Consider the following 55,145-nt stretch of genomic DNA (forward strand, 5'->3'; position numbering starts at 1 on the left):
GAGGGAGGTTTTGTGGAGATGTTTGGAGGCTAGAGGTGTACTTGTTGCCTACGTTAGGGTGATTAAGGACATGTATGATGGAGCAAAGACCCAAGTGAAGACAGTGGGTGGGTACTCAGACCATTTTCCGGTTATGATGGGGTTGCATCAGGGGTCGGCACTCGGCCCTTTTTTGTTTGCCCCGGCGATGGACGTACTGACGCGCCACATCCAAGGGGAGGTGCAGTGGTGTATGCTATTTGCAGATGATATTGTATTGATTGACGAAACGCGAAGCGGTGTGAACGCGCAGTTAGAGGTATGGAGGCAGACCCTGGAATCTAAAGGTTTCAAGTTGAACAGGACCAAGACAGAATACTTGGAGTGTAAGTTCAGTGGTGAGACTCAAGGGGGGGGAAGGGGAGGTGAGGCTAGACTCTCAGGTCATCCCTAGGAGAGGAAGTTTTAAGTACCTTGGGTCCATTATTCAGGGAGATGGGGAGATTGATGAAGATATGGGGCTGAGTGTTGGCCAGTCAAGATCGCTCATGTCCAAAAAAATTAAGGTAGCAAAGATGAGGATGTTGAGATGGATGTGCGGTCACACCAGGTTAGATAGGATTAGAAATGAGGTTATTAGCGACAAGGTGGGTGTGGCCCCTACTGAGGACAAGATGCGGGAAGCGTAGCTTAGGTGGTTTGGTCATGTGAGGAGGAGGACACTGACGCCCCGGTGAGGTGTGAGAGCAGTGTTGTGAAGAGCGTGAAGCGAGGAAAAGCGACAACCCCCATTTCACGAAAAGCGAGATGCGAGAAGCGAAGCGCTCGCTTTTTTTAAGTGAAGCGGAATTAAAAAAAAATTAAAATAAATACTGCATAGACAACACATGTAATTGTAAGCAAATGTTCAATACTTCAATTAAAAAACTAAAGAGTAGCATCAATTAAGGCACAAAATGAGCATCCTATTCTTCTACAAAATGAGCATCATATTCTTCTATAAGAACTAAGAATAAAAGATACAATAATTGGGCAGAAATTTAGGGCAGAAACTGGAAAAACTGGGCAGAATTTTTCTGAAAAAAATTTGCCAGCATTTCGACGCTTTTTGGACGTTTAGAAAGAAAAAGAAAAAGAAAAAGAAAAAGAATAAGGAGGAGAAGAAGAAGAAGAATGAAAATCAAAAGTACAGAACATACATGTTGAAAGTTGTTGTACTGTTGAAGAAGAAGAAGAACAACCCTAGTTTGAAGAAGAGAAATCGCTGCTGTTGTTTGAAGTTAATGAAGAAGAGAGGAAGAAATCGTTGATGTTGTTTGAAGAACGCTAGTTTCTCGCTGCTGTTGAAGTCTCGAAGAAGTCGAAGAAGTCGAAGAAGTCCAGACTGTTTAAAACCAAGTTTTTAATAAAATAGGGCTTTGGGTAATTTTTAAACAGAGATGCGTCCGCTTCTCTCGCTTTTTATCGCTTCACCGCTTCTCGCTTTTTGCAGAGAAGCGGTCGCTTTTTCTACCAGAGTCGCTTTTAATGGCAGAAGCGATGAACTGTGCGCTCCGCTTCGCTTCTCGCTTAAAGCAAGGAAGCGCTCGCTTTTTTAATCACTATGTGAGAGGTAGACATTGGAGGGCCTACGGAGAGGTAGAGGTAGGCCAAAGAAGAGGTGGGGAGAGGTGATTAGGCAAGACATGGCGCAACTTCAGCTGACCGAGGACATGACCCTTGATAGGAAGGTATAGAGATCGAGGATTAGGGTAGTAGACTAGGTAGTCTAGAGTGTTCATAACAGTAGTATTGACACGCAGTCTCACTTTCTGTTGGTAGTAGGTTTGTATGACTAACCGTTGTTTTCTTTCATTGTTGATCACCTTACTATCTTGTTGTTTTTATTCTGCTTTTATATGGCTTTTTGGTGTTGTCCCTTCTTGTTTATATTTTCATTGATGCGGTGCTTATACTTTCATGAGCCGGGAGTCTATTGGAAACAGCCTCTCTATCCTCACAAGGTAGGGGTAAGGTCCGCGTACACACTACCCTCCCCAGACCCCACGGTGTGGGATAATACTGGTTATGTTGTTGTTGTAGTATTCTAGTGTGACCCAAACATATTGTCGTTTGGTTGGTTGGAAAGTGGAGCAGTAGGGAAGTAAAAGAGGAATCATAAAGGTTAAGTTTCTTATTTTCTGGATAGAACAGAATTTCCAAGTACTCAAGTTTAGATAGGAAGGAGGAAGTAAATGCCTTTTACATCCTCTCCACTTCTACCAAATCACCAAAAATGGGAAATGACATTTGCCAATAAGTAGATCAATAAGTACACTCCAAATTTACCTCTCCATCCCTTGAACCAAATAGTGTAACAGTATAAGGAGAGTACAAATATATATAGAGAGAGAGAGACACACACAGAGAGAGAGAGAGAGAGAGATTACAGTGTCATCCTCGGCATCCGAATCTTCAAGCCCGGCTGCTGCAAGTAGATCCTGTGGATTATCCTCTGCTTGCTCATCATGATCATTTGTTGGATAATAAGGTTCTTCATAATTTCTGTGACGTTCACCATCATCCATTTCTTCCTGATCATCCATCTCCGCTTCTGCTTCCTCGGATTCGTAATGAGATTTCTTGTCCCTCTTTCTCCGTTTCCCACCTTTCTTCCTCCTCTTCTCACCATGCCCGCCCTCGTCATCCTCAGTTTGGGGCCTGTCCTTTCGCTTAGAGGCAGGAGTACTACTCTTCCATTGTTCCTAGCGACAAAATATGTAATTTCTTAAACTTAGTGTAACCGAAAATTCTTATCTTTGGAGGACAGAGAAGAAAGACGAACAGCAATGATATGTAAACCGAAGTACAAGTTTGACCTTGCTGTTTAGAGATCAGTTAACTGTTTCCTACGCCTCTATTTTAGTATGTTGTCCTGGAAAGTGCTATCACTTCTATTTTAGTATTTCTATCATACCTAAGCCGTTATGCCATCAACTAAACATATAAAATAATCTGACAATCCTTGGTTAATCAAATCAAAAAATTGTAAATTCCTTTTTTTAAATTTTTTTAGTCTTAAACCCAAGTCACTCTTTTTACTCAAAAGTCCGTTAACAGGCAAAGCCCGAAGGCTGTTCCAATCCCTGTTTGGGCAGATGCCAACACCATCTCTCCTTTCTACAAACACACTCCTTTTATCCAAAAGTGCTCAGGTGAAAATTTTTAAATTAGATAAATTCCATTTCCCAAAGTGAGAAATTCGAGGACTAGAACCTGAAATGGTACACATTTTGGAGAAAGTGTGAGACACTGCTTATGTGAAGATAGTCTAAATCTCCTCCTTTGGTGCTCAGAAATCTACTAAAGTAATTTCTCCGAGTATAAAGCTGATGTGCCGTCACTAAAATTGTGATGTATAGCAGTGACAAATGACAAAATATACCTTAATGCGCTCTAAATGCTGCTCTTGCTGCATCACTTGCTTGAGTTCATCCTCTTGTTTCCTTCTCTCTAACTGTTTCCAGAGGCATGTGAGTAAAAGTAAGCAGCAAAAGCAATAACCAGAAGACATAATGCCATAGAGAACTAACTTGATATTTTCTCTGCTCCTCAGCTTTTCTACGATTTTCTTCAGCCAATATGACCTGACGAGCAAGTTCCAGTCTCTGCTTATTCTGTTGATCTTCACGCTCAGCTGCCTCACAGTGAACTTTTGCAGCCTCAAGCAAATGCTTGCAATATCCAACATGAGTTTCAATTTTTTTCTCATCAAATCCATGAACATGAAGATTTGAAGCTGCAGACAATAGACTGAATAAGCGAACTGCATTCTTCAGCTCTGCAACCGTTGCTCTCACCTACGCCATCACAAAAATACAAACATAAGAACTAGAGATGCCACTTTTTCTTTCTCATGTATAATTCATGGTAAAATATAGCACTCAAAATACCTGTAAATTGAGTGGTCAGTATAATAAATCTGAAAAAAACAGCAAATTCAATTAATAACCCCCTCCCCCCCCCCCCCCAACACCCACACACACTACCACCCCACCCGCGCACCCCAAACAAAGAGGGAAGCCATGTTACTTATGTTCAGATACACAGTCTAACGAGACAAAATCTGCAGCTACCCTGATGAATTTTGAAGTTCTAAACAGTAATCCCCAGCCAAAGAAAGGTATAGCTAAGGTCTAGTCAAAGTATCAATATATGAGAATCTAGGTGCCAAGATGGTGTCATAGAGACCTTGGGTACTGCAGCGCATTAGGGTGGAGGAGGTCGTGGGGGCTTTGCGTAGGATGAGTAGGGGTCGAGCGACCGGGCCAGACGAAATCCCGGTGGAGTTCTGGAAATGCATAGGTAGGTCAGGAGTAGAGTGGCTGTCCAGGTTGTTCAATGTGATCTTCAGGACTAAGAGGATGCCGGAGGAGTGGAGGTGGAGTACAGTGGTGCCCGTGTATAAGAACAAAGGGGATATCCAGTGTTGTAACAACTATAGGGGTATCAAATTACTAAGCCACACCATGAAAGTCTGGGAGCGGGTGGTTGAGGCGAGGGTGAGGGAGATGACGTCTATATCCGTGAACCAGTTCGGTTTCATGCCGGGCCGCTCCACTACAGAAGCTATCCACCTTGTCAGGAGATTGGTGGAACACTTCAGGGATAAGAAGAAGGACCTGCACATGGTGTTTATCGACTTGGAGAAGGCATACGACAAGGTCCCAAGGGAGGTGCTATGGAGGTGTCTGGAGGCGAAGAGCGTGCCGGAAGCCTACATCAGAGTGATCAAGGACATGTACAATGGAGCTAAGACTAGGGTTAGGACGGTGGGTGGCGACTCAGACCATTTCCCGGTGGTAATGGGGCTTCATCAAGGATCTGCACTTAGCCCTCTCTTATTTGCTTTGGTGATGGATGCTATAACACGCCATATTCAAGGGGATGTGCCATGGTGTATGCTTTTTGCTGATGACATAGTCCTGATAGACGAGACGAGGGTCGGTGTTAACGAGAGGTTGGAGGTCTGGAGACAGACTCTCGAGTCCAAGGGTTTCAAACTAAGCAGGGCTAAGACAGAGTACCTGGAGTGCAAGTTTAGCGCCGAGCCGAGCGAAGTAGGCAGGGACGTCAAGCTTGGATCTCAGGTCATCACCAAGAGGGACAGTTTTAGATATCTTGGGTCGGTGATTCAGGGGGGCGGAGAGATCGACGGGGATGTCACTCACCGTATAGGGGCGGGGTGGTCGAAATGGAGGCTTGCATCAGGAGCCTTGTGTGACAAGAAAGTGCCACAGAAACTCAAGGGGAAGTTTTATAGAGCTGTGGTTAGACCTGCCATGTTGTATGGGGCTGAGTGCTGGCCGGTGAAGAACTCCCATGTCCAGAGAATGAAGGTTGCGGAGATGAGGATGCTCAGGTGGATGTGCGGGCTCACCAGGTTAGATAGGATTAGGAATGAAGTTATTCGGGAGAAGGTGGGGGTGTCCCCAGTAGATGAGAAGATGTGGGAAGCGAGGCTCAGGTGGTACGGGCGTGTGCGGAGGAGAAGCCCCGATGCCCCGGTGAGGAGTTGTGAGCGGCTGGCGGTGGTTGGCACGAGTCGAGGCAGAGGGAGGCCCAAGAGGTATTGGGGAGAGGTGATTAGGCAGGACATGGCTAGAATGCGGATTTCCGAGGACATGGCCCTTGATAGGAAAGTCTGGAGGTCTAGTATCAGGGTTGCAGGATAGGGGCGTTCTAGAATTTTTCGTTACTTCTGTCCCGGGGCTGGGGGGTTGGGGGGGTGGGGGGGGAGGGGGGGTTACTAATGCTCTTTTGCTTTTTGTTTTTTGTTTTTGTTTTCCTTTTCCTGAGTCGAGGGTCGATTGGAAACAGCCTCTCTGCCCTTTCGGGTAGGGGTAAGGCCTGTGTACGTATTACCCTCCCCAGACCCCACCTTGTGGGACTATACTAGGTAGTTGTTGTTGTTGTTGTAGGTGCCAAGATGATCCTGGCAGAGATCAACTATATTTTCCAAAGACAACCAGTTGGACATATAAGACTACAGCGATCACCATTCTCCAACTTAAAAAAGTCTGCCTTTTGGTTCTCCAAATATAACTTTAACAGCTTGGGTTTAATCCAGATTCAGCCGTCAAAGATCTTCTTCCGGGCATTCAGCTAGGCTCTATTTTTTCTTTCAGCGCTTGATATGTCCATGTAGTAGATGCTTCATTAAAGAACATACACCCCCCCCCCCCCCCTCCCCCCGCGTATCTATCATTTTTGGCTCCACAGACTATTTTGGTTCAATCTAGATATCAGTGGCATACATATCTCATTAAAGGCCTGTTGAGCAGTTATCATACGCACAACATGATGGACTTGCATCATATCTAGAAAATCATGAAATCTTCACAGCGTATGATATATATATATATGTGTGTGTGTGAGAGCAAGGAAGAGCAGCTAAAAGGAACAACGTTATTTATCAAGAAAATTTACAAAATCATCACAACATATGATAAATATTTAAGAATGTGACCAAGGAAGAGCAGTTAACAGGGACTAATCAAAGAAATTCATTCATTTCAGTTTGACCACGGGGAGGATGGAGGAAGGAGAGGAAGAAGAGAGAAGCTCATCTCAAAGTACCTCATCCACAGTCCGCTTAGTCTTTTGTAACGTTGAGGCAGAAAATTTCTGTAGTGCTACTCCACTGTCAAATCTCAATGTATAATTTGAAGGTGCTAAGTGGATGGCTCTTAATAAAGTCTTTTTACAATCCTGCCATTGTTCAGCTTCATAATGTGTTCTTGCTAAATAGAGGAGCACTTGACTGTCGGTATTATGATAAAACTTCCGCAAACAATTTTCATACTGCAAGATACAAACCCATCAACGCATTCAGTGATGCGGAAGTATCAAACATGAGAAATAGCTAAAAATGAAGAGGGAATAAGAACATACCATTTTCACAGCCAATGCGAAGTTCCCTTGAGCAAAGTGAACATGTGCAAGATTAATCCACACATCAGGCATTTGGACAAATACATTTCCACTGGCAGCTTCTTGAACCTACAAGGAAGAATGTCCAGCAGACACTACATAAACTTGAAGTTTTGCCTCGACTGGGTAGAAGTAGAAAAAGTTAACGGACCTGTGTGAAAAGATCCTTTGAAATGTCAAATTGGCCTTTTTCTGCCAAAACAACACCAGCACCATTTGCTGCATAGAGATTTGCATTCTGCTGAAAGAGAACCTGGTGGAATAAACAGTATTGGCACATCAGGCAACTGAAAGTTCAACCGAGGGTTTTATCAAAATGCAAACAGACAAAATCCAAAAAGGAAGTCTGAAGCTTACACAAAAGCACATGTTCACATGACAGGGACATGATGGCTATTTCAAAAGATAGTATGGCATACAAAACACACCGATGACACATCAAATACACTGTTTCTATTGGGATTATTTATTTCCTTTAACATACAAATATCTAAAGAGAACACCTAAACATATATGCCAAAACAAGAATCTTATATATGCACTATACAAAGTTATGCCATTATCTACATTCACAGCAATTTTCGATGCTCTCCTGTACAACAACAACAACAACGACCCAGTAAAATCCCACAAAGTGGGGTCTGGGGAAGGTAGTGTGTACGCAGACCTTACCCCTACCCCAATAGGGCAGAGAGGTTGTTTCCAATAGACAAGTGTGTATATGCTCTCCTGTACATATACACAAAAATCTGTATACTTTTAATCTCCAAAAATTAAAAAAGAAACATAAAACATAACTGACAAATTCACTTCACGCACTTGAGACACTTCAAAGACACAACGATCTCGGACAGGCAACCAAAAAAGCATTGAGCAAGATCATTGTGCCTTGTAGACAAACATATTTGGGAAGTGCCCAAGGAGATGCAAAGATCCCAAATAGAGAAATTTAAAAATGAAAACTCCAGGTTGCAGTAAATGAATTCACTTAACACACATTATCCACTTAAAGCGGGATAACCTGGTAAAATTTCAAGGCAAATATTCGGCTTCAATAGCAATCATGGTTTTATCTTTTTCTATCTTCATCTAAGGTATAGTATTACTACTTCACTGAAGCCAATTGTCAAAAATATATCAGTTACTGCTCAGCTTTAACAGCTAACAACTTACAAAGAATTAGAGTGCACATAGTTTATTAGCTAAACTGAGTCAGATGCGTGAGGTTTGCTATAGTAGCAGAGCACCTCCACCACCAAACGGTAGGAGGAGGTAGTAGTCACGCGGATGGTAAGTGAGAATATCCTTGATCCTCTTGGGTGGGATTGTTGGGATGGGAGGAACCTGAGTTTTTAAATTGCATTGGGAGAAAAACAATACCTTTGTATAGAGTTCTTTAGCCTTCTCTAGATGAGTAGCTTCCAACTTTGGAGCTCTTTTCTCATTCCGAATAGCCGCGAAGTAGTTCCAATTTCCCTTTACAATACAAGAAAATATATGATAAGCAGATGTTCCAGGTTCTACTATTAGCTTAATTAGTAAGGACATAAGTTGTGCCAGTCATAAGTCCATGCAACTTTCAACTCAAGAAACAACCAGATACAATAGGGTGACAATAAAAACATGCTAAAGGGGGGGTATTATATATTTCACCAACTAATGACAAAAAATCATGAGATGAGAAAATTTAATCAGCTCAAAACAAACATATTCACCAGACAAAGAGTAGCATAAGAATCATTTCCATCAGTTGCATCTTTAGCAGCCCGAAAAGTTTCTTTTGCCTTGACCCAATCATCATTCTTAAGTTCCAAATCACCAAGCATTAGCAGTGCATCTGGACACTTCTCGTCCACCTTGAGTGCATCACCAATCTGTGATCAATGAAAATCTATTGTAAGAAGGCTTCTGGGTAGCGAGAATACACAGAGGATAGTATGCACATAAGGATACAAGGGGAGAAATAACAACCAGCTCAATGCTTAGCTGCACGTTATTTCGGGCTTTTGCAATGGCAGCAAGCCGCAGATAAGCATCTACATAACCTGGATACTGAAATTCAGGAAAAGAGGTCATATGGGATAGCTAAGGATGAAATAAAGACAGTGCAAAAAGATACAACAGTTATATAATATCCCCACAACAATATTCATGTTAATCTTACTGGCTTTAAAGCTGCAAATAGTGGAAATCATTTAACTAACCTTGGGACAGCAAAATCATCCTCCAATGGTGTTATTTACAGCTAATGAGGCATCATCATTAGAATTATACAGAGCCATCTTTATTGGGCATCAAAAGACTGACTCTTCGGTTTAATTAAGTTCAAGCAAGTTTGTTTCAATGGGAAAGTTTGAGCAAGTTAAGAAAAGGCTTATTTGATTCAAGTCATAAAATAGCCCATTATGAATCTACTACTAATTTTTCAGAAAACTATACATAATTACTTAGACAACAGATGTATCCGTTGCTATAAAGATCTGCATCTCTACCTTAATTTATCCCCATATCTAAATGTGGAAGAACCGAGATTTGAAGAGTGTAACCAACATAAATTTCTCACCCTCTCCCTAAAGCTGTTCTCTGATGTCTCTGGAAAACCAGCCACCATTCTCCTTTCTGCACTTGCTCCGTTTAAGACAAGAGGGATGCTCCTCCTATTTGTGATATTCCCTAACTTTATTCATGATTACATTGGCAAAAGGTAGTGGCAAAAGAAGCAGCTGAGAAATGAAAATTTCCCCCTTCCCATTGAGATGGGGAGTTTCTCCTTCACCACCATTACTTCTTATTACTTTTGACTTCATGCAACCACTTTGTATTTAACATCTTTTATAGGATTTCAGAAACATTTATGCAATGATATAACCAAAAGCCTGCGACTATTATACTATTTTTGTTTGAGGATAGGTTATCAATAAGCTTGCAAAAAAATAATATTGAATTTTTAAATAATTAGTAGGCGTATTATTTTCTGTGAAAAATTGTTATACACATTTTATAATGAAGATTATCAAATTTAAAAATATGAAATTCTTTTTATCTCCATCCATTTAAATAAAATAAATAAATTATTCTTTTCCAAATAATCCAATTGGCCACCAATCAAATTTAATGAATCTATGAACGTATTCATATTCTTTAATTTTGATCTTTCATTTAATATCGTTTTGATAAATAAATGGATAAGTCTTTCAGTCAACAACTTTATACACCAATTATAGATGCTATAAATAATTCACAAATTTAAGGAGTTCAAATTAATGCTTCCTCTGTTCCAAAAAGACTAACAGGATTCCACGTACAAGCATTATCTCATCTAATTTTCAATGTGAACCGAACATTGCTTTCTGTTTGTTAAATAAAAATAATTTAGAAACTATGTAAAAGTACTATATATCATAAATTTTTATAGTTTAAAAAAATCAAAACTATGTAAAAGTACTATATATCACATATAATTAATTAAGCATTCAAACCAACATAGAGTAATACTAGCTTACGTTCTTTTCACCTTGATGTGACGGCTCATGTTTTTCTTTTCTTTTTTTAATCTTTTAAAAGTCAATATTAGATTGGGTTTTTTCTGTGTCTTTTCTCTTTGCAACTCATACTATTTCAATTTTTTTCCCTTTGAAATACCCAGACCTTCCACATAACAGTCTATGAATGCATAGGGAGAAAATCGACGGACACTACTTCTCAGAAGTCTAACCATCTTAATCATATAACAACCAAGAACAAAAACTGAGCTTCATCAATGTTAGGAGTCACCAATAAGCCAGCTCATAATCAATTGGACATGCATGCATACCTTAAATAAGATAAGGCGGTAAAAGATGCTAGCAGTTTCTGTGTCATGCAACTGCTCCAGTAATCTTGCCATGTTAAAGAGTGTTGAAACTTTATTCCAAGGAAGTTCGACAGAAATTCCTTGTTCCTCAAGTCTATGAAACAGCTGGAAGTCCTTGTATTGCTGAACAGATTCACAGGCATCGATTGGATATTGTGCACTTTTAAACATATCAGATCGTGCTTCACCGTTGGAATATAAATGCCCTTCAGAAGTTGGATCATCAGACTGTCCTTTAGCATCAAGGAATTTAAGCCATATACCATCACCTAGAGCTTCCTTAAAACTTTGTGTAGCAAGCTGAAAAATCATTAATCAATAAAGGTTAGCGATCTAGATAATATGCCATTATTGAATACAATGATAAATCTAAACATGCAAGCAGGTTGAAATCGATGACAAAAAGAAACTTTACAGACCTCAAATTCTCCCCTTTCAAAATGGAGGACGCCAATGTTGTTGAGTAACTCAATTGGTACTTCTTCATTTGACTTCTTAAGTAAATTCCGCGCCTGCAAAATTAATCAGGTCTTACCTTAGTTAAGTATACCAAAATCTTCTTTCAGAGAGCTTAAAATCTAATGAATTTCAAATATGATCATTTTTTTGGTGCAGTTTTCTTAATCCACCTAAGCTGTTCATAGTACCATCAAGAGAAATTTACAACACTGATGTTACACAAAGCAGTAACTGCAGAAAGCAATTCTGGATGCCCAATCTCCAGCTACTCACATATAAAGCATGCCATATTTGCATCTAATCTGTTTGGAACTCTAATGTCTTCAATCAGACAGGTATTTCCAACTACCAAGTACCAACTCTTTTGATAAATAAGATTTCCAACAGCTTACTACTAGAGTAAAGTAAGAGCTAAAACATCTTTAAAATGAAAGTACGTACTAGATTTTTATTTTTTTGAGCAGATGAAAATGAATAGTAGACTTGCAACCCAAAAGAAGGAACAAAGAAACAAGAAAGATGCATGAAATTTCAGCAACTTACAAGTTTTGGAAGGCGGAAAATTATGGAGCAGATAATTTTAAACTCTTCATCTGAGTTAGAATAGAACTTAGAGAGAGAGACAGAGGTCAAACAGAATGAGATGGGTCCTCGAAGTATTGAAGATCAGAAAGACTGCTTAATTAGTCCTCCCTCCGTTCCAATTTATGTGAACCTGTTTGACTGGGCACGAAGTTTAAGAAAAAACGAAGACTTTTGAAATTTGTGATTCTAAACAAGTTAAAATGGGGCCCAGAGTATTTGTGTGGTTATAAAAGCTTCTCATTAAGGGTAGAAATATAATTTAAGCTAAACTGTTTACAAATTTAGAAAGGGGTCATTCTTTTTGGAACGGACCAAAAAGGAAATAGGTTCACATAAACTGGAACGGAGGGAGTAGATGTTTCCATCGAGAATACCCTTTTTTATCAGTAGAATACCCAGCTTATATCTGCTAAATCAAGTTCTAAAACAACAGATGTTCTCCTCTTCACTCCTTCAAGAAACCAGAAGTACATTCTACTTCTGGGAGCATAACTAAGTCAACTGAGCAAATATACAGAGATAAATGGAAATATTCGAGGCCCTTACTGTTTTAAAGGCTTCTAAAGCAGCAGCCGGATCATTTGAGATTAACAGTTCTCCTATATCCAAAAAGCCCTGCATAGAAGCATGAGAAGATAAATAAAGCAGATCTCAGGAAGAGAACAGTATCTGACTCAAGATATCATGCCATCCTAGTCCAATATTTTTTTGTGAAGTAAATGATTTTATTAATGTTGGGAAATCCCTGTATACTAGTAGTATACCAAAAAGTAGAGGGGCCCGTACTACCATCCTAACTCCTAGTCTAATTTTAAATGGCTGAAAGTTCTATATCTGGTGACATAAGATGGAACAATAGCATAGGTCAGCAATCATAAATCACTATATATTGGAAAAGGGATAGGGAAAAACCTAATCAGTTACCAGTATCCATGAAAAGCGTAGGAAAGACAAATCTTCAATTAAATTCTATACTGGACCTTTTTTTTTATACATTCAAAACTGGACTCCACCCTCCTTATGTCAGTTCCACTATATGTAGTAAACTGACTTAACCTAGTGAACTGTGAGAATGCACGGGAGAAAAATATTAGTATTGATTAATTAAGACAATGATACACTGAGCCCTATATATACACAATACATGTCCTACTCCTAATACATATGGAATTAGGGTTATCTACTACTATTTACACAATGAAACTAACACTCCCCCTCAAGCTGGTGCATATAAATCATATGTACCGAGCTTGTTACATATATAACTAATACGAGGACCAGTGAGGGACTTGGTGAAAATATCAGCAAGCTGATCATTTGACTTTACAAATTTTGTAGCAATATCTCCTGAGAGTATCTTTTCTCTAACAAAGTGACAGTCAATCTCGATGTGTTTTGTTCTCTCATGGAACACTGGATTTGACGCAATATGAAGAGCAGCTTGATTATCACACACAAGTCCCATCTGACTAATCTCACCAAATTTTAGCTCCTTGAGCAACTGTTTGATCCAAATTAGCTCACACGTGGCCATAGCCATTGCTCGATATTCTGCTTCTGCACTAGACCGAGCAACCACATTCTGTTTCTTGCTCTTCCAAGACACCAAATTTCCTCCTACTAAGACACAATATCCAGACGTAGAACGTCTATCAGAAGGTGATCCTGCCCAATCAGCATCTGAGTATCCAACGATCTGCTCATGGCCTCGATCTTCAAACAATAAGCCTTTGCTTGGAGCTGATTTTATATACCGAAGAATGCGAACAACAGCATCCCAATGACTATCACATGGAGAATCCATAAACTGACTCACAACACTCACAGGAAAGGAAATGTCAGGTCTAGTCACTGTGAGGTAATTTAATTTACCAACCAACCGCCTATATCTTGCAGGATCGCTAAGAGGCTCCCCCTGTCCTGGCAGAAGTTTAGAATTCGGATCCATCGGAGTGTCAACATGTCTACAACCTGTCATTCCTGTTTCCTCAAGAATATCTAAGGCATACTTCCGTTGTGAGATCACAATACCCGAGCTAGACTGAGCGACCTCAATACCCAGAAAATACTTTAATCTGCCCAGATCCTTAGTCTGAAAGTGCTGAAAGAGATGTTGCTTCAACTTACTAATACCATCCTGATCATTGCCGGTAATAACAATATCGTCAACATAAAACCGACGCAGATAAATACAGAGATTTGAAGCAGAATGTCGATAAAATACAGGGTGATCAGCTTCACTACGAGTCATGCAAAACTCCTGAATAACTGTGCTGACTTACCAACCAAGCTCGAGGAGACTGCTTTAGACCATAGAGGGATCGGAGCAACCGACATACAAGGCCAATAGACTCCCCTGAGCACAAAACCAGGTGGTTGCTCCATATAAACCTCATCCTCAAGGTCAACCGTGAAGAAAAGCATTCTTAATGTCCAACTGATAGAGAGGCCAATGGCGAACAGCAGCCATGGATAGAAAAAGGCAAGACTGATGCAATTTTAGCCACGGGAGAGAAAGTATCACTGTAATCAAGTCCAAATATCTGAGTATAGCCTTTGGCAACAAGACGAGCATTAAGTCGATCAACCTGGCCATCTGGAACCAAACTTTGACTGCATACCGAGCTGACACGACCACACTCTAGAGTGGACAAGTGAGATAAGTCGGGTACCATTTTCTGAAGTTTTAACAAACTGGGATGTCTAACCGTTTATGTAATAAATCTGGTGAATCAGTAACGAGAGAAAGTTATTGGAGGAAGACAAGATGCGAGTTTTTCCCTCCAATGTGATTTTGCAAGGATAAGGTAATAAAGTCCATCTGATTCACGTCCGGTACCAATGATCCGCCCTGTACTGCGTTCCTGTATAAAAACAAGGTCATCAAGAAATAGAACAACAGATTTAAGTGATTTGGCTAAGCGACTAACGGCTATGAGATTAAAAGGACTACCAGGAACATAAAGAACTGAGTCTAAAGGTAAGGAAGGAAGTGGACTTGCTTGACCTATTGCAGTTGCCATGGCTTGAGACCCATTGGCCATTGTGACTGTTGGAAGAGATTCAGAATATGAGATACTAGTGAAAAGAGATTTGTTACCAGAAATATGATCAGATGCACCTGAATCAATGACCCAAGACTCAGAAGGTGAAGATTGAGAGACACCAGTCATGCTACTATTTGTTGGAACGACGGAGGTTAATCCTGAAGATGTCTGTTTACGTGCTTTGTACTGAAGGAACTCAATATAATCTGGTAAAGAAATCATCTGGATTGGATTTATTGCATTTAATCCAACAGATTGTGAGGTGAAGGCTTCAGGTAATGATTCCATTATAATATTGTGCCGGAAAAAAAACAGAAAATTGCTGGATCACTGTTCACGTCGGGAAAATCACTGTAGCTCGCCGGAAAATTCCAAAGTTGTCAGAATCTGATGTAAACTTGATGGGTAAGCTCGGAAAAACACGAAGAACACACTGTCCAAAAGAAACTTTTTGAAATTCTGGCCGGAACAGCCCTCACGTGCCGGCGCGTGAGACAGACGCGCCGCCGGCGGCAGAGCTCCGGCAAGCGCGTGGGGGCGCGTGGATGAGTGTTTTCAGGTGAACTTTTCTGGGGTTTGGTCGGATCTCTCTTGGGGACCTTTTGGTGGTGTTGGATTTTGCACAACACTGATAATTAGTGACTTTGACGCAATTAGTCACTTAGGTCACCGGAAAATTGCACGGTGACTGAGTTATTTCTTCCCGGATATCGCTGGAATGACGCACAACGATTAATTTCTCACGGTTGCTCTGATACCATGTGAGAATGCACGGGAGAAAAATATTATTATTGATTAATTAAGTCAATGATACACTGAGCCCTATATATACACAATACATGTCCTACTCCTAATACATATGGGATTAGGGTTATCTACTACTATTTACACAATGAAACTAACATGAACCAAATCAAATAAAAACTGAACTCATGATTTAGAAATAATTGATCAATGTTGATCTGTAAAAATGACAAACCAACAATATCCTTTGACAATTACAGTCTGCGCCTGTGGGACCTATCATATAAATTATTTTGTATTATATCTTCTCATTTCTCAATAATAGTTTCCCTAGTAGATAAACTCCAAAAAATTACTTATGAAGTGAGAATACGCAAAAAATAATCTTAACCTAATAATAAGTATTGAGTATCTAAGTTTCAAATTCTCATCTTGGACATCTAAAGTAGAGCTTACCTATTATTAAGATGTTTTCATGGTTGGACAAGTTTGTTCGCATCGTTTTAAAGAAGTCAAAGTCATATTATGAATTACACCAAACATGGCGTTAAGCACTTTAAAAAGTATGCAGCTCAATCACATCAAGTTGTCACTATCAGCTACACATATTGGAGTAAATAGAAGTTAATAAACTCACTAAATCTGGTACATGAATAGAAAATCAGGATACTGTTAAGATGCAAAAGAGAAGATTTTTCAGTTTTTAATTGCCAGTAACATGAAGAAAAAAACAATAGTCATGGAGATAGAGTGGCACAGAAACAATTTCGATAAAAAGAACCAATGAGTTTATTTCATCAACAATAAGCAGCAGGACAGTGTTATGACATTTTTAAAATCACATACTAACAGATTTTAAACTCCCACCCTCTTTTACTCAAGAGACTAAAAGGATTGCATCCGCATCACATGCCCTTTTTTCAGAAACTATCTTTTATTTGTTCATTTTGCCTTTTTTCCCCTCTTTTTAGTTCCCTGCACCTACAAAGGTCTTCTAGAAACTATTATATAGAATAAGTGACAATAAAAGACCTGGGGATCACGAGGATCAATTTTAGTGGCTTTCTTCAAGTATTCCTGAGCTTTCTCTGTCTGGCCAAGCTGCACATAAATGTGTGCAAGAGCCTAGAACAACAAAACATAAACTATTCAAAGAACAAAAACAAAATGTTGAAAATAGTCAGAACTGAAAACAAAAAAAATAAGAATTTATCAAGTTTTTTTATACTATAATTAAATGTTGACAATATTCCCTCCCAACAAAATACTCTATCAAGTATCAACTCACTTTCACGGTCTCATAACTTTCAGGGTAAACCTCCAAGACTTTCTCAAAGTTTGCCTGCGAACTCCGAAGATCTCCCAACTTCAGCTGTACTTGTCCCAATCCTAACTTAGACAAGCAAAATGGTAAAAAAGATCAAAGCACGATTTAGTTGGCAAGTTTTACTTTCTCAATTGAAAGCCTGAAACCTTTTGTTGCACGTTACATTCTCCATCCACCACAATTAACCTGTTTCAGAGGAGGCAAGACGTGTGCATTTTCTCAAGGGAATTTTAGTCATTTGAAGCACATTTTTTATGAATCATTCTTGGCAGGTATGTTAATGATCCTCCAATATCTGATGAATTTATCATCTGTCATATAGGGACTCAAGGTGGTTATAAGGAGACAACTTTTCAGTTTCAGACTTTATTAAGCTGGTGAGAGGCCCAGCCACCCAGGACCAACTTGGAAGAAAGATGCCCAGAAGCGCGGCAATTCTTTTAAGGGTCGTTTGGTTCATATATGGGATAGACAAGGATATTCCATGGGTTGGGATATCCCATGGGATTAGCTATCCCACCTTCTATATGGGATAGCTAATCCTCTCATTTTGGTATAAAATTTATCCCACCATTAACTAATACAAAACATGGGATAAGTACAATCCCATATTCTATCCCGGATTAGTATCCCTACCCGGTAACCAAATGACCCTTAGTTGCCTATATCTATTCTTTTTCATTTTTTCATGCTACACCTGCCGATTAGAGAAACCTACTTAGAAAGTCATTTGCCATTCGGCCATCTATCATAGATTAAAACTTATGAACCTTGGATCACAACAATTTTCTAAATGGAAATTCAAAGCAACGAAAACCATGAATAGAGAAATAAAAGCAAATACTTAGTGACAGACAGCACAAAGAAAACATACCGTAATAGGGTAATACAAATTCATGCGGTTTATTGCTTTCTTTTACAGATGCCATGTAGTACATTCCAGCTTTCTCATAGTCACCCTTAAGTCATGGGAAACAAAATGAATATCATCAATTGAAGCTTTAGGGGGATCATAAACAAGGATCATGCTATCAAAGGTTTTTGTTTCTTCAGACCTTGCTGTGGTATGAGCGTGCCAAATTGTAGTACGAATGAGACTTAGTTGGCCCATGTGTAGTTACAGCAAGTGCAGTCTCAGTCAATTGCTCCACTAGAAAATGCTGACCAGTGAAGAAAAAATGATTGGCCAGATAATTTAGAGCCATTGCACAGTAGGGATATGTCTCGAAAGCTCTTTGCATCTTTTCCATTCCTCTCCTAATACCAGAAGCTGTATATAAAGAGCTGATACCAAATTAGACATCATACTGTTAAAAACTCTATTTTTAAATCATTAAAATCAGGAGACTCGCACAAACTATAATCCCTGAGAAATCTCAACCAGAGCTTTCTAAACAAGATAAGGTATTTCACAATGACTCTTTCTAGATATGCGAGTAAGAACTAATTTTCTCCGAAGAAGCAAAATTGATCTTATTGGTCACTTTTGCACCTTCAAGGCTTTACAGCAATCTGACTTTTAATTATATCTCCTGCCTGGAATGTGCAGAATTAAATTAGAGTCACATATATAGACTCCACACATCAATCTAAGGGACAGAACTGACCATCATTGTTTTGCAAATCCAGAATTGCTAGTGCCACCAGAGCCTCCACATTCTCTGGGTCTAACTACAGTTTTAGAAGTAGTTACAAGAGAGTCATATCAGTTAAAAATAATACAACGAATTGTAACAAAATTATTAACACAAAATCTTTGACTTGCCTCCAATACACGACGAAAAGCCTGCTTTGCCTTTTCCACTTGGCCCAACTTGTATCGACAGAGACCTATTCCGAGCCTTACCGCAGCAGGACATTCTGGATAAACTTGCAAGGCCCTCTACCAAATACATGTGAGCCACAAAAGGGCATCATAGAGTCAATATCGCTTCTTCTAACAGTATTTAGAGAACTATAAAACATTTTCCATGATAGATGAGTTTTGATGTCTCCCAACTGGATTATTTTTTCATTTGGTGCGAAGAGGGGTAGCTACGCCCGTTCTCCTATCCAAGGCCAACACATTAACCCATCTATAAAGTTATGGATGGACGACAAACCTTATATAGCTCCAGTGAATCAGAATATCGTCCACGGCTAAACTGAACACAGGCCTGCAAAAGATTGGAGAAGGCCGTTGCTATGAGAGTCACTACAAGATTTTGAAACTTGAAATTAGCCTATAGTTACAATGGTTTGCACCAGAGCACAAGAAACGAAAATTACATCAGCTGATAGATGCAGTTCTTCAGTTAATTATCCTTCACATGTTACCATGGTCATCAACGTCACAATTCTAGGACAGTATATTAATTTCATTCCCGAGCATATTGAAACGTTTAAAGCTGACCAACCACCATCATTTTTAGAAGACAGTTCTTGACTTCATAACGCCAATAAAATTTTAACATATTAAAGGTTTCTGAAACGAAAACAAGCAAGGAATAGGCTTACCTGACCCAGGAGAGCAGGAACATTATCACGATCTCCATCAAGTACAATCTTGAAAGCAGCAAATGCCTGCTCTATATCGCCCTTGGCAAGTAAAAGCTGACCTGTAAAGCAGATGTGCATGCTCATCCAACTGGCCAACAATTACATGAGTACTATGACACCTTTTTATTCCAGCTTAACAATAAAATACAACCTTATATTCTAGAATAAGTGTTGACAAAGTAGTGTTTATTACAAGCATGATGAAAAGCATAATCCCTCAAGCACTAGTCAGAAACTCAACATATATGGTTGGACATAGCCTATAAGTTCCTAATAAGTCTAGGCAACCCTTTCTCCAAAGTGAATAGCAACGGGAAACTTCAGATGTTTGAAAACCCTCTTGAGAAACTCAAGAAACAGTATAAGATCCAGCAGTCAATGAAGCAAACTAACATGGCATAACCTATTTGTTTTTAGTAATTTTACGCAACCCTTTTTCCAATGTGAATAACTGGGACAGAAGTTTGAAAAACTGGTGAAATAACATCCATTCAGCCCCGGGCACATTCTGTAGACTTAACCAAACGATTAGGCGAAATTATCACATCTCTTTAAAATTTTATCTTTTAAAGCCTTGACAAAGAATATCCTACCTGTTACAGGAGTCAACTAAATGCATACGGGTAACTCAACATCGGTCCACAGACTTGTTGCAATACAACAACAACAACAACAACAACATACCCAGTATTATACACTATGGGGTCTGGGGAGGATAGTGTGTACGCAGACCTTACCCCGACCTTGTGAGGATAGAGAGGTTGTTTCCAATAGACCCTCGACTCAGGAAAGCATAAGCACCACAATAATGAAAATATAGACAAGAAGGGATAGTACCAAAAAGCCATATAAAAGCATAATAAAAACAACAAGACAGTAAGTAAGGTGATCAACAATGAAAATAAACCTAGATTGGCCGTCCATGACAACTTACAGATTTACCGTCTCAGAAGAAGCTTACAGTCAATCTATTGCATCAGCAAAATGATTTTAAATTCAACCGCAGAAAGGCATCAAATTACTTGTTTCAAGCAGCAATATTTATACTAAAGAAATGAAATAATGATCACCTTTTCCAACCCAAGTAGAGGGCTCGTGCATGTCAATTCTAGATGCTTTATTATAATATTGAGTTGCCATAATAAAGTGCTCTTCTTTTTCTCTTTGTTTCGTCTCAATCTTCCCAAGATAACTATAATATGCACCCAATGCATTTAGAATGGCGATCCTCTCATACCTCACGTCTGCATAATATTCATCAATCTCTGCACCATAACAACGTGGAATAGGAATTAGTCTTTTTAAAGAAAGAAAGACAGCAACTTTAAATTCTCTGACTTTTCAATAAGAATGGATAAATACCCATTCGATGCACTTAAACGTGTCATAAGTACCTGGACTAGAACCTTCTTCCAATATTTGTCGAAACTGATCGATTTTCCCTTGTTTAAAATATTCCCTCTGCAAAATCCATCATAGATGGAGGGGGAGGCACAGAAAATTTTTAGAGAAACAAAAATCAAGTGTTGCGAAACGCGAGACTTACCATGCAAGTTTTCTATTTAAATTTTGTAAAACTGCTCTTATCCCCTCTACAACATAAACGTTCAAGCACAAATTCTATTTAATGCAACAAAAATTCGCATGCCACTAAATTGAACATTGCAACAAAAGATCAAACAAAAGTGAGCTGATAATACACAAAGCAACATGTGAAATTTCAACCCTAACAATTTCATAAGTGGGTGAGAGAGAGAGAATTGAACGTACAGCGATAATAAGCCAGAGATCAAGAGGAGCTTGTTCAGCCTTGAGAATGTCAAGAATGTCAGAAGCATCCCTTGGGAGTTGGTCCAATGATACTCTAACTTCCTCCTCGGAATTTTGTACTGGAATGTACACACTCGCCATTCAATTTCGCCTCAAACTCAACCAATAAATAACAAAACCCTAGGGTTCTTTATAGCGAAGAAGAAGCATATATCAGAGCTTTCAATTTGCAAAAATTCAAATTCTGTAAAGAACTGAGCGAATATATATATATATATATGACTCTGTGTGTGTCTTCTCGAGCTGGTTGATTATTCGAAACACAGAGTGGTGGGTAGATTATTACCCAGGAGCTCTCTTGATTTTATTTGTAATGTAATTTCCCGCAGATTATTGTGTTGTGTTTGTATATAATCTCATATGTGTTTTTCCCCTTTTGTCCTTAAGTTTTTCTATTTGTTCACTACTCTTTTATTGTGTTGAGTGATCTAACTATTTTGGATCTATAGTAAATGAAGAAATTAATAGCATATTTGGCCAAACTGCAAAAATTAGCTTATTTTGAGGCCAAGCTGCAAAAATATCTTAGGCCTCATTTGTTTGCACTTAATGGAGGTCTGAATCTTAATCATTCAGATCTTAGATATTAAGTGCGTTTGTTTTTAAAGTCTGAATCTTAATTATTCAGATCTTAATCATTAAGTGTGTTTGTTTTTTTACTTAACAATCACTTAATGGGTCTGAATAGGTCTGTATGATTAAGATCTGTAATAGAGACTTAATTTCATTAAGATGCTATCACATATTCATTATTAACTGCCGCCACTGCCTACCATTATCAAATAACACCATGTCGCCGCCGTCACCATACTCAGGCCTCATTTGTTTTTTTAAGATTAAGACGTCTGAATCTGAATACACATCTGAATATCAAGATGTGTATTAAGATTAAGGCATCTGAATCTGAATACACATCTGATAGAATTAAGATGTGTATTAAGATCTGAATAAAAATAATTAAGACTGTTTGATTTTTAACATCTGAATGTATAAAATTTATCTTTATTTGTAAATTAATAAACTTAAAATTCAAATGAAATAACTAATCTAATATTCTATCAATAAAATATATAATTTTTTAAAATATGATAGTTGTTGGTGGTGATGGCTAACGGGTGAATGCCGACTAGAAGCGGTGGTTGGTGGTAGTTTTGGTTGATGATGGTGGTTCATGATAGTAGTGATTGGTAGTGGTAGAGATTATGATTGAGGATGGCGGTGGTGGTTGATGATAGGTAATAATGGCGGGTGGTGGTAATAGTTGTGACTGAGGAAGGTGGTGGGTTGGTGGTGGTAGGTTATAATGATGGCAGTGTCGGTTGTGGTTGTTGATGGTGATGGAGTTGTCAGTTGTGGTAGTTGAGGTGGATGAGTGTTGATTGTGGGGAAGAATGATGGTGGTCGGAGTGGTGGGGATAGTGGGTGGTGATGGTCAATAGTGGTGCGGCCATGATTGAGGATGATGGTGGCGTGGTGACGGTGGAGGTAGTGGTGGTGGAGGTGGTGGTAGTGGTCGAGTATGGTGGTGGTGGTGGCGGTGGCGGCATGGTGGTAGTTGATAATAATAGGCGGTGGCGGCAGTTAATAATGAATATGTGATAGCATCTTAATGAAATTAAGTCTCTATTATAGATCTTAATCATACATACCTATTCAGACCCATTAAGTGGTTCTAAAGTAAAAAAAATAAACACACTTAATGATTAAGATGTGAATAATTAAGATTCAGACTTTAAAAACAAACGCACTTAATGTCTGAGATCTGAATGATTAAGATTCAGACCTCCATTAAGTGCAAACAAATGAGGCCAGCCACCACCACCACCACCGCCGCCACCACCACCACCACGCCACCATCATCCTCAATCATCCCGCCACCATTATCGAACATCACCATCCAACATCCCACCACTCCGACCACCATCATTCTCACTCACAGTCAACACGTATCCACCTCAACTACCACAACCAACCACCCCGTCACCATTAACAACCACAGCCGGCACCGCTTATCATTATAACCTACCACCACCGGCTATTATTAACTATCACCACCCATCGTCACCATCATCAATCATAATTGCCACCACTACCAATCACTACTAGCTACTAGCATGAACCACCATCATCAACCAAAACTAACACCAACCACCGCCTTTAGTCGGCATTCACCCGTTAGCCATCACCACCAACAACTATCATATTTTAAAAAACTATATATTTTATTGATAGAATATTAGATTTTTTTCAAATAAAGATAAATTTTATGCATTCAGATGTTAAAAATCAAACGGTCTTAATTTTTAGTATTTCGATCTTAATACGCATCTTAATATATTCAGAAGTTCATTCAGATGTCTTAATCTTAATACACATCTTGATATTCAGATGTGTATTCAGATTCAGACGTCTTAATCTTAAAAAAGCAAATGAGGCCTTATTTTGACAAGTGCTTTTTCTTAGAAGTGCTTTTCTCAAAAGTATTTTTGGTGAGAAGCAGTTTGTGTTTGGCTAATTAATTTGAAAAGTGCTTCGGAGCAGCAATTAGTGTTTGGTCAAGCTTTTAAAAACTGTTTCTAAGTGTATTTTTCTCAAAAGTACTTTTCAAGAAAGTTTTTTTTTGGGGAAAAGCTACTTTTTTCTGCTTCTCCAAAACTGTTTATGCTTCTCTTCAAAAGCACTTTTTTTCTTCCAAAAGTTTGGTCAAACAATTCAACTTGAAAAAAAATACTTTTAAAAAAAAAATGCTTCTAGGATTGGAGAAGCTTGGCCAAACAGGCTATAAATATCCTAGGGTCGTTTGGTTATCGGGTAATATTATAATCTTAGGATACTTTTTGGCAGTAAGTATTTGATAGAAATTAAAAATGTTAACTTTTAGCAAATTTAAAAGACTAAAGTTGATTAGTTCATACTTAACGGACTATTTGATCCTAACCTCAAACATAAGGGATCATTTTCATCTATTAAAAGACAAAACTACCCTCTCAAATTCCTCCAGCATCTACATGTAGAGTCGCTTATCCTAAAGGCGACCCTCATATTTCTTCTAATTGACAAACTACCCTCTTAAGTCGCCTATTGCAAAGGCGGGCTCATATACCCTCTTAAGTCGCCTATTGTAAAGGCGATCCTTATATTTCTTATATCAGAACTGCCCCTCAAATTTCAGTCTCGGCTTTCTTTTTGAATACACTACTCTTTCATCTCATCTCCTCAATTGAATTCAAAAACTTTGAGATTCAACAAACACAAATCAAATTATTCTTCACTGATCGATAGATCATTCGTCAATTCATCCATTACGTAGAAACATTTACCGCTATAAATATCCCCATTGTTATAAATTCGAGATGAATGCAGTGGCAGCAACGTTTGCTAACATGAGAACGATTTCTAAAGCTTACGATCGTCATCACTTTGATTTGTCGTTAAAACACACTCTTTCAACGTTTTTTTGGTTGTCATTGATTCTGTTTTGGTCGGTTTACATGTATAAAGTTTTAGTACATTTTCCACTGTTGTTGGTTGTAGCTTATGTGAAGTTTGCATTGTTGATTTTGCGGTTTTAGTATTACTTCAGTACTTCTTACTTTTCAACTATAGAGCTAGAAACTAGAAATTACTCCCTCCGGTCCAAAATAAGTGATTTTTTTAGATTTTTCACACAGATTAAGAAATCCACCTTTTAGCATTAATTAGTAATGGAATTGACCATATTAACCTTTACTATCTCACATAAACACTCCTAACACATATTCCAACACTATTTACTCCAAGGACAATATAGGAAAAAAATAATTAATTCATTCTTGAAATCTGAAAATATCACTTATTTTGGACCACAAAAAAAATGCCAAAAAATCACTTATTTTGGACCGGAGGGAGTATCAATTATACTTTTTGTGTGAATTTGTTGAATAAAATATGTATTCCTATGAGCTAGAAAAAGTGAGGTTTTTGCTGCCTTTCTTGTTGAAGGATTACCATCACTATTTGGCTAGAGATCTAGCTTCTCCATATTCATCCACAGTAAATCAACATAAAACTGAAGCTTCTTTATGTAATTTGGCTCGCCTCGAGATTCTAAGGATGATTGAAGCCTCTATCTTGAGGGATCGCGATCACGCCCAACTATGCCCTTTAAAAAGGATTAAGCGGTCCGGTTAACAAGTCCGGAGTCGAATCCCACAGGGAATTAACCTATTAAATATAGCTATTGGACTCACTCAAATTCACGTAATCAATCTTCAGAAATATTTAAGTAATAAATTGGATGTTTACTAACTAAATATTACATAATGAAAAATGCAGTAAATAATAATTAACTATGAACGGTTTGTAGACAAGAATTGGAATGATCTAGGATTATTATTTCCCCTATTATCGGAATCCTTTCCGCTACGTTTTCTATAACTTTGCCTAAGTCTTCTCTACCGATCATGAGCACTCTGACTGTCGTAACTCTCTCCCGCGTAATTACAACAATATACGAGACATATTCTCCCGAATTACGCTAGCTGGCCTTAAGTACAGCTCACAGAGATCGCACCAAGGTTTCGTTATCCCTAATCCCACCTTTAAACCCTTCATATTGATCCCTCATATACGTTAAGAGTGATGTTGTTCAACAACTACCTAAATATGCACTCTCTCCCGAGTAATACATACTAAATAGGCACAGTCAATTGAGGGCCCTTCAATCAACAACAATAATAATATAGTTGAACAAATAAAGAGAATACTACGGAAATCTATATTAACGTAATAAGAAAATCATCCTCCAATAGGTTCTATCAAAATCCTAGATTAGGAGTTTAGCTATGCATAATTGTTTTCACAATCACAACAATAGAATTCATCATCAATGATAAAAACTAGAGTAAGAAAGATAAAAACTCGTTGCCGAATCTTCCGTCTTGCTTCTTACCTGTTGTTGCCTTCAAAATTCTTCTAAAAACCTAGATACCCTCTTTTTGGGCGAGCTAGGCTTCATATAGGTCAAGGAAAGTCGCCTCTGGAATTACAAGCTTAGCCCTGAAATAATTTTCCTCGGAGAGACGTGCATGGCAGTGCACCTGGGAGAGTGACCGCGCATCTGGCCGCGCACTCTGTGAGATTTTTGCCTGACTTCACGGTCAGTGCGCGACCATTTTCTGCACTCTTCTTTGTTCTTCTTTTTAAATGCGCTAACCTCTTTCGATCCTCTAACGAACTCCCAATTTACTCTATAAGCTTTTACTTGGCCTTCAACGCTTCATATTAGCTCAAAATGCTCTTTAACCTTATTGTAGTCCGGAATTGCTCCTGCAAAGCATAAAATACTCAATCAGAGCAATTTGCTACCATTTAATGCTCAAACATTAGTAAAGTGCAACCAATTTAAAGTGCAAATAGTGGCCAAAATACATAGTTATAGCCTACTATCAGGCCGCGTGATGATACACATAGCTTCTGACAGTGGTACCTTATGCTTGTTAAGTGATGCGAGGTTGTTAAGTTAGTTGGTGTGAAGGCTGAGAATAACTTTGGAAGATGTTCAATTTAGTCCACTTATATTTTAAGTTATAGTTTCCGGTAATTACACATTAGCCCTACAATTTTGTTTGTCTTTTATACGAGAGGTCCCGGTAATGTGGTTAGGAAATGGCAGAGTACACTCGAGTGCCAGCTAGGGAATCTTTCCTCTCTCATTCTATATATTGTAATTTCTGCTCTTATCTGAAAATCAATCAAAGAACATTTTCTTTTGTTTTGCCCTAGTTTTCTTCTTTCCTTTTACTGTTTCATTGCCTTTTCTTTAGCAGCCTTTTCTTCTCTTTTTACTGTTCCATTGCCTCTTCGTATCACATGACTTTATCTCTTTTGAAGAAGGACGAACTCTTCTTTTATATCATTTTAGGCAAGCAAGCTGCAGCGCGGGTACCCTTTTTTTGACTTTTGCTGCAATAGAGGAGATTTCCATTGGACTAGTTAAAAGACTTAGATAACACACCGGGGACCTCATAAGAAAAGAATGAAAAAACCAATGTTTTGCAGCTTCTGGTCTTTGAGATAAAGAAATAAGTAATAACGAAGGGGACAAATTATCTTGTATGCTATCATGCTTAACCACTCTTTTTATTTGATATCAAGGACTACCTTTATTTTGACACACTCAATTCATAAGCTCATCTACACGGAAGGGAAAATATGAGACATGATTTTATCTTATTTTATGAGAAACTTCAACACATAATAACTGGATGTATACTAATTAAGCCGGTGAAACATGATCTGAGCTCCATGTTGGGGTTGAAGCGTCATAACAGTATAAGGAGCATGAGCATAAGTTGGTGAGAGCTTGAAGGTGAATTGCTTTAGTATCATGGAGAGAGCAACCTTTGCTTCTATCATTACAAAATTTTGGCCAATGCAAGTCCTTGGCCCCCATCCAAATGGCATGAATGCCATCTGCGTTTGATCTTTGCAAGCGTTTGAAATTCCTTCCGCGAACCTCTCTGGTTTAAATTCTTCTGCATCTTCACCCCATAGCTCAGTATCGCGGTTAATTAGCATTATAGGTAGTGTCAGATCCATCCCTTCTGGAATTGAGAGATCTCCTATTCTACATTCCTTGTAAGCGCGTTTATATAGAGCAATCACTGGTGGATATAGCCTGAGAACTTCATTGAGTATAATTGTTACCTGTAAAAGACACAATTATGAAGTGGCGTATTAGTCGTTTTAGCAAATTGAATTTGTTCTAAAGTAAAGATGAATACTCACAATTTTGAGGTGGCTTATTGCTTCCGCATCAGGATTCTTCTCCTTACATACATGTAAAACTTCTTGCCTTGCCTTTTCTTGCCAATCCTGGTGTATAGCCAATACAATTAGCGTCCATGTCAATAAGCTTGATGTTGTTTCATGACCAGCAAGGTAAAATTGTTTGCATTCTTCTATTATGTCCTCCATTGTCATATGGCTATTATTTAGTGAATTGTTCTCTTTGTTAGTTTGCAAGAGCAAACCAAGTAAGTCATCTCCCCTGGTTTGTCCAGTGCTGATCATGTTATCCTTTGTGTCGACGATTCTTTTAAGCATTGAAGTGATCCTTCTGTCTAGTTCCTTTCGTCTGCGATTCTTCTTTGTTGGAACAAATCTGTGTATGATAATTTTTCAGAACTTTGAGAAAATTTCTTAAGAAAGTAGTAGTTGTTATTAAGAGAACATGTTCTATTACCTAAAACCAGGAATATAGTATAACATTCCCATGGCTTCTATGACAAGTTGTTGCAGTTCTTTTTGAAGTTCTAGGATGTTCTTTCCATCTTTGTAGCTACTACCAAATGCTGTTCTTGAAATGATATCACCAGTAAGATCTTGAAATGCAGGCCAAATATCTATTTCTGAAGTTCCCTCATGGCTAATTGAGTTCATCCATTTCTCTATCATGAATGCACAGCTTTCTGCAATTGTTGGGATCATGCCCTGTAAATGGAAATTAAAATGAATTAGATGTCCCCTTTGATCAGAGGCTGATCAAAGATTTTAACGCTCAACTTTTAAAGTTCTTAACACAGAACTCAATAAAAAGGGCAGTCCGGTGCACTAAGCTCCCGCTATGTGCGTGGTCTGGGGAAGAGCCGGACCACAAGGGTCTATTGTACGCAGCCTTACCCTGCATTTCTGCAAGAGGCTGTTTCTACGGCTGGTCACATGGCAACAACTTTACCAGTTACGCCAAGACTCTCCTTCTAACACTGAACGCAACATACGTTTGAAATTACTGGTTCAGAATCTAACAAAAATGAGCATTCTTGAAGTTGAGAAACTAACCTTCAATTTTTCCAAGTGGAAAGCAGGGTTGATTATCTTTCTGTGCATATCCCATTTTTCACCATGTAGAGTTGTCAATCCTTTAGTTAGAATCAATATAAGAGGGTTCAATGGTGGTAAATGGAAGTGGCCTTGTTTGTTTAAGAGAATTTCTTTTATCAGTGTTGGATCCATGATGATCAATCTTGGTGATGTCCCTAGCCAACTCAGAGATATCTTCCCTGCAACCATTTTCATTTTAGCTCATAAATTTTGTGAACAAAATTAATAAAAGAGTAGTGATAAAATTTGTGTTGCATCCAGGGGCGGAGCTATTTGATGGCCAGTTAGAACCCATAAATTTCAAATCCTAGCTTCGCTTCTGTTGCATCTACTTGGAGGGAATAAATGTCTTGAGTTTTGTACGAATTAAGAAAAATATTCGTGACTTATAGCTTATATAATAGGAAAAGATGAAACAACAACAACAACAACGATCCAGTGTAATCTCACAAGTGGAGTATGGGGAGGGTAGAATGTACGCAACCTTACCTCTACCCCGAACGGGCAGAAAAGGTGTTTCCGATAGGAAAAGATGAAACTCGACTAGATAACAGTAATCAGAAATTGACTTACCATATTTTTCGACCATGTAATGCGTGAATGGATCAACACGTGGCACGATATCATGGGTTAAGCTAATAGGCTTGGACCAAGCTTCATCCATTTGCTTACCAACATCTTTGAGGTCTCCAAGTAACAACTTGTAATGAGTGCCTTTGAATCCTTGCTGTTTCAAGCGCTTCTCCAGCAACTTTGGTTTTAACAAGATGGAGTAGGAAAATTTCAGAAGAAAATAGCTAAATATAAGCAAAGGAAACATAAATAGAGAAAGGAATACGAGATTTGCCATCAGTATGAAAAAAGTTTTATGATTCAATTCAATTGCAATGCTTAAACTCTGAGATAACTACTATATGAGGTTAGTCATACTTATATATCCATTCCCAATATTTGGCTTCAAAATTTAGTCAAATGTACTTGTTGGAAAAGTTAAAATGTTGACTAAGGATATAAACTTGATTATCTTGGAGTATAAGGTAGCAATTATATATGTTCCTTGTTTAGATAAAGAGCCAATTTTTTTATTAATAAAGATTTGGACCAAACAAGTTTTCTACGAAGGTAAAGGGTAGCTCGGTGCATTAAGCTCCTGCTATGCGCGGGTCCGGAAAAGGATGGGGTCACAAGGATCTATCGTACGCAGTCTTATCCTACATTTCTGCAAGAGGTTATTTTTACGTCTCAAATCCCGTGACCTCCCTGGTCACATGGCAACACCAGTTACACCAAGCCCCATTCAAGTTTTCTACAAAGGTGTAATAAAATAAAGCATAAATCTTTGATTGGAGATTTGAAACCAATATGATAATTGAGCCTTGATATCACTTGTCGTCGTACGATTTACCTGACAAATATTAGATTAGTATTAAAAAATATAATTGTTGGTGCATAATTTCAAACTACTATAGTCTCAAGATAAACCACCACAAAGATTGTTATATTTTTGTTTACTCCTTTTTCGGGATAACTAATAGTGAATAGTTGCTATCGTGGAGAGCAAGATATAGATACATTGTGTTGGAGTCGTATGAGAAAAATGTGGAGTCTAAGAGCCCGCCCGTTTGGACATAAGAAATTTTTTCCTTTTTTTCAAAATATTTTTACTTTTTTCCGAAATCAACGATTGTTTATAAAATTTTTAATTTTCACTTGAAGATGCATTTGGAAATTTTCGAAAATTTGAAAAACTCCAAAAAGCTATTTTTCAAAATTTTCATTCAAATCACTCGCAAAACTTAAAAACAACCCAAAATTATATTCATTTCCAAACACAACTCTAAAATTTCAAATACCATTTCCGCTTGAAAATTTTTTACCCCCTAATTTAAAATTTTACAATTCTTATGTCCAAACGCTCACTAAGCTCAATGGCAAAGAGAAGTTTTGATTTAAAATTATGGATTAATATATGAAACCATGCTATTTTGACGAAGATCTATTGCTGTATAGTGGTAACCTAACGCAGGTAAAAAATTAGTAGAAATAGCCGGTTAATTTCATTTATGATCATTGGTCACTAATCATTGCTTCCAAACTTGGTTTCCTAAAACAAAAATTCTTTCTCGGATCAAATTTGTTTAGCTAAAAAGAAAACTAAAAGGGAGTAGAAGAAATAGTAAAGTAGATTGTTATATACCGAACATGGTAAAGTATTTTTACCAAACCAAGCAATTTAATCTTGGCAGTTAAAATTTGAAGTAAGAATATATATCATTTAATTATGTTTAAGTCTGTGTATATACAAGATCAGGGGTGTACAAAGAAAACCGATAAACCGCACCAAACTGATAATTCGAGGCATATCGGAAAAAAAGAATCCGACCATAATTGGTTTGATTTGGTTTTAACTAAAAAAGGTCAAATCGAAACCAAACCAACCTGATAGTACATTTATACAATTCTTAAAATATTTTATACATATAAATATTTATTGTATGTAATTTATAAATAATTCTTAACTTTTTCACAGTTTTATCTTTTAACGTATTATTTCAAGTTTGGACTTAACATTCTTGAATGATAAATAAATTTTATAGACTATAAATGTAGTAACTCAAATAAAGTTCAAATCAATATTAATGCTAATAAAAGAAATTCAATTCAACACTAGGAATGGCAATAGAGTTGGATATCTTTTTTTTTAAGTTTTAAATTGGTTTACAATGAAAATGCATAACTTAATTTATCTTTTTCTTTAGTGCTTAGTTATGTAATTAATAGACTTATTAGCTATTCTTATTTTAGCATGACCTATATAATATTTTTAGATTATGCTAATTTTCAGTATGACTTATTAATTAGCAATATTAGCTTTATGCAATTTTATTATCTTTGTTATTGAATATTATAGTATAATGCTATGAAACTTATCTCATAATATTGTATTATTTTCTTGAAAAATATATTATATAGTTGTATCTTAGTAGGACTAAAGAAATATTTGGAGCACAAGTTACATATTTTGTGCTATGAAGAGTTTATCGGAAAAAAACTCGAAAACCCGAAAACTCGAAAAAATCGAAAAACCCGAGAAAAATCGATATTGAAAAACCTGACTTTATTGGTGTGGTTTGGTTTGGTTTAGATATTTAAAACCCCGTCACCATTGATTTGGTTTGGTAATTAAAATTTTTAAATCAATCCGACTTATGTACACCCCTATACTATATACATGTCTCGCATTTATCGATTTAATATAAAAATTAAGTGCACATTTAATTCATAAATATGTGTAGCAGTTTTCTTTTTCTTTCTCTCTCTCCTAAAAGAAAAGAGAGCTTATAATTCGTATGAAGTTCGATATCATGCATGCTGAAAAACTGATAAAATCGAACCAGATATGCACTATTTTAAAGCTTGTTGCTGGAATTTTTAAGCATGCTGCCAGAATTTGTAGTGTGATAAGAATTCTGGCAGTGTGCTTTAAAATACAAGTTCATGACAGCGTGCTTTAAAATTCTGGCGCGAGTCTATCTCTTTAAAACTTAGCAGGCAGGGGCGGCCCTTCCATAAAACAAGTAAAGCAACCGCATTAGGCCCCATATTTGTGGGGGCCCCATTTTTATATTACACTTAATAGACTATGTATAAGTTTAAAAAAAAGTTATGTAAAGTGAAAAACTTTGATTTCTTTCTTAAACAAATATAGAGAAGAAGGATTTGCAGCTGCTGTGATTTCTACCAAGAAAATTACACTTGAAATGAATATCGAACCCGAATTTCGTAAGAAACGTGTGATATATAACAAGTAACAATTTGATGCGAATGTTGATAATGAAATCTCAAAATCTTTCGGTCCTTTAGAGTTGATTACTTTTATACATAATAGCCAAAGCTATTTTTTCATTTCACAATAGATTTGAACAATTCGAAACATATGAAAATATTTTTGGTTTTCTATTTGGCAGTAAAAACTAAGATCACTAAATGTTGGAAATTTGAAAAATATATTGTCTTAATCTTGAATGTTCGTTAAAGCATAATAATCAATTCGATATTGATGGTCTAGATTTATTTTCTGAATAAAAAGTATTAAGAAAATAGTACAATTAGAAGATAACAGTTTAATTGATACACTTAATCAAATAAAAAGATTTAATTCTTTTCCAAATGCCTAAATTGCTTATGGAATAGTGTTCATAACTCATGTTACTGTTGCTTCAGCGGAAATAAGTTTTCAAAATTAAAATTGATAAAACTTATCTAAGAACAACAATATCACAAGAAAGGTTAAATGGATTAGCTATATTGTCAATTGAGAAATACTTATTAGGATTTATTGATTATAAGAAAATTATTAATAATTTTGTATCTAAGAAAAGCTAATAAAATAGACTTCAAATAAATAATTAAAAAGTTAAGGCCCCTCGTAAGGTTTGGCTTTAGGCCACAAAATTCGTCGGGCTGCCCTGTTAGCAGGTCAAAATATAAAGGATGAGACTTTTATTTTATTTATTCCTTAATGGAATAGTATAGAAACTTTTATATTTTGTACAGAATATTTTAAATTTAGAGCAATCTGACGAATTCTAACAGTTCACTTGCAATCTTTTCGCGTTAAACATTCATGCTCACAATAAATCATATAAACTGTCTTATGCATGAGAAAATCAAACAAAATACCAAAAAAGAAAAATGAAAAAAATAAGTAGAAAAGAAATCGAAAAGGGATATAAATATTTTGTAGCTGAAACAGTGCTGTTGGCGTCTTGCATCCTTAAGTCAAGTGGCTCCAAATCTGATCGGAAAGGGAAAATTTCTTGAATATTATTACGACATTTATCCAATTTCACTTTATTAAAACTCTTATCCTGCAACTTGTAGAAAATAACTTCATAAGAATTCATCACTAAAGCAATGTCTGCATTATAAAACCCAACTAGCCTTGGAAATTTTTGTGGGGTCCATATTGAATAAAAGAAATAGAAAAAAAAAAGAGAAAATAGGATTGTAGGAAAAGAAGGCCATGGTAGGCGCTGCAGAAACACAAAACTATAACAAATTGGTTTTGGTTTTTAGTTGTTACCAATCTTGCAACTTGCAAGAACCAAATCTGATTGGTTCACTTGAACGGCAAATTTGCCTATAAAAGGAACTATTCGTTCCTCATTGAAAGCACACCAAAAATCAGAGAAAGCGCAATAGAGCGCAGAGAGAGTAATCCACAGATTGTAGTATGTGAGATAAATAGTGAGTGAGAGTAATATTATAGTGAGCTGTTTAAAATAAAGAGTATTATTTCTTTCGAAGTTATAGTAGTCTCTTGACACTACTAAGTTATAATATTATAGTAGTAATATTGTCCCGCTAGGGTATTGTATTTTATCCCGTTAAAATATTTGGCGTCGTTGTTACTTTCTTGTATTATTATTATTTGCCGTGGGTATTATTCCTGGGCGGGATTATTATTATTTTTATTCCCAACAACGTGGTATCAGAGTCATGACGAGTAATGGTCCGCTGTCTTTTCAGTATCCCCGTCTCACAAAAGATAATTATGAGAAATGGTGTCTACGTATGAAAGTCATTCTAGGCTCCCAGGATGTGTGGGAAATCGTAGATAGAGGGTATGCAAAACCCGATAATGAGGAAGCTCTGCCTCAAAATGAAAAAGATGTCTTGGCAAAGACAAGGAAGAAGGATCAACAAGCCCTCACGCTCATCCACCAATGTTTGGATGATGCCATGTTTGAGAAGGTGGCAGATGCTACCGCCTTAAAGGAAGCTTGGGAGATTTTACAAAATTCTCTTCAAGGAGTTGACAAGGTAAGGAAGGTAAAACTTCAAACTCTAAGGGCTAATTTTGAAGTTTCAAAAATGAAAGAATCCGAATGCATTTCGGATTATTGTTCAAAAGTGAAGGCTGTTGTGAATCAATTAAGAAGATACGGGGAGGACATAAAAGATGTTCGTGTGGTAGAAAAGATCCTTCGCACTTTAACACCTAAATTCGATTTTGTGGTGTGTGTTATTGAAGAGTCTAAAGATTTAGACTCAATGATGGTGGAGCAATTGGAGGGTTCTTTACAAGCCCATGAAGAAAAGATCAAGAAGAGACAAGAAGTGTCATTGGAGCAACTTCTTAAAACTCATGCATCCTTCAAGGATTATGGAGGTGAAAGAAGCTATTGAAGGAATGGCCGAGGACGAGGCCGTGGCGGTAATGGACGAGGAAGAAGTAATGGTAACAACTTCAACAATGAAGTTAAAATCCACCAAGCATTCAGAGGTCGTGCTCGTGGACAAAGAGGAGGAAGAGGACATGGCTACTACCAAGAAAATAATGGACAAAGGTATGACAAATCAAAAATTGAGTGTTATAATTGTCATAAATTTGGTCATTACTCTTGGGAATGTCGTAGCAATGTTGAAGAGAAAGCTAACCTTGTTGACGACAAGAAAGAAGAAGATGAGTCAACATTATTGCTGGCACTCAAGGAAGAATACAAGGATGATTGCAGCTCGTGGTATTTGGACAATGGAGCAAGCAATCATATGTGTGGATGCAAAGAAAAGTTTTTGGAGATCAATAAAACGGTGAGAGGTAATGTGTCCTTTGGAGATACCTCAAAGATTCAAATCGAAGGGATAGGTACGATTCTGATCTCCTGTAAAGATGGTAGTCACAAGCTAATTCAAGATGTTTATTATGTCCCAAAATTAAAAAGTAATATTTTGAGTTTGGGCCAACTTCTTGGAAAGGAATATGACATCCACATGAAAAATATGCATCTTTGGCTTAGAGATTCAAGTGAAATTCTAATTGCTAAAGTGCATATGGCAAAGAATAGATTATTTTCTCTGAATCTTAAAACAATTGATGCAAAGTGTTTGAAGGCTAATGTGCAAGATGAATCATGGCGCTGGCACATGCGATTTGGACGCTTGAATTTTGAAGCGCTCAAATCAATGGGAGAAAAGAACATGGTACATGGGATGCCATCAATCAACCATCCAAATCAACTGTGTGAAGCTTGTCTTCTTAGAAAACATGCAAGGAGGAGTTTTCCAAAGGAGGCTATGTCAAGATCAACCAAGCCGCTCCAGCTTGTTCACACTGATGTGTGTGGACCAATCAATCCATCTTCTTTTGGTAAAAGTAGATACTTTCTGCTTTTCATTGATGACTTTAGTAGAAAGACTTGGGTTTATTTCTTGAACCAAAAATCTGAAGCTTTTGCCGCTTTTAAAAATTTCAAAGTACTTGTTGAGAAAGAAAGTGGCTATGAAATTAAAGCTCTACGGTCCGATAGAGGAGGCGAATTCACTTCAAACGAATTTAATGACTTTTGTCAGTCTCATGGAATTTGTCGCCCTCTAACGGTACCTTATTCACCCCAACAAAATGGAGTTGCAGAGAGAAAGAATCGAACAATTCTTAATATGGCTCGATGTATGTTGAAAGCTAAAAGTATGCCCAAGGAATTTTGGGCCGAAGCTGTTTCTTGTGCAGTTTATTTGAACAACAGGTCTCCAACAAGAAATGTTAGAGATCAAACGCCTCAAGAAGCATGGAGTGGAAGAAAGCCAAGTGTCAAACATTTGAGAATCTTTGGGAGCATAGCATATGCTCATGTGCCACAGCAAGGGAGAGCGAAGCTTGACGATCGAAGTGTCAAGCATGTGTTTGTTGGCTATGATACGAGTTCAAAAGGATACAAGTTATATAAACCAAGCAGTGGTAAGGTGGTGGTAAGTCGCGATGTTGAATTTGATGAAGAATTGGCATGGGATTGGGAAGCTCAGGAAGAAACTTCATATGATTTTCTTCCATACTTTGGTGATGAAGAAGAACCAGAGACCGTGGAACCTGTGCAGGATACAACTCCACCTCCTTCTCCAACCAATGTTGCATCCCCCTCTTCTCAAGAAAGTTCAAATGAACAACCGCAAAGGACAAGGAGCATTCAAGAGCTCTATGAGGACACAGAAGAAGTTACTAATTTTGATTTTTTATGTTGTCTTTTTGCTGACAGTGAACCAATGAACTTTGATGAAGCTGTTAGAAACAAAAAGTGGAGACAAGCCATGGAAAAGGAGATTGAGTCAATAGAGAAGAACAACACTTGGGAGTTAACAACTCTTCCCAAGGGTCATCGAGCAATTGGAGTGAAATGGGTATACAAAATAAAGAAGAATGCTGATGGAGATGTGGAGAAATACAAGGCACGACTTGTGGCTAAAGGCTACAAGCAAAGGCAAGGCATTGACTATGAAGAAGTCTATGCACCTGTTGCCCGCATGGAGACGATTCGTTTGCTGATCTCTTTGGCGGCGCAAATGAAGTGGAAGATCCATCAACTAGATGTCAAGTCAGCCTTCTTGAATGGCTATCTTGAAGAAGAAGTCTATGTTGAACAACCATTGGGCTTCGTGGTTAAAAACCATGAAGATAAAGTGTTGCGGTTGAAGAAAGATTTATATGGATTAAAGCAAGCCCCACGAGCATGGAATAGTTGCATCGACAAGTATTTTCAAGACAATGGGTTTACTCGTTGTCTCCATGAATATGCTCTTTACCTTAAAGTTCATACTAATGGAGATATCTTGCTTGTTTGTCTTTATGTTGATGATCTTATTTTCACGGGCAATAACCCAAGTTTGTTTGAAGCTTTTAAGAAAGATATGTCCCGTGAGTTTGAGATGACAGACGTAGGGCTCATGTCATACTACCTGGGCCTAGAAGTGAAGCAGATGGAGGATGGAATTTTTATCTCTCAAGAAAGCTATACAAAAGAGATATTGAAAAAGTTCAACATGCTCGATTGCAACCCCGTGAACACCCCGATGGAGAGTGGGACAAAATTGTCCAAGTTTGATGAAGGAGAAAAGGTGGATCCCACATTTGTCAAAAGTCTTGTGGGAAGTTTGAGGTACTTGACTTGTACCAGGCCATATATACTATTTGCAGTTGGAGTAGTAAGCATGGAAGCTCCTACCTCCACTCATTTGAAAGTCACTAGAAGAATTCTTCGGTACCTAAAAGGTACGACTGACTTTGGATTATTTTATTCCTCTTCTAGTGATTTCAACCTTATGGGATTTTGTGATAGTGATTATGCGGGAGATATTGATGATAGAAAAAGTACAACTGGTTTTGTATTTTTCTTGGGTCATTCTGTTATTTCTTGGAGTTCAAAGAAATAACCAATTGTTACTCTCTCGACTTGTGAAGCTGAATATATAGCAGCAACATCATGTACATGTCATGCTATTTAGCTGAGAAGATTGTTGAAGGAGCTCAATTTACCACAAATTGAAGCTACAGAGATTTGTATTGACAACAAATCCGCACAGGCACTCGCGAAGAATCCAGTGTATCATGATTGAAGCAAGCATATTGATACAAGGTATCACTTTATCAGAGAATGCATTGCCAAGAAGGAAGTCAAGCTGAAATATGTAAAGTCTCATGATCAAGCTACGGATATCTTTACAAAGCCTCTCAAGTTTGATGACTTCCAGAGACTGAGATCAAGACTTGGAATGAAAAAGAAAAATCAAAATTAAGGGAGAAATTTGTGGGGTCCATATTGAATAAAAGAAAAAGAAAAAAAAAAGAGAAAATAGGATTGGAGGAAAAGAAGGCCATGGTAGGCGCTGCAGAAACACAAAACCATAACAAATTGGTTTTGGTTTTTAGTTGTTACCAATCTTGCAACTTGCAAGAACCAAATCTGATTGGTTCACTTGGACGGCAAATTTGCCTATAAAAGGAACTATTCGTTCCTCATTGAAAGCACACCAAAAAGCAGAGAAAGCGCAATAGAGCGTAGAGAGAGTAATCCACAGATTGTAGTATGTGAGATAAATAATGAGTGAGAGTAATATTGTAGTGAGGTGTTTAAAATAAAGAGTGTTATTTCTTTCGAAGTTGTAGTAGTCTCTTGACACTACTAAGTTATAATATTATAGTAGTAATATTGCTCCGCTGGGGTATTGTATTTTATCCCGTTAAAATACTTGGTGTCGTTGTTACTCTCTTGTATTATTATTATTTGCCGTGGGTATTATTCTTGGGCGGGGTTATTGTTATTTTTATTCCCAACAATTTTGTCACTTTGTTTAAACTTTCAATTTCAACTTCCTTTTTTAACTCCCAACTTTGGTTTCCATTCTCAAAAACCCAAAGCTCTATCCCTTTTGGAGCCAAACAAGTAAACCCTAACTTCCCACTATACTCCACAAGTTGGTTATATCCATAATCTTTATACTCCATTGTAGGTTTTGGAAGTGAAAATCTTGGAAAAGCTTCTTCTCCATTATAGTTTAAAGCCATCACTAGATCATCTTTTCTTAACTTAAAATAAACCAAACCACTTGCATTAATTGCTGGAGTGAACATTTCAACATAATTTTCTTGAGGGAACAATATATCTTTTCCTTTCCTCCATTGCCAAGCTTCTGAATCAAAAACTTCAATGCGATAGTAATCGAGTCCCAGATGGATATAATGATGATAAACAGTACGAGGCGACGATAACCTAATTATCTGGAAGTGTAATGGGTTTGATTTCAGCACAATGAGAGCTACTTTGACAGTAGAATAACGCATCTTAGGATTAGGAAGTTTCATCCATTGTTTGGTACTAGGTTTACACACATAGTACCTATACTTGTGCTTTATTCTTCTAAGACAACATAATATTCCTTGTTTTGAAGAGGCTTCAATCTTCATGTCACAGTCGTAGTTGAAAATTTTATCTTGTGGTTTTATAGCTTCAATTGGAAGATACAATGGAGTTTTCCCCGAACACCCATTCATCGATACGAACTCGGTCACGTGCTTGCTTCTGGACAGACTGAACAAAATACCCTGAAATATTATGACTATTCTCGCAAAACTGTGGCATGAAACTTGATTCAGAAATCAAATTGTGCCACTGCTTGTTGACGGCCTTGCATGTATCTAATGTTTTTAACGAAGTTCGAGTTAATATCTCGAAAATTATTTCTGAAGGAAGTTTAGAAGAAGAAGAAGAAGTCGAAGCCATTATCGGGGACAAGAGAGGAGAAAGCACAAGTATTAATGGTGATGGACAACGTCTAAAGACTATATATAGTAACAAAGGTTGAATGAAACTTGGACGTAAAGCTATTCCTAAGTAGAATAGGAATATGAGGCGCAAAAAGCTGTCTATGGTTTAATACAATTTCCACGAATTATTAGGTATACTTATTTACAAATTACCATACTTAGGTAGAACTCTTTCCCAGAATGATTAGGAGTAGTAAGTTTCATGTTTTCTAATTCGTTTATGGTAATTTTTTCTTGTCAGGGAATAATAAGCTAAGGAAAAATGACATAATCCGTAAAATATTGTAAGTATTGAAACCTAGCCTCAGGGTGAAATTAAAAAATAGCCAGATTATAAGTGGTAATTGAAAAGTAGCAACAGTTTCAAAAGTAATCAAAATTTAGCCACTTTTCATGTACAAATGAATCTGAACGAAAACACTGTTCAAAATACGGAAAATATTCCAGCATAATATACTAGATTTCAAATTTTTTACATGTGAACTTCCAGCATAATATACTGGTCCAGCATAATATGCTGGAAGTTCATACACAGAAGCTCCAATATCCAGTATATTATGCTGATACATTCCGTGTGCTGAAGTTCATACACATGTGCACTAATCTCCAGTATATTATGCTGAAACTTTTCATGTTGCAGCAAAATAATGGCGATTTTTCAATGACTTTGCAAACGCTGACTATTTTTTAATTAACAGTCCGAAAACTGGCTAGCCCGTGCTATTTTTACACCAATATTACTTAGTAACCAGTACCAAATTTTGGGCCTAATATAGAGTTTTCCTGTTCTAAACTAAAATAGAACTTGCAATTCAATTAGAGTTAAATTTCATGACATAAAACTTCTAAAATCGAATCAGTTTGCTAGTATTACTCTATTGTTTGGCACTCCAGCTAGGTGGATTTTACTTCAGGCACGTTGAGAATTGTCCCACATTATAGATTAGGGGTTAGGCTGGGCAAAGTGAATCCATATCTCAATGTTGCGAGAACTGAACTATTACCTGAAGTACTTTTTTCATACTATCAACAAACTAAGGGGTTGTTTGGTGGGAGGGATTAAGAAAATCAAATTCCACAACATTCCACATAAGATAACACAATGCCTGGATATCTGGCTGGAGGGATTAGAAAAAATAATCGTCTCTTATCTAATGCAGCGATGAACTGGCAATCTTAAATAATACATACACTAAGTTATGCGAGTATCGATTTATTATTTCATATTGTATAGAATATGGAATAAAAAAACACTTACAGACACACAAATTTAAGCATTTAAAGATAAAACTGATGGTCTAGTTATCTAGATGCAGACCACCCCAAGAAACACATGGAGGAATGATCACAGATGTTTGCAAAAAGGACATTCTAGTGTTCTACTGGACTTTGCAGATATCAGATCAGCAATGCCTGCTATTACTGAAAGAAAGATTTCATTCAATGATGAAAAAAACTCTCATATAGCGCAGTAACGGTAAAGTCACCAGTAGCCACTTTTAAGTCCGCTGTTTAAAATATATCCACAATTTATAATGTATTTAAAGATTAGCCAATTCATCCAAACTTCAATACTAAGTATCTTGAATTTGAAATTCGGGACTTAGAGCCTGTTTGGATGGGCTCGTTTTAAGTTACTTTTAAGCCAAAATAGCTTTTAAGCCATAAGTTAGGAATTCTAACTTTTGGCTTTTGGCTTGTTTTTGTTATTTTAACTTAAAAACAAGTGCTTAAAAGCACTTTTTTACTTTATCCAAACACTACAAAATGGCTTAAAAGCACTTAAAACAAGCTAATCCAAACGGGCACTTAGTGTCCTAAATTTTTGAGCTACTAATTATAAATTCAGGACTGAATTTCTGAACTATTAATTTAAAATTCAGGACTAAGTATCCTGAATTTCTAAAATATTAATTTAAAATTCAAGACATAAGATTCGAACTTTTGGACACAATTTTTGAATTTTAGAACACGATGCCCTGAAGTTTGGACTTTGAGGCTTAAACTTTAGGACGCCGTATCCAAAAGTTTGAGTAAATTGGCTAATGTTTAAATACATTGTAAACTGTGGATATATTTTAAATAGCATGCATAAAAGTGGCTACCTGGTGTCATTTCCACGAGCAGTACTTCTACCGGAAAACCTCTTTGGAGTAAAATATTCTGGAAAAGGCTGAGAGAATTGGTATATCCCCTCTGGCAATGAACAAGGAGATATTAGGTTTCAGTTTGGCTGGCCAGGAAGGACAATCTTTCTTCCTGGTCCAACAATTTCTGTCATATCCCAAACTGATCAATATTCTTTATCATGCAGTAAGGATTATGTGATCTAGACTTTAGTTACCAGTCATGGGATGCTATTTGATGTGGAAGCAGCAGCTCAAAAGATCCCCATGGCGCCAATCCCAAGTCTGACGATCCTTAACTCTCATCGACCATCCCAACTGGTCTTGCTTTACAAAGTCTACCAGCCTTTACATGCATCAAATAGACTTTCATTGCTAGTTGTCCCTAAGAATAGTTGAAATAGCAGCTGACAAAAAGTAAATGAAGCTACGATGCATGCAAGAAACTCTTTACCTTGACGCGACCCAATCTAGGGTAGCTTTTAGGGGGTTGAGCCTCCAAATAGTTCTAATGCATAGTTACAAGTTCTATGATAACCAAAGTACTCATGAACCTGACTAAAGAAGCAACTTTAAGAGTTTAAATAAAAAAAGAGAATAGATAAAGACTTTTCGCCCAAGCGGGGCTCACAAGTACTAACAACTTCGCTCACTTTAGATAGGGAGGTCCTCGATGGCATATGTACTCCATAAAACAGCAAAAGTAAAAAGTGAGTTCGCTAGCTCACTAAGGTCATAATGCTTATCCACAACCGTTTTTTCATGGAGACAAGCAAGAAAAATGCCAATATACATTATTCTGAAACAAGGAAGAGATTCCCATTTTCAGTAAAGGTAAACAGTCATAGATCATATCACAAATATATCATGTATGTTATATTCAAATAACAATGCGATAATATAGGAGCTTCATCTTAGCCTGCCATGAAAACAATAAGTATAAGCTATGTAAAAATACTATGTACAATCATATACATAAGTTTAGGAGTTTCCACGAGCGAACAATGTAGTTGCTAGGACTACCTACCTCGACGGATAAACAAAGTAAATTGTGGACATCCTTCGGGACGGTGTCAAATCATAACTATGGTCTCTACCCAAGGGTTATCGGTAACAGTATGCTAGTTTTACCTTCTCACTAGTGAAGGTTGAAAGGAATACACCGTTAGCTACGAGATCCATCAAGGTATCCTCCCAATCTACCAATTCAAAAAACTATATACCCAAACTCTAAATTCTTTATATAAAACACAAAATATCCATATCAAACATTACCAGAATAATGCAAGGTAATCTAGTCCATATCCGGCTTATGCCATCCTGGAAAATGACCAAAGTTTTCAACCTGTTAAAACATCAGAATTGTAGTATATACAACAGTCGCTTTTTAAGTATGGCTACAGAAGCAAAATAGTAATGGAAAGTTCAAAACCTGATCGAATGAAAAGCATGTAAAATGTTATTATAAAGAGGCTATAAAAAGGACACCTTTGCAAAAGTTCAAGATGCAAAAAGAAATGCATTTCAACAACGAAGGACAACTGAATTTATTAGCCATGTTTAAACGCAAATCATAGTCACACCCCAACAAAGTAAATTTACTAAGCTTTTTAAGCACAAAGGCAAATTGACTTTCAGTTAGAGGCAAGAATAACCTCACTTGCTGATATTTACTCAAAGGCTAGCTGATTGAGTAGGAGGAACAGCATAATCTACCACAACAACACCATCCAGAAAATCCCTAACCTTCTCTTTCTGCTCATTTGCCAGCTCAGTTTGCGACTCCAAAGCTTCCAATTCATTCACTCCCTTGAAAACCGCAATGGAAGCAATCGAAAAACCTTTCGCCCTACCCGGAGAAAAATTCTCCCCAACAGTCAACTGTTCAATCCCAGGGAATTTCTCTTTAATTCCTCCAACAGCACTCAAAACTTGTGATTTCTCATTTTCCCCTAAATTCTCCTTCAATTTAAGAAACGTCACTCTCAACGCCGAACCAGGCGGGACCTCACTCGGGCCGGAGAAATCAGTCGGAATCCAATCGACGGCCATGATGTCATCAACCACCGGCAACACGTATTCCTTCACGACACTGACGTGGGCGGGGTGCGCAGAGTAATCGGCCAAGTCAGATTTTGACTTGTACCGAGAATGAAGGATGTGAGTGAAGGAGAAAGAGGAAGATCTGTCGCGAATGAGCGGACCAGCGGAGAGGTGAACGACTTGGTTGAGAGAAGTTAAGCTGTTGAGGTTGTTGGCCATGGCGCTAAGCTTTGAAGGGTCAACATCAGGCTTGGCTTTGAAGAGCACAACGTGTTCGACGATTTGTTCAGCTGACATTTTGATAGAACGAAATGAGGAATAAGGCTTGAAATGGCGAAAAGTAGCGGTGGTAGGATTGGGGGATAAGAAGTGAGAGCAAGGTGGTGGAGGTGCAGGTCCTGACGTTTTGAGACCGAGCATTTTTCTACCGTGCCTTAGGTTTTGACTGTAAATTTGGATCCTTCGATTGCTGCGTGCTAGTGGTAGTTGGGTGGTCGATAATGATCGGACTATTTGTTCTACCAGCTTCATTGGGAGGCGCTTCCAATCTACTAATTTTTTACTATTGAATTCATTGGGAGGCGCTTTGAATAATTTTTTACTATTGAAACTAATTAGTTGAAGCTAATTGGAGACTGTTATAAAATAAAGATTAGAAAGCAAATAAAGTTGCAATTTTTTACTTCAAATTGTTGGGCTTAACCAGTGTGACGATACTCTTAACATGATGTGATATTATTCGTACACTTTGGGTCATGGCCACACGACTTTCCCCAAAAGGTCTCGCATCATTAATAGATAATTTCACTTTAGGGGAACTTTCAGAAATTACTATTGTTTGGAGGCTTATTGTTGGGCGTAGCTATAATTTAGCTAATTACATTTCGTAGCTACTAATTGCTTGCCATGGGATGTATGTCGCTGTATTCAATTTGGTTGTATACACTATATTCAATTCAGATGTATTCGTTCTTATATATTTTGCATTATAATCAATTTTATTGTATTGAATTCAGTTGTATTCAAACAATAAAAAATTAAGAAACATGGTGTATACCGTTCTATTTAATTCGGGTATATATATTGTATTCAATTCGGCTATATTCATTCTTAACTACTTTACATTGTATTCAATTTCACTGTATTCGATTCGACTGTATTCAAAAACAAAAAACCACAAAAAATAGTGATATTCGGCTGTATTCAATTCACTGCATTCACTTATAGCTGCTTTTATACTGTATTCAATTTAGGGTATTTAATTTGGTTGTATTCAAACAACAAAATTCCAAAAATACAGGGATTTGCCCCAAAAAAATAACCTTCGAAATACATAAATACAGGCAAAATAAAAAAAAAGTATTTGCATTGAAAATATAGAATACACTCAAATTTGAGTGTATTTGTATCATTGTATGCGACTCAATAACAAAAAAGAGAAGAAAGTTCGTTGGAGATGACATCTTCCGGCCAAGCAAAACACAAAATACATTGTATTAAAATTAAAAATGGAGATGAACAAAAATCCGGTCAGATCTGAGAATACACCATCACATTGTATCTACCAAAATCCTGTCAAACCAACAAATATTTGGCCATAATGTGTATTTCGTTGTATTTAATTCGGGCACAAGAAATAAAATATTCAAATATGAGAAAACACTCAGATATGAGAAAATACACTCGAGTCTAAGAAATCCGGTCGGTTGGCCATGGATTGCAGCCAGAGATAACGACAATGATGGAGGTAATGACGAGGCCGATGTTACGACCCAAAATTCATTAATGGTCGTGATGGCACCTAACACCGCTGTCAGGCAAGCCAACAATAGTTTATTAACTCGATTATTCATTTTAGTATTTGAAATCGTAATTTTCCTTCAATTAAATAATCAGAAACAAAATTTACAGAGTAAATGATAATACTTTTTCCAACTACACTACTGAACAACTCATAAATGCCCCCAAAATCCGGTGTCACAAGTGAATGAGCATCAACTAGGAAGATAAAATAAAGTACAACATCTGTCCGGAATACAAATTAGACAAGAAGATATATAAATAACTCTGAAGGAGACTCTGCTGGCTGCGGATCGTAATACGAAAATGCAGCTTACCTAAGTCCCCGCAAATAACCACGCCTCTGCTCTCACAGGGCCACTAGACATATATGCACCTGCACAAAAATATGTAGCAAGTGTAGTATGAGTACGTAAATCAACGCGTACCTAGTAAGTATCTAACATCGAAGAAGTAGTGACGAGGGATTGACTCCGACACTTACTATAGTCTAAAAATAAAATGCCAATATTATATTTAAGCATGGAATAATAACTTAGCTCAAAATTCAATAACCGGAAGTACTCGACAATTCTTTTTACTGATAGAAATTCCCAAATTTTATTTTCATCATTGAAGAATTTATATCTCAAGCCAATAAGGCAAGGCCAATTTTTATTAGTTCCAAAGAGTTATCATGCGCAAGTCATGCCGAGGTCGTATGGCCCGATCCAACATATAAATATAAACTGTGTACTGTCGAGGGTCGAACGACACAAACCAACATATAAATGTAAATTGTGCACTGCCGAGGGTCGAACGACACGAACCATAGATGCATCTATTTTTTCTGCCAAGGCGAACAGCCCGCTCCCTTGAGAGTAGTGAAAATTTACCTCGCTCGCGGAATATAGTTGCGACGCGGTTGAACATAGATTTTCTCAAGTTATTATAATATTTCTCAATTCTTTTCAAAAATACGAAATCCAAATGAAAGCTTTTGAAATCTCAAATTCCTCAATTCTTACTCCTTCCAAGGCAATTTAATAAACACACTCAATCTCAACTCTTTTCAAGGCAAATAATAAGCATAACCAAATAACAATATCAACAAGGCATGGTAAAAACCTAAAACTACACGGACATAAGCATAACTAGTAGCTACGTACAGACTCGTCACTTTGTGCGTACGTAAGCCCCCACAAATAGAAGCACATATTAATTTAGTTCACCTATGGGGTTAATTCCCTCTTACAAGGTTAGAAAAGAGACTTACCTCACTTCGGAGTTCCATAACCGGCTTTCAAGCCTTTCCAACAACTCAAACTGATGCCCAACGCTCCCAAAACTAGTCAATAAATGAGTAAATCCATAAATATATACTCTAATACTCATTATAATCATATTTACAACAATTTCCAACTCCGCTCGAAAAGTCGATAAAATCATCCTCGGGCCCACATGCTCGGATTCTGAATTTTTTTGAAGATAAACTTTACCCATAACACCACGAACTCAAATATATAATTTATTCCAAATTCCATGTCCAATTTCGTGATCAAAATCCAAAAATATAAATTTCTAGGTTTTTCTTCAAAATCCCAAATTTCTACAATATTTCATGCCTAGACCTATGGCTTTCCAACGGGACGGGACGAAATTAACGGGACGGGACAAACGGGACGAAACGGTCGTCCCATCCCGCCCCACTAACAAACGGGATGGGACGGGACGGGACGGGACGGGTTCGTGGGCCTTAAGTGTATTTTTTTTAATAAAAAAATGTCTAGTTTTTTGAAAGTTACTATGTTTTTAAAGTTTGCAATGACTAGATTTTTGACTTATTTAATAAACTTAAATGTTACTATGTTAAAACGAAAATTAGAAAACTAAGTAAAGAATTTTAAAATATTAAAAAAAAGACTTGTAATGAAATATTCTAGTAAATATAAATTTATAATAGAGTTATAATTTATTTAATATAATTTTAAAGTATTAACTATTAAGTAACTAAGACAATTCATAAAAATAATTCAACGCTTAGAGCCTTTTATTTTATTAATAGAACTTTCAAATCTCAAATACAAATATAATTCTTTTGAAGAGCACCTAATCTACGCGGCCACCTTCTAGGAAGGGTTCTGTTTGGGGGTTGGAAAAATGAAGTTTCATCAACACGAGTCATTTCATCAATATCTTTTCTAATTCTAGGTCTAGGAGAAGGGTTATGATTAGGATTACTACTACTTTCACCTTTACTAGTTTTTTTACTACTTTTTTAAAAAATGCCAAATACATTTTTAGGTGCCATAATTTAAATACGAAATTATATTAAAAAAACTAACACAAAAATTAAACACACAAATGAAATACGAAAATATAACATGTAAAGTAAACACAACAATTAAGCACTAAAATGATACGCAAAAATTATATATTAAAATTAGGAGATGGAATGAGTGCACCGTGATTAAAGTTTGGGGAACTTGAAGAAATTGCCCAAATATTGCTCCAAATACTTGACGAATTAATTTGAAGCTTGAAAGTTGCTCCAAAAAATTTGCCCAAATACTTGAAAGTTGAAACTTGAAACTTGAAACTTGAAACATAGCACTTGATACTTGATAGTAACAAAATTGAGAGAATAATATAGAATATAGATAGGATATTAGAATGTAAGAGATTTGAGAGAGAAAATTGATTTTTTGTGGGAAAAAATGAAGAAGAATGGGGGGTATTTATAGTAGAAAATAGGGCCAAAGTGTAATTTAATAAAATTAGGGGTTATATTAAAAGTTTGGGGGGGGGGGGGTGTTTTGGGGGGTGTAGGGGCTGTATGGACCGTTGGCAATGGCTATTTTTGCCATTTAAGCCGTTGGCCAACGGCTAGTTTTTTTTAAAAAAGAAAAATTAATTTCTGGCGGGACACGGGACGGGACGCGGGACGGGACGGTACAAACCGGACGAAATGGCCGTCCCGTCCCGTCCCGTGTCCCGTTTAACATTGGCCCATCCCATTTAACTTGAAGCGGGACGGGACGGGACGGGACGAGACCGGGACAGGACGCGGGACGGGACGGGACGGGACGGCCCGTCCCGTTGGACAACCATACCTAGACCCATGTATAAACCTTGTATGTAACTCACAACTAGTAGAAATCACTTACCTTATGCTTGATGATAAAATCCCCTCTTCAAAAGCTCCAAAAATCGCCCAAGCCGTGTGAAAAATAGGTGAAATGAACTCAAACCTCACTTTTAAAACATTCTTCCTAGTACACACCCTTCTTCTTCGTGTTCGCGACCCTCTGATCGGGTTCACGAAGGCCAGCTGACCCGCCCCTTCGCGTTCGCGTTCCCTTCTACGCGTTCACGTAGGCCAAATGGCCTTAGGCCCAGCTCCCCTATTTCTTCTTCGCGTTGCCTGGCCGCGTTCGCGAAGGCTTGTCCAGCTCTTGCCTCGCGTTCGCGTCCACTGGCTCGCGTTCGCGAAGGCCAACCCAGCAGCCCCACAAATTCCTCTTCGCGAACGGGGGACTTCCTTTGCATTCGCGAAGAAGGAAACCAGACACCAGCAATAGCAGTCCAAAACAGCTCTAATTTGGTCCGAAACCACCCCGAAACACACCCGAGGCCCCCGGGACCCCGTCCAATCGCACAAACCAGTCTCACAACATAATACGGACCTGCTCGAGGCCTCAAATCACATCAAAAAACATCGAAATCATGAATCACACCCCAATTCAAACTTAATGAACTTTAGAACTTCAAACTTCTACATTCGATGCCGAAACCTATCAAATTACGTCTGATTGACCTCAAATTTTGCACAAAAGTCACATTCGACATTGCGGACTTACTCCATCTTCCGGAATCGGAATCTGACTCTGATATCAAAAAGTCCACTTCCGGTCAAACTCTCTTGATGTTATAAACGTCAATACCACACAGGAGGGGGGGGGGGGTGATTTGTGTGGTACCTAATTTTCGCTTTAGAAGAACCTGGTTCTTCTAAGTGTTCTAACTACAGCAGTTTGCGGAATAATAAATACTGAAAGTAAAGTGCACGGAGATTTTTACGTGAAAAACACCTGGCTCAAAAGGTGAAAAAACCACGACCTACTACTCAGTAGGATTTTCCCAAACTCCACTAAAATCACTGAGCCAAAAACTGCATTTATAAAACTCTTTGTAAACCTAAGGATTAACTCTTATCCCAGTGTAGCACACAGCCTCAACTGTTGCGACACTTTCAACTTAACTCTAACTTGAATACTCAATATACCTATTACAATTACTTCTAGATAAAGCTGAAAGGTACAATATGAAAACCTACTACAATTGAACTAAACTTAGAATAAACACAATGATGAAACTGGTTCTTCTATCTTAGTTCATGTAGCTTCAGACGTGCACACTTGTATCTCGCATATGTTGCTTGCAAATCAGACTTGATCTTTTTTGCTCTCAAATATGCTTAACTTCTGCTTATGTGCAACCACCTGTAAAAGAGAACAATCGTTATATTTATAGAGTTAGTAATCAGAGTTTGATAAGAACTCGAATTGTGGATCCTTTGACAATTCGAGTCCAAGAACAACTCTAACTCCTAATCCATATTCTTGATCCGGATATAATTCTCTTTTCATAAGGAGACTTCAACTCCTTATCCTATATGCAATCTTTTCGATCAATTCAGAAGATATTGTTGCTGATCCTTGAGACTTATCTTCTTTACGCGTATGTCACATGTGTAAGCATATCAACACTGTGTCTCACATGATGGACCTGGTTCATGACTGAGTTCATTTTGTCAATCTTCAAAACTTCATCTGAACTTGGGCCAACAAATTCCCCCTTTTTGATGATGACAAACTCTGTGCTTTTATTGATCAGAGACCCTGTGGAACTCAGCTTAATTTTCACACTTTAATTTAACTTATCATTAAGGACCAGGTTTAATCAGGTTATAAACATCACATTTTTCAGAACACAAAGTAAAGCACAATACCTCTTCCCCCTTTTGACATCATCGAAAAGTTGCATTTTATTAGAATCCTAGATGTTAATTATTACTCATGGCCACTGGGGCAACTGCAAGTGAGAACATGATTTAGTTAATCAATAATCAGCTTCACAGAAATTTAACTATTAAGATCAGAAGTTTCATAGAGCAAGAGAAAACAAAGCACATTGTCATTGATTAGGAGATGTTTCTACGAAACAGACCACAAAAAGAAAAACAAACATCCAACCATGAGCAAAAAAAATAGAGAAAAGTCCCGAATCTGGGTCACTGAAGAAGTTTCTAAACTGGTTCTAGGGCTTGGAGGAACTAGAGGGTTGAGATTGAAGAAGATTAAGCATTGTTTGGAGCATCCCTTCACTCTTTTCTTTTTCCTTTGCTAGCTCATCTTTGAGGCCATTTCTTTCACTTTCCAGTTCAGCAATGCGAGCCTGGAGCCTAGCAATTTCTGCATCTTTTGTTCCACATTCTAGAACCAATGCCCTAACTTTGCTGTTCACAAGAGTCTTCACGGATGAACCAGGTTCAACTGGGGTTACACTTAGCAGATAATCACAAGCCTGCTGAGTTTTGATCCCAAAGTGCTCTTTGCTGGAGGCCATCTCCCACTTCTTCAATGGCACATCTAACTTGGCCAAGACAGTTGTCAGTATAAACCCATAAGGAGTGGCATAGGCCTTGGAGCCATTTATCACTCTATCCAGCAGCTTGACAATGAAACTAGGCCAGTTAATCTGCACTCCAGAAGGACCAGGTCCATATAATTTGCAGTGTGCCTTCTCTCCTGTCTGGGCAGCAGACACTTGTTCACAAATTCAAATAGCACCTTGTGCTCAGGCTTCATCTCACTCTTTTGCACAAACCTAGCCTCAGGCACTTCTTCAGCAGACTTGGTATCACAGAAATTCCGAGTGATTTGGAGAGCAGAAGGGAGAGAATCTAGACAAGGCCATCTTTGCCTAGTATAATCATCATATCCCTCACAGGGTATGTCTAGAATTCTTCCAACTTAGGTGCATCAAACTGCACCTCTACTCCTCTCACCATGCTTGTAACAACCCCATTCACCACTGTGGCATTCGCCATAAACTCTAACAGTTCTTTTCTTGCAAGCCTGCCATCCAGTTGAAGAACCATGTCCTTCCAACCCTGTGCTTCCAGTGCATCAACCAATCTTTTCATGCCTGGCTCCTCCAGGACTTTCAGAATTCTTCCTTTCAATATTTTTCTTTTTCCAAAAAGGATAAACCTGTCCTGCTCTTTCTCAGATTCCTCTTCTTCTTCTTCTTCTCCACTCCAAGCTTCTTCTTCTTCTTCAGGAACTTTCACTTGTTTTCCTTTAACTGCAGACCTGGTTCTCTTTGCCAGGGAGGGTTCAGCAGAGATAGATTCTGAAGACTTCTTGGTAGAAGTCTTGGATTTCTTAGGTTTAGGAGTGTGAACCTCCTCAGTTGTACCTCTCTCCTGATGGACCGGTTCCATCTCTTCCTCCTCTTCTTCTGCAGCCACAGAACTTTCCAGAACTTTAGCTTTTCCCTTTTCTTTGTCCTTTTTCTTGCTTGCCTCTAAGGCTTTCTGCAACTCAGCCTCGCTTTGCCTTACCCTGCTTCTGGTAGCTTTCACCTTTGGTGCCGAAGGGACAGTAGACTTAGGAGATGACACCTTGCTCTTCTTTGTTCGCTTAGAGGCAGTTGGAGCCTTTTGAGAAGAAGCTTTGCGCTTCTTTGGATCATAGCTTTCTCCAACTTTCTTCAGAATGTCAGCCAAGGTTTCTTCCACAGATGAACTAGGTCCATCTTGTTGTTCACTCAAGTTCACAAGACCTTCAGCAGCTTCTCCAGATTCACTTCCCCCTGGCTTGTTGCCACTCTTCTCAACTCCTCCACAAATTGCAAGAATTTCACCTTTCTTTTTCTTTCCCTTCCTCTTCGATTCTCCCTCACTTACATCTCTCACAGATCCCACTAACACAAACCTATCATCTACTTTCTCCACTACATCAGAAAAAACATAACATGTATTTACCTCTCTAGGAGTTTCTTGATTTTTGTCTGATTCAGAAGACCCACGTTCTTCTCCATCGCTTGCAGAGACAAAAGCTTCAGACTCAGAACTTGAGTCAGATGATTCTTTTTCAGAGCTTTCCCTTCTTTGACTTGCTTTCAATTTTTCGTTGAGAGCTGTTCTCAAAGCACCAGTAGCAACAGTCTTTCTAGCCAACATTTTCTGCCTGCGAAATCTTGGTTTAGGGTTGTCACTAGAAGGTACAGATGAAGATGTATTAGGAGATACTGGTGGGGGAGTTAAAGGATTTTCTTGAGAGTTAGTCATGGCGGAGAATTTCTGGAGGATTTTTGGGAATTTTGAAGAATTTTGGAGAGATGGAGGATGATCAGGGGTTTAACACTTAATGATGGTTATGAGTGATGAGAGAGGGTTTGGAGTATATTTAAAGAGGGATCATCATTAAGCCTATAACGGCAGCCTTTTCAGAGGTCAAAAAGAAGTCTAATCAAATTATAGTTCTGGTCTCTTTAGAGATAAATGAGTGACGCTAGTTTTAGGAAAAAAATCTCGTTTTAGTTAGAATTCGAAGAGAATGAAACTTGTTCAATGCACAACGGTTAGATTTAGGAGTTTGGTTAGGATAGGACTTCTGCTCATAATTGGAATATTTATTTTTCTAATTGTTCAAAGTATAGAAACATACCTGACCTTTTCTCATGAGCATATACTGATGAACCAGGTTCTTCAAGTAGAACTCCTCTTGATTATGCCTCATATATCAGAATAGAAAAAAACTTTGTAAGAGATCAATGAATTAATATAAACACACATCACATGAGTATACTGATTAGAGTATGAGATTGAGTAAGAATTAGTCTAGATATTTACATAAAATCAGAACTTCTAACCAAAAATGTTTTTTTTTTTCTATTGCATTCTGAACTGGTTCCTTTTAGGTGATCTTAATCATCCCTAATTCCAACCTGTTCCTTTCAAAGTTTTCCCTATTCAGTGCTTTGGTGAAGATGTCAGCTATTTGTTTGTCAGTAGCACAGAATTCTATTGAGATTAATCCTTTCTCATAATTATCTCTCAAGAAGTGGTGTCTAACATCTATGTGCTTGGTCCTTTTATGATGAACAGGGTTCTTTGTCATACTTATAGCACTAGTGTTATCACAGAATATTGGTATGCATCCCACTTCTATACCAAAGTCTACTAATTGTTGTTTGATCCACAGTAGTTGAGCACAACAAGAAGCTGCAGCCACATACTCAGCTTCAGCAGTAGATAGGGCTACTGAATTTTGTTTCTTGGTAGCCCATGATATAAGACATAAACCAAGAAAGTGAGCCATACCTGAGGTGCTTTTTCTATCCACTAGGAAACCTGCATAGTCAGCATCAGCATAACCTACTAGATCGAAATTACTACCTTTAGGGTACCATAGGCACAATTCAGTAGTCCCCTTCAGATATCTCAATATCCTCTTGACAGCAGTCAAGTGAGACTCTTTAGGATTTGCCTGAAAGCGAGCACATAGCCCTACACTGAAAACAATGTCAGGTCTGCTGGCAGTAAGATACAAGAGTGAACCAATCATACCCCTATACAACTTTTGATCAACTGATGAACCAGGTTCATCAGCATCTAATTTAGTGGCAGTTGCAATAGGTGTATCTATTTCTTTAGAGTCTTCCATTTTAAACTTCTTGATTAGTTCTTTTGTATACTTCTGCTGATGAATCATGGTTCCATTTGGACTTTGTTTGATCTGCAAGCCTAGGAAGAAATTTAGTTCGCCCATCATACTCATTTCAAACTCACTTCCCATTAATTTTGCAAAGTCCTACTCAACCTATCTGTAGT

General features: G+C 37.7%; 4 protein-coding genes across 4 annotated transcripts; all 4 read right to left on the reverse strand.

Moving 5' to 3' along the window:
* Window positions 1–2,408: 2,408 nt before the first annotated feature.
* On the reverse strand, window positions 2,409–21,664 carry LOC109216772 (protein CTR9 homolog; the record flags this gene model as incomplete). Its single annotated transcript, XM_019380954.1, has 23 exons — window positions 21,275–21,664; window positions 20,899–20,965; window positions 20,575–20,769; window positions 19,463–19,563; window positions 19,069–19,122; window positions 18,732–18,848; window positions 18,574–18,637; window positions 18,022–18,236; window positions 17,841–17,925; window positions 16,928–17,028; window positions 16,672–16,764; window positions 12,395–12,463; window positions 11,224–11,316; window positions 10,766–11,104; window positions 8,923–9,003; window positions 8,667–8,825; window positions 8,332–8,427; window positions 7,103–7,204; window positions 6,913–7,020; window positions 6,598–6,822; window positions 3,552–3,818; window positions 3,404–3,475; window positions 2,409–2,723 (listed from the first exon to the last, which is right to left on the reverse strand). Coding segments are annotated over exons 1-23 (3,159 nt in total), but the record flags the coding sequence as incomplete, so codon positions are not given.
* A 5,761-nt stretch (window positions 21,665–27,425) lies between these two features.
* LOC109216778 (cytochrome P450 72A15-like) lies at window positions 27,426–30,121 on the reverse strand. The gene is made up of 5 exons (XM_019380965.1): window positions 29,771–30,121; window positions 29,156–29,376; window positions 28,560–28,807; window positions 28,103–28,478; window positions 27,426–28,021 (listed from the first exon to the last, which is right to left on the reverse strand). Exons 1-5 carry the CDS (start codon window positions 30,045–30,047, stop codon window positions 27,587–27,589), a joined length of 1,557 nt encoding a protein of 518 aa, XP_019236510.1. The 5' UTR covers window positions 30,048–30,121; the 3' UTR covers window positions 27,426–27,586.
* Window positions 30,122–39,006: 8,885 nt separating this feature from the next.
* On the reverse strand, window positions 39,007–40,382 carry LOC109216775. The gene has a single exon (XM_019380962.1). The coding sequence runs from the start codon at window positions 40,020–40,022 to the stop codon at window positions 39,252–39,254; it is 771 nt and encodes a 256-aa protein (XP_019236507.1). The 5' UTR covers window positions 40,023–40,382; the 3' UTR covers window positions 39,007–39,251.
* A 3,477-nt stretch (window positions 40,383–43,859) lies between these two features.
* Window positions 43,860–45,068, reverse strand: LOC109216776 (stress-response A/B barrel domain-containing protein UP3). The gene has a single exon (XM_019380963.1). The coding sequence runs from the start codon at window positions 44,993–44,995 to the stop codon at window positions 44,096–44,098; it is 900 nt and encodes a 299-aa protein (XP_019236508.1). The 5' UTR covers window positions 44,996–45,068; the 3' UTR covers window positions 43,860–44,095.
* Between the last annotated feature and the right edge of the window lie 10,077 nt (window positions 45,069–55,145).

Source organism: Nicotiana attenuata, unplaced genomic scaffold, assembly GCF_001879085.1.
Source record: "Nicotiana attenuata strain UT unplaced genomic scaffold, NIATTr2, whole genome shotgun sequence".
NCBI lineage: Eukaryota > Viridiplantae > Streptophyta > Magnoliopsida > Solanales > Solanaceae > Nicotiana > Nicotiana attenuata.

What these genes read in the sequence shown, in the direction of transcription:
- LOC109216778 (XM_019380965.1), bottom strand. Translation starts at nt 30,047, where the DNA reads ATGGCAAATCTCGTATTCCTTTCTCTATTTATGTTTCCTTTGCTTATA. An exon ending in TACTATATTCCTGGTTTTAG is followed by an intron (nt 28,479 to 28,559) that starts GTAATAGAACAT and finishes TATCATACACAG; the next exon opens with ATTTGTTCCAACAAAGAAGA. An exon ending in CAATAAGCCACCTCAAAATT is followed by an intron (nt 28,022 to 28,102) that starts GTGAGTATTCAT and finishes TGTCTTTTACAG; the next exon opens with GTAACAATTATACTCAATGA.
- LOC109216775 (XM_019380962.1), bottom strand. Translation starts at nt 40,022, where the DNA reads ATGAATGGGTGTTCGGGGAAAACTCCATTGTATCTTCCAATTGAAGCT.
- LOC109216776 (XM_019380963.1), bottom strand. Translation starts at nt 44,995, where the DNA reads ATGAAGCTGGTAGAACAAATAGTCCGATCATTATCGACCACCCAACTA.